At 39.7% G+C, this 71,563-nt stretch overlaps 6 protein-coding genes across 10 annotated transcripts; 3 read left to right on the top strand and 3 right to left on the bottom strand.

Moving 5' to 3' along the window:
* Positions 1-24,256: 24,256 nt before the first annotated feature.
* LOC124295157 lies at positions 24,257-25,959 on the bottom strand. The gene is made up of 3 exons (XM_046744045.1): positions 24,744-25,959; positions 24,421-24,608; positions 24,257-24,337 (listed from the first exon to the last, which is right to left on the bottom strand). Exons 1-3 carry the CDS (start codon positions 25,957-25,959, stop codon positions 24,257-24,259), a joined length of 1,485 nt encoding a protein of 494 aa, XP_046600001.1.
* A 1,382-nt stretch (positions 25,960-27,341) lies between these two features.
* On the top strand, positions 27,342-29,311 carry LOC107228229 (protein ANTAGONIST OF LIKE HETEROCHROMATIN PROTEIN 1-like). 4 transcript variants are annotated; one of them, XM_046742986.1, is made up of 4 exons: positions 27,342-27,556; positions 27,637-27,673; positions 27,850-28,194; positions 28,295-29,311. In XM_046742986.1, exons 3-4 carry the CDS (start codon positions 27,887-27,889, stop codon positions 29,175-29,177), a joined length of 1,191 nt encoding a protein of 396 aa, XP_046598942.1. In that variant the 5' UTR covers positions 27,342-27,556; positions 27,637-27,673; positions 27,850-27,886; the 3' UTR covers positions 29,178-29,311. The 4 variants fall into 4 exon arrangements, with proteins under 4 accessions (XP_046598942.1, XP_046598941.1, XP_046598943.1 ...); XM_046742985.1 differs by having other exon boundaries at positions 27,885-28,194; XM_046742987.1 differs by lacking the exon at positions 27,637-27,673.
* A 107-nt stretch (positions 29,312-29,418) lies between these two features.
* LOC107218348 (transcription factor Adf-1-like) lies at positions 29,419-31,717 on the bottom strand. Of its 2 annotated transcripts, none has more exons than XM_046742988.1 (4): positions 31,476-31,717; positions 30,969-31,220; positions 30,464-30,626; positions 29,419-30,365 (listed from the first exon to the last, which is right to left on the bottom strand). In XM_046742988.1, exons 2-4 carry the CDS (start codon positions 31,216-31,218, stop codon positions 29,717-29,719), a joined length of 1,062 nt encoding a protein of 353 aa, XP_046598944.1. In that variant the 5' UTR covers positions 31,219-31,220; positions 31,476-31,717; the 3' UTR covers positions 29,419-29,716. The 2 variants fall into 2 exon arrangements, with proteins under 2 accessions (XP_046598944.1, XP_046598945.1); XM_046742989.1 differs by having other exon boundaries at positions 29,443-30,365; positions 30,969-31,235.
* Positions 31,718-36,845: 5,128 nt separating this feature from the next.
* Positions 36,846-37,777, top strand: LOC124295158. Its single transcript, XM_046744046.1, has 2 exons — positions 36,846-36,957; positions 37,011-37,777. The coding sequence occupies exons 1-2, from the start codon at positions 36,849-36,851 to the stop codon at positions 37,775-37,777; spliced, it is 876 nt and encodes a 291-aa protein (XP_046600002.1). The 5' UTR covers positions 36,846-36,848.
* A 6,969-nt stretch (positions 37,778-44,746) lies between these two features.
* On the top strand, positions 44,747-46,728 carry LOC124295159. Its single transcript, XM_046744048.1, has 2 exons — positions 44,747-45,048; positions 45,214-46,728. Exon 2 carries the CDS (start codon positions 45,742-45,744, stop codon positions 46,726-46,728), a length of 987 nt encoding a protein of 328 aa, XP_046600004.1. The 5' UTR covers positions 44,747-45,048; positions 45,214-45,741.
* Positions 46,729-48,260: 1,532 nt separating this feature from the next.
* On the bottom strand, positions 48,261-51,017 carry LOC124295160. The gene is made up of 5 exons (XM_046744049.1): positions 51,003-51,017; positions 50,435-50,582; positions 50,121-50,301; positions 48,395-49,879; positions 48,261-48,267 (listed from the first exon to the last, which is right to left on the bottom strand). The coding sequence occupies exons 1-5, from the start codon at positions 51,015-51,017 to the stop codon at positions 48,261-48,263; spliced, it is 1,836 nt and encodes a 611-aa protein (XP_046600005.1).
* Between the last annotated feature and the right edge of the window lie 20,546 nt (positions 51,018-71,563).

The raw sequence follows: 71,563 nt of genomic DNA on the forward strand, positions 1-71,563 counted from the left end.
GATGTTGGTCCAGCGATTTCGTGTCTGTAGTCGGTGATGACGTCGGTGTGCGTTGTGTCGTACTAGAAGTCGTGAAGAATGAAGATGTCGTCGTAGTAGCAGCAGGAGATAGTCTTTCAGCAATATCGATTTGGAGATACGGATTTGTCTGTGACGTTCGTGTGAATCAGAGATCGTTGATTGCGTTAACGTAGAATATGGCTTTCAGAGTGTCTTCAACACTATCACACAGTGGTATTACTTTTTTATTAACATCACTGAGCTTGCACACTTCAGAACCGGTCTATCAGATGGCACTTCATGCGTAGCACACACGTAAAATTGTATCACTGAATTTCCGGAAAGCGAAGGCCACCGCTGCCACCAATGTTACGTCCGTGGGTAGAGTTTACTCCTGAGCGGAAGGAGTAACCTGGTTGGCTTCGCTTTTACGTTACAGGTCAACCGGAAATCAGGATGGGATTGAATAAACTGGAGTGTGTTGATATGTCGTTTATAAGTTTATTCCGTAGAACATGAGATAGCGGTCGGAATGAGTTGTGTGTTGCGAAAAGATATATATGAAGGCGAGATGTGGAATTGTCGAGTGTCAGAATAGGAGTGTCCCTCGAGACGTGAAACGGACGGGTGCAGAAAAGGTGTCACAAAGCTAGGAGTAGGGAATGGAATTTGAAGAGTAAGCGTGATAGTGAATAGCGTGAGACTACGTAGAGATAAGAGGACAGGACAGAACTGTGGGAGAGTTAGCGAGTAGGAAAAATAGAAAGAAGTGGTATGTTGGACGTAACATTATGATGGAACGGGGTAGCTTCGCGACGCGGGGTAAAGCTAGGCGGTATCGGGAGGTGTTCTCGCGCAGTGTTTACAATATGCGTCCGGTGTTCCAGAGGACCTCTGATATCGATAACCGCAGCGCTGTTTTGGTTTGACGATAAATCATGCGTATTACCGGGAGAAGTATTATTTAACGACAGATTATTTTCCGTGCTTATTCCGATTTCATGCGTCGATTGTGGGCTTTGTCTTTCGTCCGTCGGTATTCGTAAAGACGATGTGCCGGCTTCGGCATCAAGCGTAGTTTTATCGGGAGTAGCGGGATCGGTGTTTTCTCCGTGAAAAATTCGGTAGAATCGGATTAAACGATTTCGTAAGGTCGGTAAAGTTCCTTCTGCCGATAATGCACACTGTCTTAGCTCGTAACGTAATTCCGCTGCAGTTAATAAATATATCCACGAGTCCTTTACAGACGGCAACGAAGGCATGTATTATTGTTTGCGATTCACAACACTGCTTGTAGCGAACACGGTTGAGCGAGCGACACACACACGGCTGATCCTGGGTTTCAAAAAGCGGTCACGAGCAAGAAATACGGTCTCACTCGTGAGTTGTCAACAACTATAGCGGGCGATAGAAAAAATTGTCATGGGCCGCGCGCTGCTCTCCGCGAACAATGCGTCGCGTCGGCTAGAAGTAATACTCGCGAGGGATTATTCCGTCGTCGTAATAATATCTGTAATCCGGGATGTTCAGTCCGCTGAATATATAAGTATTTTGGGTCGATTGGTCATTCAATATCAACTGTTTTTCAAGTACTACTTGAATCTTTGTGTTAGTAACTGACTGAGTGAAAGCGGGAAGAGGTTTCTTTTGTTAATAATAATTTCTCTCTTTTTCTCTCTCTCTCTCAAGTTTTCAACTGAATTATTAACTGGAATTTTTCTGTAACTGGCCTTTTGTGACCCCACGTTGGGCGCCAATTTGTAACGCTTAATTCTGTTACCCTCGGATGAGGACTTACCGTTGACACTCTGGCGCGATTCTCCACTTATTCAAAATATCAAACTATAACAAAATCAATTATGTTGGGACCCAGACGCGTTAGCGTCGATTTTCAAGCAATAATACGAATCAATAACAAAAACACAAAACCGTACAAAAAGAATAAATAGAGAACCCGTTGTATGGCTGGCTAGGCTCAGGTATGCACACGTACAACCCGGTAGAGTGGCGGTATTCAAGGCAGCTAACAATAATTACAGAATTAAAGAAGATAACGAAATAAAGAATAAACTCACGTCAAAAGGAAAATGAACAGGTCAATCGGTCATATATTGTCGAGAAGTTTACATGGTTATACACATGGTTATATAACAAATATTTCATACTGCCGAAAATTATACAAAAATCTCATTCTGTACCTTAGTCGTGATCTAACGCGTCTCAATTCCAGAACCTGAATTCACTTCCAATTCCGTTAATGAAAAATTCTCGAAAAGTTTGTGAATAAAAAAATGACCTGCCAAATCCTGTGAATATCCCCAAGGTTCCCAAGGTCGAGAGAACGACAATCTTACGAAGCTGTCGAGCCTCGTCGATCGGGCGATCCCAAGCACATCGACAACCGATGGTTCCGTTGAAGCCAGCAGTGAAATCGTACATTTGCCAAACAGTTATTTCATCCACGATCATCCGTCAGCATCGTGCTCGGCTCTCGATCCAGCACATCCGGCCAATTACCCCTTCGGGATCCTTCCCGTTTCTCAGTGGCAATGGACCCTGCCTTGAACACCAGAAACTCATCGCTTGGCAGGAACATATCGCGGCATGCAAGCGGTTGGAGTATCAAAGACATATAGCTATCGAAGAGGCAGCGAGGGCGCTACAACATCACGAGACTCTTGTTAAACAGAGCAAGAAACTAAGGCCGAAGAAGTTTCCTTGCCCCCACTGCAACGTCGCATTTAGTAACAACGGTCAACTCAAAGGACACATCCGGATCCACACCGGTGAGTTTCGAAACGCTTTTTTTCGATAGGTACCATAACGATCGGTCAACTTTTTTCCAAGACTCTTACTTTCGACAGTTACGTACTTACTTCTCGCTTACAACATACACTTGTCAGCTGTATTCTGAACATGCTGAACGAGCCTTATGCTTTTGTGAAGTGTTCGGTAGACCAGAAGAGTCAAAGTCATGAAAGACCCTTGAATCCCGATTCAAATCCTAAAAAAATAAACTTTCGGTTCACCCATCGAGAACCTTAGTTGGGCAGACCTCGAGTAATCATAGAATTGAAAACAAAATGCAGAATCTATTGGTAGTGTTCGTTGATAGATTGAACGATTCGATCGCTGAGGTTTTTATATCTCCGATCTTGACCGTTCAGCACAAGTTTTAGTTTGCGAGTCAAACTTGATCGTCACATGGTTGAGACAGGCAAATAAAATGGTGTCGACAGCGGTAGTTAATAAAATAAGTAATCGTTGTTCACAATAATTTCGGTAGAATAGCAGTAAACGGTAGCTTTAAAACGAGAGACGGCAGTTAACAGAGAAAAATGAACGTAGGTCGGGAGATGCGATATAATGCAAGAATTTACTTAAGGTAGTACCGTGATAGCAGCAGTCCTCAACTTCCAGAGAAATATCCCCCGTATAAAACATTATAACTAAAGTAAAAAGTAGTTGAGATACAGTACACCTTTGCGCCTCCTTTCACATGCGCAGAAGTATAAAAATTTTCCCATTGCGTCTTTTGTCTGACTTGGCAACGTTGCATTCTTACTCAGTATCTCTTGCCCCTCAAGCATGTGTTGTAGAGAAATGTAATGTTATGAACTCAATTGGAGGTTAGTTATAATTGGAGACTGAAAATAATACACAATGACTTCGCGATTAAAACCTGTACCGTAACCTATATCCGCAAAGTTCTGACATTTATTTCAATTCGTTGGGCCTTTGTGGCATTTCAAACTTTCCGCGTAGGACGACGTTGCCAAGTCACTATTTCTCACGGGTCAGGTTATGAGAGAAAGTTTGAAAATCATTAAAAGCAACAAACTTTAAGAATTATTTACAAAAAAATGAATACGGCTTGTTTATGTTTTTTTTGAAAAAAATTACTTGTTATATCCTCAATTAATAATTCTCAGTTTTTAAAAAAAATTCTAAGAAAAGTACGGCGGTTATTAAATAAAATGCTCACTCTAACTACGGTCGGGATAGGGAATACATGTAAATTGTACGACTACGTCTAAAGGACACTTCAAATTATGTGTATTCAAAAATTGAAAGATATTTTAACACTTTACCGACCGCTAGCGTTTCAACAGTATACGCACGTCCGACCGGCCGCTCAGCCACGGATTCGCTCTCGCGCCGGCTCTGTTCTGGTTTAGAGTGTCACGCGGGGGTGTCTGTGCGTGTTATGTGTTTATATGGAATTGTCTGCTTTCTGTTATTATAGGAAAAGTATATTTAATAAAATCTTTTATTCTAATAATGTTATACTGTAACGCTAAATTATACTTATTTTATGTATTACAGTGGTTACTACACATAGGAAATAGTTAATATTTTTTTAAAGTATGATATCGTTCATAACAGTCGCCTTTATGTAATGGAACTTCGCAAAATTTACAAACAAAACATGTTCTACTTCTTTTTTTATGAGCTGCACAAACTCTACATTGTCTTTGTGGTTTTACACTTCGACCACTTGTCACTATATTTATAAGTTTGTGTTTCCTCAAATTCGATGGTCTGCCGGGATGGTCTAATATGGGTGCTCTCCTTGTAAGTACAGGACTGGGCAGGTTGTTATCGTGTTCCGTACAATTATCTTCCGTTCCATTATCTTCCGTCCACGCAATTGCCACTTTGTGCAAGAAATTCTTATAGGTAATATTTTTTCCATTTAGCACTGTGTATGCTTTGAATGAATTGAATAGTGCACAATTGATGAAAAACATTACAACGCGTTTTGTCCATTTTTTTGTTTTTCGAAAATGGAATAATATGAGAGATATTGGTCCGCGCGATCTACGCCCTTCATATATTTATTATAATTTATGATCGAATTAGGCTTTTGTATCAGGGCTGCTGATCTTTTGCTTCTGCTTGTGGATTCCATCAATTGTGCAGAATATATGGTAGAGATCATGTTGACATTTCTTTTGCCATTATTCCACACTTCTAACAAGATTTGGCCATTTCTGCGAAATTCGTATTGTCCTCTTGAAAGCCGTAATGTTCGTAATGATTTCGGAAGACCTCTATTTTTACGAATGGTTCCACACACTCGTATTTTATTTTTTAGGAGAATTCTAGCCATTTTTACACTATTGTAATAATTGTCTTGATAAACCTCGTGCCACACGTTTTTATATGGTTTAATAACCGTTAGGACCGTGTCTTCCAATTTATTTCCGTCAGCGGCATAAACGTGAAAATTACATATATAACCTGTGACAGCTTCACACACCACTCTCACAAGTATTCCATATTTAGTAATTTTTGCGGGATTATACGTCCTAATCGAGAGTCTGCCCCGCCACGGGATTATACATTCATCCAAAGATAGTTGCTGACATGGTTTATACACGTCAGTAAATTTTCGCCGTAAATAGTCAATCACAGGTTGGATTTTAGCAAGCCTATGTGAATTGTGCGGTATGTTGTTATTGTCCGAAAAATGCCAGCTCTGCATAATTTGCACAAATCTGTTTCGGCTCATTGTTTGTGAGAAGAATGGAGTTTCAATAGTTCGATCAGTTGACCAGTAATCGTATACAACGTCTTTTTTTATTTGTCCCATTAGAACTATTAGTCCTAAAAACTTCTTCAGTTCCGGTACCGTGATATCAGTTAATTTTTTTGTTTTTGATGAAGTTTTATATCTTTCCATGACCTGGTAATGATATCGGTTGGATTCTATCACCAAGTGTTCGAAAAAGTCGTTTCCAATAAATAAATTGACACTGTCCATTATATTCTCTGGAGAACTTGGCATAATTTTTATCCCAGGGCTGCCTTCGAACGGTTCCAGAATTACTGCCTCGTCGTTCGTCGACCATACCTCATCGTCATTTTCATTGTTATTCACATCGTTTTCGATAATATTTATTTCATCTTCCTCTGAATCAGTGTATGTAAGTGGCAATACACACCTTCGTCTCCGAATTATGACATCGCTACTATCACTGTCGTCACCACTATCACTTTCTGAATAACTGTCAGGACAGTCTGACAAATCATCTAAATAAAACTCTCCGGTGTCACTTTTTTCAGTCATTGCGAACGGTAAATTTTTCCAAACGATATAACTCTGTAGCAAGTTACAAAGCAAAGCAACGCAACTAATGCCACTGAGCAACATAACATAACTTAACGATTAACTTAAGGATTAACACAAAATAATCGGTCGATAAGCGTCGGCGAGAAAGAGCCTATTAATAGGCTACCGGTCGTTAATGTGTTAAGAAAAGTGATTTATCATGGTACTACCTTAAAACTACACGTCACTGCGCGACGTGATCTTACCCAAGATGCAAATGACGCTACGAAAATTATTATTCTGTCAATTAGAAACGAGAGAACTTTACTGCAATCGGTAGAAAACAACGTAACGATAGTTCGGTAGATAATACGACGAATTTACCATAGATTATAACCAGTACGAGAAATTGACAGTCATTAACAATTTACGAAGTCGGCAAACGGTCGACTAGATAGCTTTCGGTAGAATTATTCATAAACAATAGAATCAATAATTTATAATTATTACGGACCTGAGGAATTAAACAATGAATTCCTGAACATAACTTTTGAGAGAATACAAAATACAAAATTATGAGAGAGTGAGAATTTCGGAGAGTTTACAAAATAGAGAAATATACTAAATACACCGCAGAACAAAAAAATAATTTGCAGAACTTAATTTGACAAGGTACAGAGAAATGAATAACATGCAAAAATAATATAAAATTGCCAATAGCAATAAAAAAGGTGCGGTATTATCTAGGGGCTGATTCTACGCTCGGTTGTACTCCAAGGAACTCGATACATGATACAATAAGCACAAAAATAAATAAAAATATAATAAGCAGTAACAGAAACAAAATATGAAGCACACTACTATTACAAAAGAGTACGAAATGAAATGTAAAGCCAATAGGGCTCAAAATACAATAGAAAGTACAGAAGCAGGCTAATAGTAATTCACGAATAATCAGAAAAATCATAAATACAAACAAATAATTATTCGGCAGGTCGCTCAGACACAAAAATAGGTAATTACTGAAATCATGCAATCGCACGGCGGCTTACTGCAACTCTAAGCCGTGGACCATGATTCACACAAAGTCGATGAATACCATAAGGGGACCCGGTGGTCTAGAAATTTCAAAAAATCGATTTTTTTTTCGATATTTCGAAAGTATAGTATCTTAAGAATATACTGCGAAATTTTCATGCGGAAATTACCAATATTATAGCTTCTACAGCCCATTCCAGGTAGAGAGCGGTCCGCGCGCTCCTAACGGGTTCAGCACTCGGAGCGCGGCAGCTGTCCCGACCCTTCTCCGCATTTTACCTTTTCATTTGTAACCGAATACAATATAATCCCTTCGGAATACAAACGTTCCGAAGGGATCCTCTATGGTGCCGGAATCGCCGATCAACTGTAAGTATTCAAAATTTGCTCAATTTTTGAAAATATCTGTACCTCAAACTTTAAACTCATTTATCTCGAAACGACTTTTTTCGGCACGGCGGGGGTGAAAATAAAAAAAAGTATCCAACCGAATGACTTGAAATTTGGATATGTTGTTCACAACATGTATGGCTATCGTCGGAACTAGAATCATAATTTTATTTAAATAATTTCCTATTGTTTACACTAAAAAACTAGTGAAAAAAAACCCGATTTTACGAACTTTTTTTTTCAACGCCCGCCATATTGTCAATTTTTCATTTTTTTGATTTGTTCTAGTTCCGACCATAACTGCACTCTTTCTGATTAGGAATGTCTTTGAATTTTTTGTTTCAGACGAGTAGAAGTCTCGAAATCACCTCCGCGGTCCGGATCCGATTTCTCGAGAGGGTCATCGTTAGCGGCATTTTTATGATAATAAATATTGTTCTTAAGAGGAAAAAAAAATTTTTTTGTATGATTAATAAACGTAGTAATAAGCTCGAAAAGTTAGAACATCGTTTTCTTCATTTTTAATAGCAAAAAAAAAATCGTGAAAATGGGTGTCATTTTCGTGCGCTAGACCACCGGGTCCCCATAAGAAAGAATAGAAATTATGAGCAACTTCGTAACGTTACAATACAGAGGCAGAAGCCTGACCTCAGTCGGTGACTTCAGGCACACAAACTGACTCCATTTTTAATTATACTTAATAGTAGCAAATCTGAGCAGGGAGAGAAAAAGGATGAAACGATTCTATAGGATAAATTTTTCGATAGAACAAACGATAGAACGGTTGCGGGACGATCAACGATAGAGAAACGATAGCGGTAGAAGGAAAGGTATCGATAGCTTGGATCGGGAGGATGAAGGAATACGAGGCTGTCACCCAGCAGGTCAAGCGTAGAATAGAAGGGGGTCGTGGTTCGGCTCGCTGATCTCGCGGTTGTCGTGAGGTGATTCTTCTTCCCTTTGATTGGGTGGTTGACCCCCACCGCAAATAAGCCATCCCCCTGTGGCGAATATTGGTTATGGCGTGGTCATGCGATTTCGAGGATTACCGCTACATGAGGCGTAATGTGCTGCTCGTGATCTCGTCATTGACACTAACTCGTACGATTGAGTAGCTGCTTCGGTTTACGGTCCAGGTTGCCTATCATCGGGGACTTCTTTGACAGAGGCATACACAGGGTGCCTCTCGGCCAAAGTTTCCGGGTGGAGAGTGACGCCTCATTGTTCACCTCGACCGGCTTTTGTACAGGCAGTACCTAGCTGCCTGTACTCGAGGTCGTGCAGTCACACGGCTAGCTAAACCGTGGACCACGACCCACACAATTAGTCCTTGCCGACAGGAAGGCTGCGTCGATCCTCGGAACGATGGCTTCATCAACAAATTGTTTATAAAATAAACAATGAAAATTCAAATAGAAAAAAAATTATTTCTTAATAAATAATTTAAATGGTGGATAAATGAAAGAAACAGTTACAAACAATTAAATCATTTTTTTAACAAAAAATTTTTTCATTTTAAAATCATTATTTCACTAAGACAATAAAATGGCCAAAAAAAATTTTTTTCATAACATTAGCCGGATTTTTCCATTTTTGATAACTTTGAAAAATCATTATAAACAAATGAAAAAACTTTTATAAACTTTTACCACTGAATCTTGTTTATTATTTACATAAGAAGAGCTCACAAAAGAAAAAAAATTCATAGACCCATTTTTTAAACTTTTACAAGTGATTTTATGAAAAGTCAAGTCTACGAAAAATGAGTTAATTAACAATGAAATAACTTGAACGAAAATCGAGTTAAAAATTTTTTTTGGTAAGACTACATTCCTTTAAGTGTCTAGATAACACTATAATTTATTCAAATTTTTAAATCAATATTGAATGTTATAAAAAAATTGTTCCGTGTTGCATGCTTCGCTAGGCGGTGACGCCTAGGCACCGAAACGGCCGCGCGGAGCCCTATTTTCAACGTTAAATTAAAATTATAAATAATTAAGCTAGAATTCCGGGAGTACGGACTTTTTCATCGGAAATTTCCTCTTCTTTTAGGATCTTTTTTCAAAATTCATTTATCTTTTATATTTTTGAAATTATAGCTTTAAAACGGAGACTCCCTTTTTTTTCGTTTTTTGTTTATAACAATCGAAATTTTGAATGGCGGATCGATTAAAAAATACCGGTTTCATCACTTTAAATTCTGAATCCAATGCACCAATCGCCATATTCTTAAGACCATTCTAACGATTTTTCGCAGTGAACTCACTTCTCGACCAGACTGCTGACTGAGGTGAGGGCAAAGACTCCTGAATCAAAAACAAAAACTAACCACAATGCTCGGATATACAAGCCTAAATTACCTGATTCGCCTTTTGTGTGGTCTATTACCATACTTTTCTTATTTTATTAACTAACGCACACTATCATACGACACATAAAAATTGTAAATAATTAAATGACAATAAACTTTGCAATGTACTATCGCAGTGATAAAAAAATTTGCGAATGACGCGTAATATTCCGTTACCGCAGCGCACGAACGCTGTCCAAGCCGCTCGCGCATCGAGCGGTTTTTTATAAAATCATTCATAATTATAATATTTATAACCCGATTACACTGAAACTTTCGCAGTTCCCTTCTCTAGTTCTCTGGTTCGCTTTACTCACAGCAACAATACGCGTTGCAACTTCCCTTTCTGACGTTTCACTTTTCGTGAGTTAGATCCCCATTACAAACGTGCGTAAGAGCTTTGATTTGGAAAGCTTCGCTTCAAAAAGATCTTGCGGATAGAGAAACGCGATCTTAGTTTATTCAGGATTTGAATTGGAACGTTAATTTTTCTGTTTTTTTTTGTTTTTTCGAGCCACCCTCTATTCAGCTTCAGCAGCTCGAGAATATTTATAAACCGCACTAAATTAGGGATTCGAATGCACAGTTTCAACAAAATATCAAATGATCCATCAATCGATAAATTATTACCGATTCAATCGAGTCTTATTCCATAATTTTTTTTGACTCGATTAACCGATACATCAATTATTTTCAGCTTAGTGGCCATCGCGATGCGGTATATAGGCTGGGAATTCGGGACCAAGATTTTGAATCCATTTCATCATTCGTGAGCGATATATTTTTCTGTATTTCCAAGTACTGTATGTATACCTAAACACCTGGCAACTGCCACACTAGCAAAGCGGATGTAGGAAAGGTCGCTCGCGTTGATTTTGATAAATCGTTGATTTTGGATAGGACTAATTTTGCGAACTTTATTTTTTAGTAAACAACAATCAGCAAGGGATTTTGAATCAAGCGGGGATCGGGTGGATCCCAACCAGCCATCACATCCTGGCGTTGAGGCGCAACCTCAATGTCCCGGAGGTGTCAATGTACAGCTGAGGCCCCCGGTCCAGCTACAGCAGCCGGGGGTGGCGTGGAGGGTCAACCCTCCTACGCGCAGCCCCAGTGGTATGGATGGCGGCAGGAGCCTCAACAGCCCCTAACGCCGGTAAGTAATCTTGGGTTTTCGTACACAATTACGCGTGTGCTTATGCATTTTCTTTGCCTAGATTCCGGAACTGTACGGCGAGCGACAGGGGCTGTCGATGGCGGCCGCTGTTCAGCCGCCACCGCCGCCACTCCAGTCGCCGACGATGCTGGTTCCGTCGCCCTCTCCTGCTGCCTCCTCGGCGGCGAGGCCTGCTCGCGCGGTAGCCCGACGCTAGAAGTACGTCCCCAACTACACATTTTATTGTTTCTAATTTTTTTTTTGCATATATTGAAAGAGTCTGTCTAAGAATTAAAAAGTGGTTTAATGGTGTCATTTTCAAAAACTATGCAGTAGCCAGTATAATGTAACGATGACTATCAGTAAATATCTTCGCGAAGCATACCATATTTTTCTGACACATTTTTATTGCCCAAGGAGTTGGGATGTTATACCCTCGCCGTGTGTGAACCGCTGTATACTCTCATTGCCGTGGCTGAACAGTTTTACTTTTCACTGTTTTCGTATTTTATAATTTCATATGGAATAGCTGCTCATCGGTCAAAAATGCTCGTGACATTGAATCACAATTATTTGGTTGTTGATAGGAACGGATCACGGAGGCCGTCCGGGTGGCGGTGGCAGCCGCTATGGCCACCGGCGGACCCGTTCCTCGAGGGGAAGGCGGCCGCCGAAACCGGCACCGCCGCCGTCGTGGAGGTGGCAGGAGAAACCGCAGGGGCGGGAGTGGGGGGTGGAACCAGCCCACGTTTAATTTTTATTAAATTTAAATTTTCCGAATAAAATATAATTTTGTAAAATACTCTCCTCGATCTGGTCAGTACTATTCATTTCACAACTTCCCATAATCCTCCTATTTACGAATCACGTCGAAGAAAACCCTACCGTGCAGCCCGAGGGGGAAATAACTCGGTGAATTGCCATGTCGATAGGTTTGTAAATTCATTATAATGCACCTGAATTAATCAGAATTAATTGAATTAATACGAAATAAGTGAATTAATAAGCATTAACTGAACCACTAAAAGTTCTCACTGAAATAATGAGAATCAACTGGAAAATAAATGAATTCTGGAAAATTAAGTCAAGCTGATTTGTATGAGTTTGGATTAATGCCTGAATTATCTGTTTACTGCGAAATAAAATTAAGGTATTACTAAGGTAAGCTCTATGGTCTGTAATCCAGCTCGATTTTTTTAAACTTTTAATTTGGATAACGATTAATCTCTTTACAAATTTTCAACACAATTGTTTCATGCATTTACTAGAAAATCAGGGTTGAAGTCAGCACTCGTAACACGTATTCCCTATACCGATAAAACAAAACGCGAATGTTTTTTTTTGTATTGTACTTTACCCATCCATGTCAATCTGATGGAAAATAAATATCTGGCAGAGAAGAAATGCAGGTAATAATGTTCAAAATATTGGGAATTTTTCATTCATAGCACTTATTGATACACACGTAAAAAGTCCTATATTCATGACAGAATCTCTCGTGCAATGGTTGAGGGAATCAATTATACTTATTGATAAATGTTTTATTTGTGTATTGTTTGGCAATTTCGCCAGACATCATAGATGTTACATAAGTTATTTCGTCATTAGAAAAATTGCTTCATGAAAGTTCCTCATTTGACAGAAATTCACGAAAAACTGTTATTGTTTCACATTCAATAAACTCAAGGGAGGATTATAATATATACGAGTGGTATTGAATTTCAAAAAAGGGGGGTTAGTACTTGGAATCCGAAGAAGTTGATTCCTTCGAGAGTTCCTAATTTCCGTGAAATCTTATAGGATTGGAGTGAATCCGTAGAAAATTGTAACGTCTTTGAATGATTTTTTATGGTTTTTCGTAGCAATTTTCAGTTGGGCGCATGATTGACCATGCCGGACTTTGATGTACAGCAGTAACACATACCCTGACCTTTCGTAGGTCGTATACGATGCGGAAACCAACCCAAAACTCACTAGCGTATCCGTAGCGTATACCATCTACGAGAAGTCACGGTATGCAGTTTTATAACGATTTCTACCAAATGAGTAACTTTCAGGTAATTCGTCTAATGTAAAAAAAAAAATTTGGTAGCATCATTCAGAACTAAGCGTAATTGACAAATGAAACTAAGCACATTTTAGTATGTAATCCTTATTTGTTGAGAAATAAAAACAGAAAAAATTGGCAAGCAAATCTTCATCAGAGTTTTAGCAAGGATCGGCCCTGTAAATATTTGCCACGAATCTTGAACCATAGTATGTAGTAATTGTATGTATGTACAGTGACATAGATTTTTGCGGGATGTATTTCTGGTATTGTTAAACACATTCACTTTTCGCGTATATATTAATCTTTAAAACAGGCTCGGACGATAGTCAACCGGCCTACCCCCCCCCCCCCCCCCCTCCCCCAAATTTGCTATAAATAAATAAATAATGGTCTGTTCAAGAGCACAATTTTTTATCTCAACCCGAAACCCTCACGCTTATACTTGCGTGTTTCCTGCAATTTCGGTATTTATTTTACTGCCGCATCTAATCTTTCGGTCAATAATCTGTAAGTATGACAATTTTGCGGACATCGATGCTACTATTAGATGAGGATATCCGGAGCGTATATGGGGCATTCTATGTCAATTATTCGCCATTTATATCTGCCTTTTTGACGAACAGGAATTAATGGATAGGTATTTTCGTTTTTGTTAATGATTTTCTATGAAATCAATGAAAAAAGGCAGATTTAAGTGGTGCGTACTCGATGTAGAATGCCCCAAAACCCTTCAATAAAATAAAAAAGAATAATTTTCTTTGTGGAACTACGACTCAAAACGAGAAAAGAAACAGTATGTTATTTTAATATCGGGTTTTGGAAAAGCCATGAGCTTTAAAAAAAAAAATTGTGCGATATTTTGATAAATTTATGGTGTTTGGATGGATTGAGACAACCATATAAAATATTTCAGAAAGACTGCTTTCGGCAGGTACAAGAAAGTGTAAAATTTTCAATAGAATCAAAATTGGTCGGGGTCACGGGTAGGTCGGTTTCGCATGGAATGCCTCGTTCACGTACAGTCGGGCTACGTGCGATTAGGAATAGTTACCGCGATTGTGAACTGATGTTACCATTTCCAAACGATGCCTTATAATATGCACGAATTTTAAAATCTAACGGTTATTCTGAGTGAGTTGTACATTTTTTCGTATCCACCTAAAAGCCCATGTTCTCGTCGGCACTGCAGATTGTTGCTTTAGCAGAAACATAGGACGTGTGCGTATTACCATGTGGTGTTACCATCTGGTACCGCTTCGGTCGACTACAGCGCTTCTGGAGGTTCAACGTTGAACTAAATTACAGACTTCTCGTGCATCAGAACGGGCTCCTGTCACCTGAAAATCGCCCGCACAAATCGTGCCACATTTACGGAAAACTGACTGGTGCTTTAGGTTTTCCCGGATTAAGTGTGTGTTTTTGTACGTCGGTATCTCCCTGGCAAAAGTGGAAGAAATTCTGATATCGCACAAGCAGTGAATATTCAACAAGTCGCTAGCCCGATCGGCCATGTTTGACGAGACGTAATTTTATTGAATTCATCATTATTTTTATTAAACGTTATCAGTGATCTGTGATAGTGGTGACTGAGATACAGACGTAGTATTTTATTCAAGCGATGTTTTGAAAATTTTCCCAGTCAGATTCGTAACCCCGTTTTATCAAGATTTGTGCGGGCGATTTCCCTACTTCTGACGTCACGAAATATATATAGGACATGCCAGGTCAGCGGCACCTTAAAAAACAAAATTTTTGAGCTATAATAGAAGATGGGCTTTTCAATAACTTCTAGAAAAAATAATTCGAAAACAAATTTTTTTACGGTAATATTGATTTATATAGAAGTTAGATTTTTGCCTAAAATTGACTATGAAGCGATGGAAAAAAAATTGTTGGATCGTTTTAGTAGTGCAAAACCAGTACCTAACACACAACAAATTCATTCTGCTGTACCAAATACCGATAACACAATTAGTTTCAAAAGATTTTCTTGATCATCAGAATCAACAACGCACAAAGTAATAAAATGATAGGAAATAAAATAACAAGACGGTCAATGTATTAAATTAAATAAAATGTAAGAATAATGTATCTTTAGACTATAAAAATAAGCTATGTGATTTGAGAAGGAAAATAAATCAAAATCACCGACAAAAAATTTGTTTTTAAATTATTTTCACCAGAAGTTATTGAAAGCCCATCTTTTATTATAGCTCAAAAATGTTGTTCTTTAACGATGAATTTGGTATATTTTTTTGGATAAAATTAAAAGTGTCCCATTGAACGAAAATCCAATTTTTCTATCAAAAATGGCCAAAAAAGCATCGATAATTTTTTTTTCAATTTTCGTATTTTTTTTCAGAACGAGCATTAGAAAATACTTCAAAATTTTTGTATTTAATGAGGTTATTTCAATTCATGTCAGAAACATGAATTTTCTTCGTTAATTACTTCAGAAGTTGACAACTCCGGAATGGGAAGAGATAAAGAGCTGAAAATTGCTGAGGACTTCTTTCTGTATGTATAAAAACATATTAAAAAATCACAACAATCTGAGAGGGTCACCGTCGCAAGGTCGTTGAATTGATATGGAATGACCCAAATACATCTAACCACGAATTAGACATGGCCGTGTGGTACGTTGCTTGCGACTCAACAACATGAAAAGCCGAAGAGAAAACCAAGTCGGTAAGGCACCGGTGCTTCGTAATTATTTGACAGTAAGATTCAATTCAGGTCCCCAGCAATAATGAGATTTTTATAAGCATACGCAAACTGATTAAATATAGTAGAAAATTCTTGTAAACGGAGGCCCTTAGGTCGTCTATACATAGAAGCGAATAAAAGCAAATCTGACCGGTCTTGATTAATATCGACGACTAAGAACTCAGGAAAGTTCGTGACCTCACTGGGTGACGAAGCGGGAATAGAGAGAGAGAAAGAAGGGGCATAACCCTTTTCATAACGTCAGGAAAATTGACAAATAGAAACGATGTAAATACGGGGGTTTCCGACCGCACACGTTTTTATGTCAATATATTATATGTAGGGCGTCCCATAGGTTTTGACGATTTTTTTCAAGCATCCCCACCAAATCAATTTCAAGTAATTAAAAAATAATTGCCTAATATTTTCGGATTTATATCTCAACTGCAACCCGTCCGGCGTGCCGAGAACAGCGTGGATTTCCACGTTTAAAATACACGTAATTTGGACACGCTAGCAATATATACGAGTATTATATTATAACAGTAATTGTGTTCAAAAAAAATTGTAACTGCGAGGTTTTAGTGGTTACTTCGAGGATTACTGTTACTATCTGAGAAAAAATTCACATCATCATACCATACAATATCGACGAATTTACAGTACCTCTAAATGCAAAAACAGTCAGTTTCGAGGGTGCGCAAATCGTCGCGATTGCATCGTATGATGATATGAACTTTTTCTCAGATAGTTGCGCTAATGACCACTATAACCTTACAGTTACAAAATTTTTTGTACAGCAGTACTTTTATAATAAGAAATATACTGAGAACAGGTTCGAAATATGTGTATTTTAGAGGGGAAATCCACCGTGTTGACAGCACGAGTTAGAGTTGAGACAAGAATCTGAAAAAATTAGGCAATTGTTTTTTAATGATTTGAAATTGATATAGGGGCGGGGGGGGGGTACCTAAGAAAAGTCGTCCACACCTTAAATATAAACACAGTATAGCAAGAGACCGTTCCAGATAAACATCAGCCTCGAGCTGTAACCCAAGAAGAGAAAGAGAGACACAAAGCTATACATACTGACGTTTCCTGGCCGAGCTGTGTTTGATTGTACCGGAACTATTGAGAGAATGGTCGAAGCGACTCGGAACTTACTCCGAAACACCGCACGTCTTGGGGTCAGAAATCCGCTGCCGCCATCTTGTCGCCGCGCGCAGTACCCCTGGCACTGTCCAAGTACCGCACGCGCCCGCTACGGGCGCGCGTCTCTCGCAACTCCAGCGACGCCGGCCAGGTTTATATCGCACTGCACCGAACGGGAATTCGCCAGAATTGCGGAAGATCATTCTTCAAATGGAACCGCGGTTAATTTCGGAATTACGATTATCGTCAAGAAATTACTATCAACTCTGTGTGATACAACGTTCATCATATGCCGTCGAAGAGATTCTAACGTGTAATTAATGCAATATGTGAACACAACCATTCGGTCTGAATTATAGGTGCGTTAAGGTTGCCGCTATGTCGGAATGTTAAAACTCCATGAGCTCACCTGGGTTTTTCTTATTTCACGTACGGTAACTGTACAGAATTTGAAATAGTATCTCTTGGATAGTTTGCCGCTAACTAGCCGCTACTTACCCATGCAATTTTGAAATTTTTCGGAACCTGAATTTGAAAAATATCGATGGCAGTGCTGACTTCTCTCGATAACATCACAACTACGTGTGATTGTACTTTGAAGGATTTCAGTCTTGAGTACCCTTGAAACAGAACAGATTTCCTCTACTAGTGTAACGCCTTGTAGAATAGAGCGTACTTTGATTGAAGAGAAAGGAGAATCCGACAAGTTGATTCTGAGATGAAATATTAAAATGTCGGTGACTCGAATGTACCTGTTCATACGATTTGCATGATGTGTGAAATTACTCTCCGACACTTGTTTGTTTTCGCTGCTCTTGGAGGGTTCTCCGTTTAATGTAATCCATAATTGGATGCCATAATATATATATATATATAGTTGGTACATGTTTACTTACTACGTAAATTCCCACTTACTCTGACTACAGTCGAAGCTTACCTTTTACTGCATAACTCAAGCCGCGAACAACGCAATTCTACATACAATACTGACCACGAGTATATGAAAAAAATAAAAATTAGTAGCTCGTCACGCAAGTTTCACATAATCAATCCACTACAATATTGAAGTAAACACGAAACTTTTTAACAAGCTTTGTTGAAAATTGAACACCGCGTGGGGATGGAAGTGGTTTTCAGGAATGATTTTTAAAGATATCGTTAGACAATTTGGATCATTTCTTCTCTTCAACGTCAAATGGGATGCAAACTTGAGAATTTGTGAACGCTGAATGACATATGTATTTATTTCATATTTTTTCATCAAAACACTTACTCTAATTCGTACAAACATGAAATAATACAACAAACAACGAAAATAGAATAAATACAGAGAACGTATGATTTCAGAAAAAAGAACAAGTCGTCGGCTGGAAGAAGGAAGGTGTTGTTTTGGCTTCGCCGAGAAAAAGGTGTTTTGGTTTCGATTTGAACAAATTGCAATGATGTTTCATTAGCGATTTTTTTCATAATTTTCAGTTGGTTACCCGCGCGGAAAATAAGAATTATCACTCTAATTACACGAAAAACACTTCGGCTCGAAGTATTTGTCCCTTGTGGCGTAAAACTGTTTCGGTAAGAACATTTTTAATAACAATAGACGGTTTTCCGCGTCTTTTCACTGGATTCATCTTCAAAAAAAGTATCGGACACTAGTAAGAATAGAAATATTAAATGATTTTTCAAATGGTTCCTAACTAAGCGGCGTAGATCAAGGTTAGGTGGAAAGAGAATTCGGGTGGCGGTACTTTTTACTTTTATGCGACCGGTAAAACAGCGCGGTTCTTTATTAACACCATGCTTTTTAGAGACGTATACGTAAATACATATCGATACTGCAGACTATAGAAACTCTAAAGGGACGTACAATACAGTTAACGAGATGCACACATTCACGGCGGTGCGCTCGGGGCAGAGACTAACCCGGCCCAAACCCCAGTCGTGCGGCTAGGCCGCGCTTTTCGCGTCTCATTAGTGAGTGGGGGTTGCGCGGTCCGGTAATCACGCCGTATTTCTCAGATTCTTGACACTCGGCCACGCTATTTATGTGTTCGTCCTCGAACGCGCGGTTTGACAATTTGTGCTCATAATACTACCCGTAAAAAACCGTTACACAAACTACTAAGAAACTCCTCTTTTTTTTTTGCAAGGGAAAACTACGTTTCATCGTTCGTTTCTTCCTTTCTACATTTTCACACAACCACACGCACATTCTACACTTATAAAAGCTTATATTGTCCTCTACTCGATGACGTAATCACTTGAGTACATCGGCTTACGTCTGGTGCGTTTCGGCGAGGGCAAACTTTCATTACCTTGATCACTGACTTCCCTTTCGCGACGCACTTTATTCGTTCTCGGTTCACACACTTGCTCGTTGCGTGTCTCCTCATCACTCTCGTTACTCGACACATCTTCCGATTCGCTGACATCATCGACGTGTGGTTCCCACACTCGGAGTTGACTCGCGTGAGCTGTTGTTACGTACCGTTTTCCTGCTGCATCCGGATTTACGTCGGCGACGCGCAAGGTGTCCCCTGGGAGTTTTTCCGTGACTAGTAAGGGGCCGCGGTATTTTGGATGTAATTTCGTCGATTCTCCCGTGGAAGGGGGGACGGTTTTCATGAACACAACGCTTCCCTTGTCTATATATATATTCCGTGTTCTGCCGGCGTCATATCGCTCCTTCATTCGCTGTTGTGCGATCTCGATGTTGCCACGCGCGTACTCATGTCGTTGCTCCGTTGATTCATATTGCTCCGTTATTGCGGCTGTGATTCTGCGAAGCGTGCCCTCGTTCCGCCTAGGAGCGTACCCGTAGACTATTTCAAATGGACTCTTACCAGTACTTGCATTCCGCATTTCGTTCAGATCCAATTGAATCGAACGTATCCCTCGATCCCATGTTCGTCCGTCGTCTTCAGCGAGATTGCTCCGGATTGCTGCAACCAAGGTGGCATTGACTCGTTCCACCTGGCCGTTTGCCTGTGAGTGCTGTGGGGAGTTGAGCGTATGTTTTATACCATGGTCGTTACAGAAGCGGCTGAATTGTGTTGACGTGAAACACGTCCCTCGGTCTGACACCACGCGCTCGGGCGCTCCGTAATTCTCGACAAATTCGTTCAACACGCGGACTGTACTCGCCGCTCGCGTGTCGCGCACCGCTCGAATGACGACAAATATCGATAGGTTATCCACAATCACTAGAATATACTCGTATGTGTTGCCCTTATTACTTGCGACGAAGGGACCCAAGTGGTCCAAGTGAACGACGGCGAAAGGGCGCCCGGGTGACTCTTTAAGTCGTGGAATTGTGTCACTATACTTTTTCGCATTTTTGTCGGCACTACGAATAGTTGTCTTCCGTCCCGATTTTTGTACAAAATGCCTCCGCGCAATTCGTAGTCCTTCACGCAACTCTGTTCATATTTTGTCCGCGCACTCACAGGTTTGCTCAAAATATCCCGTTTAATTTGCAGTTGTTCGTCTCCGTGCTGATACACCGCCACTATTTCCTCGTCCGTGTTAACAGCGAGCACTCCTAGTGCCTCGGTCTCTTCCGGTTCACCAGCTGGCGCCCTACTGAGCGCGTCCACGTGCGCCAATTTTACCCCCGGCCGATGCACAATTTTATAGTTATATTCGCTGAGTAAGTCGTGCCACCGTATTACCTGTGGATTTAAAGTTTTCTGTGAGTCCAAGAAACATAATGCCTGGCAATCCCTAACGATAGTGCACTCCACGTTAGCTAGCATTGCTCGCAATCGTGATACCGCCCAAACAATTGCCAGTAATACCAGTTTTCCGCTGTCATAGCGGCTTTCGAGCTCGCTCGTACGTCGGCTAATCGCGTAAACCATCCGCATCAGCGCATCCCCATCGCGCTGGAATAGCATACCGGCTAGACCCGCTGCGCTCGCATCCGTGTGTAGTTCCGTCTCCGCCGATGGATTGAATGTCTGTAACACCGGAGCGACGGTTAGTTTTTCTTTCAGAGTGGCAAACGCGTTGATCTGCTCCGGTCCCCATACGAATATCTCGTTCGTCTTCAGTAGCGCTGACAATGGGCTCGCGATACTCGCAAAATGTGGCACGGATTTCCGGAAGTAGCTCGTAAGTCCTAAGGAACGTCGTATCTCGTGAACGTTTCTCGGCGGTGGGAACTCTTTTATCGCTTTCGTTTTCTCCGTGCCCGGCTCAATCCCGTTGGCCGAGATCTCGTGTCCTAAATAAGCGACCTTGGAGAAGAGGAAGCGGCACTTCGCTAGTTTCATTGTGAGTCCGGCCATTCGCAGTCTTTCCAGTACTGCCCGTAGTTTCGGTTTTAGGTCGCTCCAGTCACGTCCGGGAATGAGAATATCATCCAAATAGAACAGCGCCACGCGATCGCGTAACGGTCCCAACGCTCGCTGCATCGCCTTGGAGAAATAGGCGGGGCCATTCATCAAACCGAACACCATGCGTGTAAATTCGACGGTCTCCTCCGTTGTGATGATCGCGGTTTTTGCAAGTGCGTCCGGTGATGGTGGAATCTGCAAATAGCCATGCGCCAAGTCCAGTACAATGAACAACGCACTGTCTCGTATTTGCGCTAAGTGATCGTCGATATTGGGCAGCGGGAAATGTACCCGCTCCGTGACGGCATTCGACTTCCGGAAGTCAACGCATAATCGTGATTCGCCCGTTTTCTTCTTGACTAGCAACACCGGACTCGCGTATGGTGACTCCGTATCGGTGACGATGCCCGCCTCTCGCCACTCGCTCACGATTTCGCGCATCGTCTCACGTTCGGGGGGTGTCACGCGATGATAGGGTTTGCAACACACAGGGCCGGCCCCCTCCTTTAATTTGATATCAATGACGATATCCTTCGCGCATCCTAAATCGTGTAGGCTCACCGAAATACAATCTGGGAACTCGTTTAATAACGCCAGGACTTCCGCTCGCACTGTCGCTGGTTGTTCGCCCCCGATAATCACGTCTCCGGGATTTATCGTCGCGTTTCGTGGCTCGCTACGCGTAATCGTCGCGATTGTTGATAACTCGCCGCGTATGGTCAATGCTCCTTTCGGCGTGACTTGCTCCATTTCTGTCCAATTCACGAACGGAAACTCGCGGGGCCCGTCGTGCGTATTCACCGTAACAAACGCGATCGAATTCGGAGGAATCGCCGCCCGTTCGTTCGTGCGCATTTCTCCAACCGGTTCGACGCAATCTGTCGGCAATAACCGGGGTCGGTGAAATGAAAACTTCGCGCCGGTTTTTTCGTAATCCACACTGTCGTGATCCGTGAACGTTTTGCCGATTAAAACGTCCGTGCCCTGGTAATCGTCCGGCACTACTTGAAACTCGACATCTTTCACGCACACGTCGTTGATGCTCACTTCCGCAAGTATCTTACCCAGACTGTGTACGACGATTTCGGACGGCCCCCACGGCTTAAGGGGTGTCGTTTCCGCGTTCATGTGCAAACCTAACGTTAACACAGTCGAAGCACAGATGGTGCACTCCGCACTGCCCATATCCACGTGCGCCGTCACTGATTTTCCGTCCAGTGTCGCACTTTTTATATATTTGAGCACGGTCGGATCCCGCGCGCTACCGACCAGTTGCACCGCCCGTGGCTCCTTCGACGCGCCCGCAGTACAATTTTTACTCACATGACCTGGCTGATTGCATTTGAAGCACGTCTGCTCGCGCCGTAGTTCAGTGCAATTTCGCGACAAATGCCCCGTCTTGTTGCAGTTGCTACAAGTGCGATGCTCGACCCACCTCCGCCCGTGTGGTGGCGTACGCTCACGGTTGGGATCGCCTCGCGTGGCCTCGTTCCCACGCGTTGTCTCGTTCGCGCCCGATTGCGTACGTTGTTGCTGATGTCGTGGATTGTCGCGTCCTCTTTTCTGCGATGAGGAAGCCGAGGTTTGTTCTTTCACACACCTGTCAAAATAAATCAAGGCGTGTAACAAGCTATCGTGGTCATAATGTGTCCCCGACATGACCAAATTGAATAATTCACGAGAGTTCAGTCCCGAGACTATCTGTGATTTTTCTTCCCAAAAGTTTAGATTTAGTCCCTTGAGTAACCGTGTCTTGGCATGGAAATAAGCCGATACTGACTCGTCCCGACCTTGCCGTCGGGCCAACATTTGGGCCCACCGCGTCGGCTTGTCGTGCGGAATCATAAACGTGTCCGCGAATCGCGCGCGAAAAATCTCCACGTCGTCAAATTTCGCCCATGCATCCTGGCCCAGTCACGTGCCCCGCCTCGCAAATGAATGCGCGCAGCCGCGAAAGCACGTACTCGTCCGTCCAATTATGCAGTTCTTGTAGCGAGTCGAGATTTTCAATCCATTCGCACGCATGTACTCCGTCATCCTCGCCTGTAAAATTTTCGATCGCGCTAGATAAATCTGGAACAATTTGATATGAAGGTGTCTCGGTCGATATGGTAGGGACCGCCGCTGGTTGAGAGTTGGTCAGTAGTAGAGATGTGCAATTACCGGTATTTTCAATTTATGTGACGTGACCGTCACAAATACCGTTTTGTGACGGTTAGTGACGTCACAAATTTTTTTTCAGTAGGTCTGTTGTGTAAATGACGGTCACAAGGTCGGTCACAATTGTTACCGTCAAATACAACTAGATAGACGTTCCGTGACGGTTTTTTTTTTTTTTTTTTTTAAATTAATTACTTACCTAATTGACAACAATTTCATTGTCGATGCTGTGTAGAGTTCAGAAATAGGAATGTTTGCTGATTTAATTAGAAAAAACAAATTAGTGTACAAATTAAATGAAATGTTTCATTAAAAAATATAATTTTTTGCATAAATAAATAGAATTTCAAGACTGGAGTTAGCTCAATTTACTTACGATCGCATAAAAAAATTTAAATTATGTCAACTATTATTTTATTATTTAAAGATTCATTTTACATTACGACTTACATCTCATTAAAACATATGATTATTTTTTTTTTATTTGGATATTTCTAATATCATTTGAATATTTTAATAATCTGTTTTCAATAAAAAAATAATTTTTATTATATTATTTACTTATAATATATCAATCTTTTTTTTTAAATATATCAATTTTTACCATAAAATACTTGAATCCTGTGAGATCAGTAATATTAGTGACTAATTCATGACTAGTCAAGTTTTTTTATTATTAAATATTATTTAAGACACTTCTACCTCATTAATTGTTTCTATCTTGTCTCATTATCATCTGACGTTTCATCATAAGATTCATCATCATCATCATCTGCATCGCCTTGAATTTTTTTTGTTTTTTTATTATCCAAAAGTCTGACATTGTGTGCAATGTAAGTGACTTTGCCAGCTCGTTCAACTGTCAAGCGATTCCTTTTTGAAGAATGTATCCACCCATGTGTACTAGAAGAACGTTCTGTAGCAGATGAAGTTGGTGGTAATCCTAGAATAGCAACACTTATCTTGCTGAGTTGAGTTTTACCACACCAAACGGCAAACTTGCCACCATTTTAAAGGAGAAATCACTGTAATGGCTTGTTTAATATGATCTTTACTCCAAATGCCATCATTGTGTACGTAGTCTGAATATTCAGCCATAACACGATTGTAATCGAGATCTAATTTTTTAGATACTTTTGAGATTAAATCATAACCTTCAGCTTCTTGGTCAATAGTTAAGTTAGCCCCTTTATAGTTGGGATCCAATAAGTTAGCTGCGTAATGAATCGGTTTTAAAGCCATTACTCGTCTATTACGAAAATTCGTAAGAAAATTATTAATATCAGTTGAATTCAAAACTCTGAGATTTGAATTTTCCAATTCGTTAATAAAGTGTTGACTTAGCTCACCAAACGCTTCAGTTACTTGACTTATTTTAGGATCATCTCCTTCTAAATAAAAAATGCATTGCCCGATAGGTTTAATTAACTCATTGATTCTTGTCACTCGAATCCAGTACTCATTATTAAGAATATTGTTCCTCGTCGCTATGCTCAAATATTTTTGAGCATCTGGCATAACAGCCAATAATTCTAAATTATTTTTATTTTTCAAAAGACTCTCCAAGCAGTGAAGCAAATAGCCGAACCTAGTTTTAATTGGTAGTTTTAAAGTACATTTCTCGTTAAGCGAGTTTTGATTTTGAGCTTGGACGAAGAGAGCGCTGAGAACATGACTTTTTTTAATTTCTTTAATAATAGAAGTTGAATTCTGCACGCATTCGCTTACCGAAAGTATATTAGCTATGTCTTTGACTAATAAGTTAAGAATGTGAGCAGTACAACCGTAAAATGAAATACTCTGTTCCTCATATTGCTCATCTAAAATTTCCCAAGTGCATCTCATGACTGGCTCATTGTCCGTGCAAATACCCATAATTTTTTGTGGACCAATTGCTTCAATTACTTCCATCATCTTCCTCGAACAATTAATTGCTGACTTAGATGCGCTGGATGTAGTCAAAGTTTTAAAGAATACGGGTGTTGGTGTTGTAACAATAAAATTCATAATGCACTCATTTCGTATGTTTGACCATGAATCACATTGCATACCGACAGTTCGAGCAGATATTATTTTTTCATCAACTTGACCTTTAACTTTTTCATAAGTAGAATCAAGTAAAATATTGGAAATTTTACGTCTTGGTGGCAATTTAAAAGATGGACGAATAGCATTAAAAAATTTTTGCCAATAAGTGTTTTCAGTTATACTGAATGGCGTACCTGATGAGTAAATAGCTAGTGCCAATAAATTATTGAGATTCTTTTCTTCTTTTTCAGTCATAGAATCATAAAATTTACTCATAGAATTGGAGGAAAACTTGGGTGATTTAGGCGTACTTGAGATCTGATCAGAACGATTTGGATTCTCCGTCGAATCATCAGGAGTTGAAGGAATACTGCTACTATTCACATCAACTTCTTCGACCACGAAAGAGTTGTCTGTTGATCCATGGTCAGATGATTGATTTAGTTCCTCTCTTGTGTTAGTAGCATACATGGAGTTTAATTGGTCAATCACCTTTTTTGGACAGGTCCTACATTCTTTGCGTAGATGTTTAGCCATTCTTGTGACGTTGATTGCGTACTTTTTATTACAATGATTACACTTGTATTGTTTCATCTTTTGGTTTGGATGAAAATTAATTCCAGCAAAGTTTCCAATAATGATTTTTTTTAAATGAGCCCTCGTCATAATTCTGAAATTTTAAATAAATAAATTTATATAAATTATTTAAAGTAACCTAACTTTTAGGAAAAAAAAACGTCATCATTTGATTTATTGACAGAAACAGATTAGTAACTATGCTTGAAATTTAGAATAAATAGTATATTTTAAATCATAAACATACTTACACATTCAAGTGAATACAAAAAAAAATGATTAAATAATTAATAATCGAAACAGATTGACGATATGACCACGTGCATATTACTGAAATAGAAAAGGACAAATACACTCCAGGTCCGATGATTTCCCGCTAAAATACGTTATTGCTTGTAATTGAAATATATTCCGCTAGATGGCAGTCATTTTTGACTGTCTCGTCACAACTCTATCGGTCACAAAACCGTTTTGTGACGGTCGAAAGTGCGTAAAATTACTCGTCACGTGACCGGTGTACATCTCTAGTCAGTAGTCCGGCGAGAAGTTGTATGAGAGAATCCGTATTACCTTGTGATGATATAGCCCGTAACGCATTTACCAGTGGAGGGGCGGTTGCCTCGTTTACCGACGACTGACCGTTCGGTACCGCTGCTGTTGGTAAGCCATCCGTGATACCGCTAAGCTCCGGTGGTAACTGACCGCCATTCGTCGCCTCCCCTCGTGTGTACTCGCCTGGGGTTTCCGCTCTCGCTCCCTCGACGCGCGTCTCCGATTGAAGTCCATTCACGGGAGGTCCGTCTCCGCTCCTCGGCCCAATCTGACGGTCGCCATTTTGGCCGTTGTTCCACTGCCCGGGTCCAAGGGCTCCGACGCTACGTGAAGCGTTGAACGACGACATGTCTCCACCACGCTCGCGTACAAACGACCGTTGTACCGCCATTGGATTCAAAAGGTACTCCGCGAATTTCTCGAATTCACTTTCGTCCACCATTCACTTCTTATTTCCCGATATTCGCGTTCGTTACCCGGCACGTGGTTTATGTATACCACTTCTGAAGTATTAAATGATTTTTCAAATGGTTCCTAACTAAGCGGCGTAGATCAAGGTTAGGTGGTAAAGAGAATTCGGGTGGCGGTACTTTTTACTTTTATGCGACCGGTAAAACAGCGCGGTTCTTTATTAACACCATGCTTTTTAGAGACGTATACATAAATACATATCGATACTGCAGACTATAGAAACTCTAAAGGGACGTACAATACAGTTAACGAGATGCACACATTCACGGCGGTGCGCTCGGGGCAGACTAAAGGTCGAAGCACATAAAATTACAGAGGCCATGGGCAGAATGCAGAAGCCGTAGCGCATGCGCAATTGCGAAAGTCCAGTAGAGCCATATGGCTTCTGCATTCTGCCCATGGCTTATGGATTTTTAATCTACATAAAAATCCATAAGCCATATTCCATGGCATAACAAACACAGAAGCGTGCGTGATTGTACCACTGTTGATTACCTGCAACTCAAAAGAATAGGATATACATTTTAACAGACAGGTAGGCTCTTTTATTGTTCAATAATTAATGTAGGTAAAATTACATACTGGACATGGGTGTCAATATTTCGTCTTTTGTAGATACAACTTTGAATCCTGGGCAGTGTAACATTTTAAGGTTAGGCGGATTTACGCACATGATTTCTCCAATTCATTTTTTGGTCAATTATTAAGAACAATATCTTCGTTAATGTTTTGTTCGATATATTAATCTCAGTATTTTATCTTGGACATTCTACAGTTTAAGTGATTTTTACAATTCAAATTTTTAATATAATTATATTTTTTGTTTAGATTGAATTTCGAATCATAATGAATTTTTATTATAGGAATGGATGACTCTGATTTATTGTTAATTTCCTCGGTTTATCTGGGAGCAATTTTGGTAAATCGCCGAAGAGAGAGAATACGTCGGCGGCGCAGACGTTTGTGGGTCCGACCAATTAACATGCGCAGACGGCAGCAGGGTGCTTTCCACAATCTCTTTCAAGAGTTGAAAACTGATCCGCAGATGTTCTGGAAATATGCTCGTATGACACTTCCATCATTCCAGAACTTATTGGATATTGCAAATCCAAGTTTGTTAAAAAGAAGTCCACGTGCTATTAATCCTGAACAACGACTCGCTTTGACGCTACGGTATTAATTTGTATAAGTCAAGATGTAATTCTACGTAGATAAATAAGTATAATACAATACGTATCCATTCAATATCGTCATATGTATTTTTACCTTTCAGATTTTTAAGTGGAGACAAAGTTCCTGCCATAGCGTTTGCTTATCGTGTTGGTCTGTCAACAGTGCATAAGATAATCAAAGAGACCAGCGACGCATTGGGGAGAGTTCTTGGCCACAGATATCTTCAAGCGCCTTCGAAAGAAGAATATTTACAAATTGCTGAAGGCTTTTGGCAACTATGGAATTTTCCACATTGCTTGGGGGCGATCGATGGTAAACATGTCGATGCACAATGTCCGCCCAACTCTGGCACTCTGTACTTCAATTATCACAAGAGATACAGCGTAGTACTGATGGCTGTATGTGATCATAATTACAAATTCACACTAGTTGATATCGGCTCCGCTGGTAAGAACAGTGATGGTGGAATTTTCGCAATTAGCGACTTGAATCCTGAAAACCGGCAGCTAAATATCCCTGAAGGAGCCAGCAAATTGAGCGGAAGCGACATTCAAATGCCTTATTTTTTCATCGGAGACGAAGCATTTCCTATCGGTAAACATTTGATGAGGCCTTTCACAGGAAATTATCTTGGCGAACGTAAAAATATCTTCAATTATCGACTGTCTCGAGCACGGCGTATAATAGAAAATTCGTTTGGGATTTTAGCTAAAAAATGGGCAATTTACAATCGACCCATTGTTGCGATTCCAGAAAATATAAATAAATATATTTTAACAACTGTGTGTTTACACAATTACATCCGCCACCAAGAAGGTGACAATATTCAGTTTCAAAACAACGATGAAGTTATCGAGAATATCGAAAATGGGATTGCATATGCAGTAAACGTAAGAGAAACTTTGAGCAATTATTTCTTAACACCACCGGGAATGGTAAATTGGCAGTACGATTATGTGACTAGGGGGCAAAATCTAGACTAAAAAAATTAATCGACGTACGACTCACTTGTATATTATATTGTAATATTTATTGCTGGTCCCGTTTCACTAATAATATATACCATCAACAATAACATATTATGCGATACTTAATCTTATTAAAAGGATTATTCTTACATCAGTTTGTAAGTTATTTCCACTATTCATAAAATCACTGTTTTTTTTTAAGTTTGAACACTGCAGGTAAGTTTGGTGGTTAACTGACTTAAATAAAAATATAAAATTAAGAATAGAATCTCTTATACATATGTAGAAATTATCGTAATGAGAAATTTTCAACAGGTCTCGCCTTTATATGATAATGAATTAATGAAGAAAAATATTATATTTATATGATATGACTTAACATGATATTATGCCTTTGACTAGACATGATAATTTTCAGTTTTTAATGTTTTTATAATCTAATAGTCACTCACACAGCCAATTAAACAACGTTTAATTCCACCTGACCACTTTGTAGACAAACTCATCCAAAAGTTCTTTCTCCATAGCAAAAAAATATATTGGAGAAAAACTATCTAATCTTTTTTGGGGCTACTATTCTGCCATAAAATTTTCAGGATTTCTCGTTTTTTATTGATTTTTTCATCCTCCTTCATTCTATTCAATTCTGTCACAATTAAATTGCCGAAAGAATGGTCGTGATCGTTACATGTTTGTTCAGGTTTTTTCTTATTTACCAAATGCGCTGTAACTACCTTATTAAAATTAATGAAAGATGCTTCAAATTCATCATTCTCTGCTTCTTTTTTTTTAAAGTCTTTTTTTATCGTTATATATGGATTAAATCTGCCCTTCGTATATGATGGTGGTTTCTTGAAAGTGTTGGGAGTTTCATGTATTGTGGGTGACGCTAGTGGAGACTGATATGATGATTCATTCGACGTGGACGCTGATCGATTTTCAAACTCGTTCACAGTGAAATCTGTTGAAAAAGACGATGATGATGACGCTTCCTCAAAATTCATCACTTCGGGTGTCGTGCATGGAGTCGGTCGATTTGTTGATTCCGATACATTGATGATATCTTGTTGCGATGAACTGCTGTGGATTTCCGAAGTGAAATCGCCTTGCTGCTGCACCCATTTTGAGATTGCCTGATTTCGACTCTCGCTTTGCTGATGAGTTGAACTGAATGGTTGTGTCATCTTGACATTGCTGACCGATCTGAGGAGATATTTAATTCAATTTGTAGATCCACAAGAGTACAATTTTTTACTAATATGATGTAAGAGTCTGCAAAATATAAAGTTGAGAAATCTCACGATCGAGTTTTTACGAATTTATCTATAAATCGCATGGCTTCGAAGTGTACGAATCCTCGCCGTTGAGCCGCTCCACTTCCGCTCTTATTCTCAGTATTTTTTTTTTTTTTTTCTTTCGAGTAAGATTCCCTTAATCGAGTCCAACGAGTGGAGCAAATTTGAGCTGTAATTGAATTTATGAGAAATTTGTTTAAAAACATTTATTGCACAATAGCATAGCAGTTTTTCAGTATTTGATCTATTTTTTACACATCGAGTTATTTTTGATAAAGGATCAACTTAAAAATGATGAATTGTGTGCTTTTGTGGAAGTTCATGAAGTGATGTGAGTGTAGTACACATTGATAAGAATTATATATTACAAAGAAAGTGATAGAGATGCAAATCACATTGCAAATGTCTGCAAGAGAAATCTGTCATTCGAATTCAATCATCGACCTTAATTTAGAGTGAGCAAGGTTGCTCATATAAGAATACTTCATTGGCAAACAAAAATAATACTGACGAGTCGCATTCAAAACTCCGGCTATCTCCACCCAGGAGTTCTCTTTTTTAATGGCATCGCGGTAGTCTTTGCAGCTTGTATCGTACAGATGCGGATAGCTTTTAACCGCATCTATCAATATTTCATCAAAACCTCGCTCTTCTTGATTTTGCAGTACCACTTGAGGATCCAAATTTTCTTGCATTCCACAGTCTTCGAAATTCCTTGAATTATTGCTTCGTCGACAGTAATCCGTATGATCGTTGTCCATGTCTATAACGGCAAGATCTGAATATTCATATGGAATATAAAGAAAATCATCATACAACCGATGTATTGTAATAATTAGATAATAAATTATTCATGTGGTAAATTTGAGTTGGAGAAATCATGCACGTAAATCCGCCTAACCTCAAAATGTTACACTGCCCAGGATTCAAAGTTGTATTTACAAAAGACGAAATATTGACACCCATGTCCAGTATGTAATTTTACCTACATTAATTATTGAACAATAAAAGTGCCTACCTGTCTGTTAAAATGTATATCCTATTCTTTTGAGTTGCAGGTAATCAACAGTGGTACAATCACGCACGCTTCTGTGTTTGTTATGCCATGGAATATGGCTTATGGATTTTTATGTAGATTGAAAATCCATAAGCCATGGGCAGAATGCAGAAGCCATATGGCTCTACTGGACTTTCGCAATTGCGCATGCGCTACGGCTTCTGCATTCTGCCCATGGCCTCTGTAATTTTATGTGCTTCGACCTTAACCCGGCCCCAACCCCAGTCGTGCGGCTAGGCCGCGCTTTTCGCGTCTCATTAGTGGGTGGGGGTTGTGCGGTCCGGTAATCACGCCGTATTTCTCAGATTCTTAACAGAAATATTAACTGTTTTCGGAAAGACTAACAGGCGACTGAATGAAATAGCGTGTAGAATTAACAAATGCAAAGCGTACAAACCGACCGTGCGACGTGGGTGGCGCATTTATGTAATAACCAAAGTGCGCGCGAATTTTGAAGGCAGATGTTTAAACCGGAGTTGAATGCAATAAGTACATTGGCAATGGCATAGATTAAAGGCTATTGCCGGATAAGAATAGTAATTTGGCACACGAAATCTTTTGGGCTAATTATGGTTTTATTACGTTGGTACAGTCAAAAAAAAGTGCTCGACACGAATGTTGTCCCCAAACCCCCCACTCCCCCCTTCTGTTGGCCTTACCACCTCAGAAAACCCAGTTTTTCGGCTGTTTCTTAACTTACCGCCAAGTCAACGAATCCTTATGAAAAAATACGGTGCACACAGAGAGTAAAATTCTTTCAACTTGATTTTTACAGATTTTTTTTCACTCCCTTCCCCTCAAAAAAAATTCCCAAATTGTTTAAACATTTTTTTCTCGACAACTAAGGTAGAAGCAGATTTTGAATTTCTACTCCGAGTGTATTTTGACTCGAAAAACACTCATGTTTTTGAAATTTCACAAAGTGGTGGAACACACTGAAAATTACGAAATACTGTTATTTTCGTCAGTTTTGGCCGTTTCTATACTTTGTTTTGCTTTGAATGAGGAAAAACAAGTTTTTCAACAAGAAAATACATGGAACCAAATATTTTCTACCCAATATAATACTCATACGATTGATCGCTCATATATGTATGTTTTGAAATACATGACAAGAAATTATTGCATACTGACTTTTTCATGTCAATTGACCATGTTTTTCCCGATTTGACACACGCACACACACACACACGCCAAATTACTATTCTTATCCGGCAATAACCTTTAATTTGCAAAGATAATGTCAATTTCTTCTCCCTTACTTAAGTGACGTAGTCAGGGCTGCACATCATAGGGATAACTGATGCGACACATGATATACGCGTGCGGAAACCAGCCTCCATGACCTATGTGAAGTTGACCCTACCACTGCGAATTTTCCAACTTGTCCTTTTTTTGGAATCATTGAGTGATCGTTTGGTGCTGTTTGGTAGTCAAATATTGAGATTTGGTGATGGGTAGCTGTTTCCAAATTCGAGAAACATGATCTTCAGCGTAAAGTTAGCCCCTGCACTTTGACTTTTTACATCTTTTTTCAGACGAAAGAACATCATTGTTGATAAAAAAAACCTTCTGTGAAGTGTCACCAAAAACTGCACTGTTGAGAAGTTGTGAATTTAAAAGAAAAAAAAAAAAATTGAATTCAAAAAATTTGTAACTCCCTAACAGTGCACTTTTGGGGGCTGCTTCACTGACGTTTTTTTATTGGCAATAATACCCTCTCTGCGAAAAAAATTTGTAAAGACTTGAAGTGGGGCGGCTAACTTTACGCTGAAAATTGAGTTTCTCGAATTTAGAAGAACTATTCGCCACCAAACTTGAAAAACATACTATCAAACACCACAAAACTTGAAAAATATACTACCAAACACCACCAAAGGCCCACGAACGACCACGAACGATTTTTAATAAATAACCGTTTCGGGGGACACAGGACAGAATAATGAAACCTAATTTTTTTCGCCCAAACTGAATTTCACAATTTTATATCATTTATATTACATTTCTCTTTCTCTTTCCAATTGATATCTTTTGTGGTCATATACTATGACCTATAATTTTTAAAAGAAATTCATTGTTTATTGAGAATAAAGAAGTTGCGAGTGAGTTGAGACGTGTGAAATTGGAATTTTGGTTTTGTTATACTGGTTGATTAATACATACGATGGCAAAAAATATGGACGTGGAAGTAGAATTTTTTCGAGATATAATGAGACCGCGATGTTCATATTATTTCACCTATTAGTCCTTTTACAGGGCGTGGTCTTTTGGTGTAGGGCACAAATGTACAGTATTATTTTTCACACGGAAAAACTCACAGCTGACAGTTTGGTGGCTGAAACAGCGGCGAGAGGCGAGGGGTCGGTTCGACAGAGTTTCAGTCGTCTCCTACAGATGGCAGGTGAATCGCGCCACGCAAGGAAGGTCGAGAGAAGTCAACACTGTCATGGATATTTTAAAAAAATTCAGGTCCCGACAAATTTAAAAATTCCATGGGTCGGTAGCGGCTAATTAGCGGCAAATTTCGGTGCCTTGGAAACTTTTTTACGATCAACCCTCCATGCAGAATTAGCACACGGTTGTGCTGTTTCCGAGAGAAGTCAGCACTGCCATCGATTTTTTAAAAAAATCCAGGTCCCGACAAATTTCAAAATTCCATGGGTCAGTAGCGGTTAATTATCGGCAAATTTCTGTGATTTTCACAATACCCTACAATCAACCCTGAGTAGTTATTCTTCGTGTGGTTATGCTATCTTAGTGTGAAGTTGGCATAACCCTTAAGTTTTTTCGAAAATTTGGGCTCCAACTGAATTATGACTACCACTGATAATCAGCGGCTAATTAGCCGCGAATTACAGTTCCATTCAAAATCACCAATCATTAACCCGTCGTAGTTTTTTTTTTTTGGCTATAATGAAGAGTAAGTAACGAAAAAAAAAAATCCTATGACAAATACTAGGTAATATTATATAGAATGACCACAAAAAATTTCAAACCAATCGGTACATTGGTTTTTGAGAAATTTTGGGTACGGCTTTGAAAAACGTAGTTTTGAGAAAAACACGTTTGAAATTTTAGGAATTAAAAAATCATGAAATTTTAAACTTACATGGAATCATCAATACCAGGCCCATAGTGTAGGTCTTCTACAGTCGACGGAATTCCCATTGCATCTAAAGCTTGTTGCCGACGACGAATTCGACCTTCTTAGGGGGGGAGCACTGTACAATTCTATCACAAAAGAAATCTAACGTTTCCAGTTCTCGGTTATAACTGCCTTATTTTTCGAAGAATTAATTTGCGATTTTCACCAAATATTCTAAGGACCTTAAACTTTCAGAAAATGTAAAAAAAAAAAATCGATTTTTTCAATTTTCTAGGTGTATATCTCCCCTTAAGGATAACACTTCTCAGCTTTTATTTAATAAATCATAACAATTATTGATAATTATTAAAATGAGAGAATAAATCTTATAGAGCAATCTTGTGATTTATTATTAATTATAACAATAAATACAAAATATATTGAACAATATGATATATAATCAACATTTAAAAACGAAACTTTTATGACAATAAATTTTTATTTATTGCAATATTTTATGATAAAAACTTTTTCTTATTATTTCTTATGAATATATATATTTTTCTTATGATTATATATATATTTTCCTTATTAATATATTATTTTTCTTATTATTATATATATTTATCAGAATATATATCACACTTTTTCCGTAAAAAAATTACAGAGCTTATCTATAACTCGTTTATCTTTAGTAATTTTTGGTTTATTATCACTTCCTGGTTCTTTACAAAATTTAATTAACTCTTCAATTCCACCATTTTCATATTGATTAATTAAATCTTGGTATTTAATGGCTTGAGACACCATTTTTCTGATTATATGTCCAGATAATACTCCTTTTAATGGAGATAAACAGTCCATTCCAGATGCAGTTTTCTTGAGCTTATTTATATGAATGCAACACTCTCTATAAGATTTAGAGCTTTCAAATAAATACTTGTTATCCGTCAACGAAACCAGTTCTTCTAAAATTTCGACATCGTATAAGGCTTCATGAAATTTCTCGTCCGAGTTAACATTCAAATGCTTTTTAGCTAATTCTGACAGTTTAAATTCACCGGGAGTTTGATTAGATGTAAAATTTTTCTTAAATAAAGGCAAGCTTTCAGAGAATCCTGCGATTTGACTGAAATCTGATACCAAAGAACATTTTAAAATTGAACGTAGTAAATGTGACTTGTCGAAAGTTACATTATGTGCAACAAGTAGACATGGCTTGGGTGACATTTTTAAAAATAATAAAAAACTCCGGAGAGCCTTTTTTAGAGGCAACGATTCAACTTTTTTACCGTGAAAGTATAAATGGCCGTTAATATTCTTCAGTCCTGTATGAGCAGTAGCTTTATCATCAATGATATTAGTAGGATTAATGTAGACACTAAATTTACGTCCTTCACAAGATGCAGCAATTTGAAGAATTTCGTCACTCTTACGGAAGCCTGACGTTTCTAAATCAAAGAAAACTAAGTTACATGTCTCTGCCGATATTTGAATATTTGGACCGTTAATCAGTGATTCATCAAATGCTTCTAAATCTTCACAGTCTTGTGACAAGCCGCAGTTAGATTTATATTGAACACCTTCTGAATTTTCATTATTCTTTCTCAATTCCTCACGCTCTTGAGTTTTAATTATTCGACGTTTCTTCGCAGCCGGTAGTTTAGCATCTAATGCACGTTTCTGTCGCTTAGCATCCAATTGCTTTGTATAAAACAAAGTGTGTCGCCCTGGTGACAACTGCAGTTTTTGCCTAATTTCTACGATACAGGAGTCGCCATCATTTTTTGTGCACATAGAACTTGCAAGACGATAGCTAGATGATTCACTTCTACTGTAGCAAATATTTTTTGGCGACTTATGAGCCATTATATTATTAAGGTAGTAGCCCGGTGTGACGGGTTCAAAAAATCGATTTTTTTTTTTTTACATTTTTCGGAAGAAAAACATCTTAAAAATATGCTGTAAAAATTTCAGACATAAATTTCAATTATTCTTAAAGTTATAGCTAAAATAAGAGAGCGCGCCGTAGTGTGTATGAAAGAGTGTGACACGCCAGCAGCAGCTGCTCTGACCGTCACCTCTTTTATTGTCCGGTATACAATACGTATACCCAGGTATACCCAGGTATAACCCAGGTATACCCAGGTATACGTATAATGCCAAAAATTTACGTATAATGCCAAAAAATTACGTATAATGCCAGTATTTAGCAACGAAAGATCCTATCGAAGCCGAGAGTTTATACGATGATCACAAAGATGAATGCACAGCAAACCACGAGGGCAGTAGTGGTAAAATGGAGGTCAACGGGATTTCGGAAATGTTCAAGCGTTCTCTGCAGCGTTATGATGTTAAGTATGTGAGGTACATTGGAGATGGAGACAGTAAAACCCATAAAAATTTGATAGACGATAAACCTTACGGTGGCGACCCAGAAGTTGAGAAGCAAGAATGCGTATTGCATGTGAAGAAAAGAATGTACCGAGCACTTCAAGGTGTAAAAAAAACTCTTACCGAGTACGCAAAAGTGAAAAAACAATTGGATGCAGCTAAGAACACGAAGATGGCCGTAAAAGTGAAGAGTACCGAGGAAAGTGCTCCGAAAAAGCGTAGGATAAAGAGAGACTCGTCGACCAGCGCTAAGCCACCAAAACCTAAACCGTTGCAATTAACTAACAAGATTATGTTAAAAATGTCTACGTACTACGGTTTGGCAATCACCAGAAACTGTCATTCTCTCGAAGAAATGAAGAAAGCCGTGTGGGCTACATTCTACCACATGCCATCAACAGACGAAAACCCTCAGCACTCTTACTGCTCAGATTCTTGGTGCAAGTATCAACAGCTCAAAGCGGAAAATCAAGAGAGCACTTATGAACACCCAGTAACGTTTGACGAACAAGTTACAAATCTCATAAAACCTGTGTACGAGACTTTGGCGTCCGACGATTTATTGAAAAGATGCTTGGGCGGGAACACGCAAAATAACAACGAAAGTTTTAATCACTGTGTATGGAATTTTGCTCCGAAGCATACTTTTACTGGAAGTGGTGCAGCGTCTGCTGGTCGAAGTCCAGCTGGTAGGTCCCAATCTAAATTAGCTTGTGGGTCCGAGTCCGCTTGCATTTTAAGGACTGAGATTATTGGTGCGGGTAATGTCTCGTACAGGATGTGATTATTATGCGTTATCACGCCGTAACTTCCTGAAAGTCCTTGAATCCGATGATCAGTTAGTAGGGCTTGAATGGAGAGATGAAACTCTCTGCCCGAGGCGTCACGTATATCACCGATTCCCTGAAGGTACATCTGTACGTCTGTGGGTAATGGGTAATCAAAGTTGAGTGCTTGATTGAGCTGTAATTGCTCGAGGGTTAGTTCACCTCTGGCACTGACTATGTCGTGTAGCCTTTTCCACAAGGCTATAACGCAGTAATATTGATAGGCTGAGAATGGTATGTACTTTCTCATTGCTCTATCAAAAGACATCTGTGTGTCGTAAGATGTTCTTACAAGCTGCGTAAAGCCGCTAAAGTCCAGCTGAAAAGTGCGTTCTCTCGCAACTTCAACGAATCCATTGACTCCTTCTATGGTGAGGAGATCGTTAATTAATGGATCGTTATTCTCTGTTGAGGGTGCTGTTGACTTTGCTTTTGGAGCTAGGTTTGGCATGACGTCCCGAGACTTGAAGTCTCGCTTTGGATTCACGCGCGGACCTTTCGGAATAGGGAGTTCATTGGTAGTCTGAGATGCAGATGGGTTAGTGTCGGACTGGGATGTGAATCCCCCGCGACCCCGGGTCTGACCTCTACCTCTGAATGTACCCCTACCTCTAGGTCGGTTACCTTGTCCTGTTGGTGTGGAGTTTGGTTGCTGTTGTTCTGACATGTTTTATGGTTTCGTCTACTAGACTTTCACACAAAATTGTTAAAATTTCATCAGCATTTGTTTATTCAAACATAAAATAAAAATTAGAATAAACAATGCTAGTATGTATTAGCAATAAAACAATAAGTCATGTGAAGTTTGACGGAGTATTTAAAATCAATCAATCTTATTTAGAATGTATAAGAACAAAAATTATTTTTTAAAATATGTACAATTAGCATTTTCCATCTACTCAAGACTGAATATAGATCATTATGCAAGTGTAGACAATATTGACGTCCAAAAAACTATATACAATTGAAAAAAGTTATAGACTACGAAAATTTTAGTTTCGTTAATTACAATAAATCTAAGGATATATATAAATCAATCGAAAAAATCTTCATATGAGCAATAAAAAATTATTAAAAAAAAAAGCTAGTTACTCCGTAGCTTTGTAGATTACAACCAAACTTACAATAATTCACACAGCTTATCAATATTTTCATTAACAAGCAGTCGCTCTTCCTTAGCAGCTCGTTTACAACTCTCCTTAGCAGCTTCTTCGATTGCAGGACCAACTTCCCTTTCATATCGTTTAAATAATTGTGGCGATATTGTCGGAATATTGGCACATGCCAATATTTTGTTCAATCCAGAGCAGCCATAGCCAGCATGTACAGCACCTGTAATAAATATATTTTTACTAGGGTTGGAACTTCTGCATATATACATTTGATTATTTTTGTTTTTAAGTAAATTCAAGTGATCTATTTTTTTTTTTATCAAATATTTATGTAGATTGAATAATTATTGAACTTACCAAGAATTACGCCTCTATTGACGTCAGAATGTTTGGATTGACTACCAGCCACGCTATGACTTTTACTCGTTGGAACTACTGATATTGTCTCACATTTTGTGCACTTAACTGTTATGATTGATTTCAACCCTAAATGCTGTTCATGTACAATATTTTCCAGGCAAAGTACTTCATAACATTGTACACATTTTAATTTTTTGCCTAAAAATTTTAAATCCACGAAACGAATGCCTTCGCATAGGTTAGATTCACTGGTATCATCGTTGCCTTTTCTTTTTTCTTGTAGAGCATTTTTAATTTTTAATTTTTTATCGCGAACTTTTTTTTTAATAAATCTTCCTTTATGACGAATACGATCACCCATAATTATTTATTTATTCGAATAAAAATAGCGAGTTGTTTACGTTTGACTGTGCGTATAAACTATAAGTAAGCTCAGTGGTTAAGAGAAATAACAATAACAATAACGCGACGTTGCGACATTTCCATACAGAATTGAATTTTATAGTATGTGTGTATACGTATAGGGGATATAGTAGTGGAAGAAGTACAGTCACGTTAAAAAACATATCCTACAGTCATAGTACTGCTAATATGCTGAACGTTAGTACTAAATCAAAAACTTTTCGACTGGACTGTCGCGGAGGAACTACCTTGGTCGCATACGTTTACTGCAAATTTGAAGAGGGTTTGACGGATGCGTAGTAACAGATGTGGAATTTGTCAACAACATACCTTATTGCCTGTGTATGTACTTATTTGAGAACAATCTGGTGATTCCAATTGCCGCTTACAGCACAGTAGTATGCGACATTTACTGACAGCTGCGTGGAATGCTAGGTGATCAAATTCGGTCGCAGTCGAGCGGAGCGAACGATCCGTAATTTTCAGGGAAAAAACCACGCATATCCTTTCGTTTTAAAATCAACGTTCAAGTTTCCGTTTTCCCGCGTTTGTAGGTCAAATTCCACTCCACCCCCGCGTTTAGGACTCATAATTACCACGAGAATGGCCAGATTTTCAAGCTCATCTCGATTGGAAACTCTTTCTTTATTTTTAACGTATATAAATTCCGAAACAATCCCACGATTCTCATTGGGCTCTTGCGGTCAAAAAACTTCACTCGAGCCACCCACACGTAACGTACATTTCCGACGTAATAAATCTATGTCGAAATTCGTGCCGGTTCGCGGGCACCCACCGTCCCATCAGGGGTTTGGCATCAGCAACCCCCGACGGGGGTGGAAAAGGGGGAGGCCCAGAGCGAATTCCATTGGCGGGGTAGTGGAGAGCCCGACCCCTCCCCGACCGAAGCGCAACTGGCGCTACAATTGCTTGGAATACGGAAAAAACGAATAACCGAATACACTGTAACCGAGGTTTTCTTTTTATTTAATTTATATTTTGTATATATTTTATTTGTATTTAATTTTTATTTTATTCATTTAAATAATTATGAGGGCTGAAGTCCGGTAACTCCACGGCGCAGGTGTACTGATCTGAATAAGGGGTCGTTCATAAATTATGTAAGAGGTTTTGAGGGCTAATTTGGCCCCCTCTCCCCCTACTGTAAGATATCATGAGATTACGACTAGTCCCCCCTCTGCCCCTTGATAAGAAATTTTCGCAAGAAAAGGATATATTGATAAAACATAACTCCATATTATTCTGAAAATATACTTTATTGCAATCTTACTACTATTGAAGTTTGACTCTTGTTGACCAACTTTTGGTGTTTTATCTGGGAAAGCTCCTACCCATGCATCTAAATAACAGTAGATGTAAATATCCAGACATTTTAGATGAAACAATCATTATGCTATTAAATAACTTATATCATGATTTCAAGTGACAGGGAAATCCCCACTCAACGAGACCAACAATCGAATAATAGTAAGTCTAGAAGTACTGAGAACATATGATTTTTGTAAGATTCAATATCGAGTTGAGGAGATGAAGTACAGATGGCGCTATTCAATAATGCCATTTTTTAGCGCAAAAGTGGTAGAATTTTTAATTTCAAATACTAGGGGCTTCGCGCCTCACTATTTCCTTACGCATTGTCTAGTAGACAGGCGAATTCCTTCATGTTGATTTAATGACAGGTCCTGCACTTGCTGTCCACTTCAATTCCTTCTGTGCTTACTTTTCTTTTTTTCATCAATCTAAGCTTCCATTCGTTGGTTGAAAATTGGTGTTCCTTCTCTATTGATATCGATCTATCTCCTTGACTTGCTGAATTATTTTTGCTACCGCTCTGCCCGTTATTCTCCAAAATCACCTTCTTTATATTATTTTTTTCTCTATATTTATGTTGCTGTTCACTCCGTAAAACACCTCTTTCTCTTGTGGTCAACATCGATCATGGTCGTCCTCTTGCCTGGTTATAGGAATATTTGTTTATTATTATTCTCTGGCTTATTTGGTTCTTCGCACTTAAAATTTTATTTTCCTTTTTCCTTTGTGATACTTCCGACCATCCACCATCTTCATCGCCTTGTCTGCTGGTTGAAACTCCTCCTTTCTGTTCGTTGGTTGAAAAGCCAGTATGATATTTTTTGTTCGCTTCCCTATATTTTCGCTGCTGTTCCCGTCGTCTAATTTTTCGCTCTTCTATGTACATCACATTGGTTGGTCGTCCTCTCGATTTATTTTCCGAATCAATCATCGCAATCGATTCTTCTAATTCTTCGACACCCTTCGTTGAATTATTTTTACTGCCGCTCTGCCGGTTATTCTCCAAAATCACCTTCTTTATATTATTTTTTTCTCTATATTTGCGTTGATGTTCATTCCGCCAAACACCTCTTTCTCTTGTGGTCAACATCGATCCTGGTCGTCCTCTTTCCTGGTTATACGAATATTTGATGGATATTATTCTATGGCTTATTTGGTTCTTCGCACTTACAATTTTATTTTCCTCTTTCTTTTGTGATACTTCCGACCATCCACCATCTTCATCGCCTTGTCTGCTGCTTGAAACTCCTCCTTTCTCCATTGTCATCGTAAATCCTGGCTGTCCTTTTGACTGTTTGGTGATATATTTAGATTTACTATTATTTGATTGTTACTTTTCATACTTATTACTCACTATCTGAATTTTATTTTGGTTCTGCAAGACATCAAAGTGTCCACTGTCTCCGTCGCCGGTGAAGAGTAGCGAGAATTGTGTTCCATTTTGTGATCCGATCCGGTGTGGATGAATTTGTTCTTCGCGATACACGATTAAACATATCTTAATAATATTTGCAGCTGCATATATTGCATTTTTATTCATATGTGATTTGTAATCACCAGGTCACCTAATCACAGCACCGTTTGACTCATTACCTGTAATAAAACCCGCAAATGTAGACCAATTATCCACTATATTTGAAACGATACTCATTCTCACCTCTGCGTGTCGATCTTGAGTGCCGTATACACAATACGCCAACGCGCGAAAAAGACAATTCCCGTCGGGAATCATCTTGATAATTTTCGTTTGCATGTTCATTTTTGGCGCGTCAGAAACAGATACCTATAAAGATATTTGTCAAAGACTGTCATAAACAGCCGATGACAGCTGTCAAAGGGTTTGCTAGATGCTTTTTGTTTTGTTTTCGGGATCTCACCCCACCGCCAACTTCATGCGTATACTATTGTTATTATAATCTTTTTTTACTATTGTTATTATAATCTTTTTCTACGTTCATTTGTTTGAAACTTTTTTATTAGATAGAGAGATAGCGTAATTTTAGATTCTCTGCCCCCCTCACCTATAGTAAGAAGTTATGATATTCAGTCAACACCCCCCCTCCCCTAAACGCCTTACATAATTTATGAACGGCCCCTAAGGAGATAAATAATGATAAAAATGCTATTGTTGGGCGCCAGACGCAGTAGCGTCAGATATAAGTTGATTATAGACTAGACCAGGGAAGAGCCGATCAGGTTCTACGACGGTTTTGCACAACCGGCTCAGTAAAGACAAGATAATGGTAGAGGGGAGGGTTCGTATCCGACAGATAAACACGATATAATGGAAACCGGTAATAGTATCGAATATATTAAAGAAAGGCGAGCGATATTAATCACAAGCGAGAGATGCAAGACATTCAGGTACAATTAAATCATGAAGACATTCAAATACATTCAGAAAAAAGGTATGAGTGAGACTTGACGGATTAACAAGACAAGAGATGTGATGAGCGATAGAAATGCGTGTGTTCGCGATACTATTGAGATACACTCAGCAAGATTTACAAAATAGGTCAATCAAGGTAGGCTAGCATGCAATCCACAATCTAACGTTTTTCAATTAAGGTAACAAGGCAAGCGACCACAAACTGCGATGGCGAGGGAATAGTAATATTACAATAAAGAGAAATTGTCATGGTAGTCTACGGTTAAAGCACAGAATCTTACAAATAATGAAGAAATTGAGAAATATCATGAGAAACGAAAGGAACAAGAGGTAGAAGTCAACCAGATGATATCTAACAAGGAAAATCATTCCGCTGACATCTTTCGATTTTGATGAAATTCATATGTTATTCTACATCAAAATCTAAGAGACGCGTATTTTTTTTTATCGGCGGAAAAACGTTTCTAGGGGGTGAAATGATGCTCTGAAGTTGAGACCTCCGAGGGGTACTTTTCAGGTTTCACCTATTTTCACTTGAGATAATCGAATGCACCCAGATGGATAATTACCTTAATGATAAAAGCTGGATCTAAATAATTAAACAATGAATTCCCAAACACAATTTTCGAGAGAATACAAAATACAAAATTATGAGAGAGTGAGAATTTCGGAGAGTTCACAAAATGAAGAGATACACTAAATATACCGCAGTACAAAAGAATCAAGAATAATACCCAGAACTTGACTTAACATGATACAGAGAAAAAAATAACAGGCAAAAATAATCTAGAATTGCCAATAGCACTAGAAAAAGGTGCAGTAATATTTACTGGCTGATTCTACGCTCGGTTATACTTCAAGGAACTCGATGTACGATACAATAAGCAGAAAATAAATAAAAATATATTAAGCAATAACAGAAATAAAATATAAGGAACACTGCTATTACAAATAATTACGAAACGAAAGGTAAAGCCACTAGGGCTAAAAATACGATAGAAACTACAGAAGCAGACTAATAGAAATTCACGAACAATCAGAAAATTCATAAATACAGGAGAACTGTTCACAAACAACCTTGTGAAACCAACTTGTCGGTCGCGCGCCGTACAATTCACGTACCGCAACAAGCGTTTCACGCTTTCCAGTCGCGCGCCACAGAAGAAAGCATGACGTCACACGCGCCGCTCACGCCACCCACGCAGCCGAGCGCGTCCCGCAATCAGCCAACGTGGTCTCCCGCTGTTGAAGTGGTACCGAGGCTGCGATAAGAGACCACCGATCTCACCGATCGGCAGGACAACTTCGGTCTCGCCGGAATTGACCAGCTATAGGGACCGTGCATTAGACCGTCACGCCAACTGGTGATAGAAATGTTAAAACTTCGGGCAAAAAAGTTAGGCAAAAGCACGCGATATTTTGTTTCTCTATTTTTAATAATATAAATATTAAAATTATTCATAATGTCTTCATCCGTAAAGTCTTGCTGTATCAAAGGATGTACAGAAAAATCACGTCGGATGCACCAAGTCAATTCGCTAGTAAAATTTTATTGTTTTCCTTCGAGTGAACATGGAGTCTCATGGAAGTGTGATAAACGTATCAAGTGGATAAATGCCGTGAAAAATTATGTGTGAGTAATGAATTATAATTATTAGCAACAGTAGTAATGTTATTATTCAAAAATTTTTAGATGAAATAGTGATATTTTATTAAAAAAAAAAATTACATACAATAATTAAATTTAAATTTATGGAGTAGTATAAATCTAACCCTCAAATTTTGTTGTTTATTTTAGGAAAAATCCGAAAAACTGGGAGCCAAATCAACATACAAGAATTTGTAGTGCTCACTTCATAAATAATAGTAAATCAGATAACTCCAATCACCCATCATACATTCCTTCTATTTTTCCTGGAAAAGAAAATGTTAAGAAATCAATTCAACGGCTGCAACGATTTGAACGGTCAAGAATACGTCAATTAAATAAACAAATCAACGTCTCGAAATCTGTAGTGATTAATAATACAAACAGCAGTATGAACAGTGATAATTCAATAGCATATAAGGATACTAGTTGTTTGAGTGACATTGTCATGGAGCAAGACACAGAAGTTCAGGAAGACTTTTTTATGAATGATACGAATGCTTCTGATATGAATACTTCTCCTCGGGTTTTTCGAAGTATAACTTGTCACACTGAGCAATTTATATCAGATAGTTCGACTGATACTTGTACTTATTTTTTTGTAATTTGAATCATCATGATGGCATTAGTACCGCTGCAGTCCAGGTCAATATATCTGTGACAAAAACCACGGATAAAATGTGTCAAGCTTCGATGCCACTTATGAAGAAAAAGGTCCAAGATTCCAGTTGCGATCCAATCGATTTTGAATCCGAAAAATCGCAATGTCGAGGTTTTCATGGGTTATCATCTATCACAACTAATGAAGCTATGAGTAGCTTAACGGGTGTTACATTGTCTATATTCTCATTCCTTTTAAATCTACTCCCAGACTGCAAAAATTCTAAAGTTGATAAAAAAACAAAATTATTGATAACATTGGTGAAACTAAAAACCGGTTTGACATTTACCGCGATGTCAGTCTTGTTCGATATTCATCGCACTACTGTTTATCGAATATTTATAAATAATCTGCAGCAGATGAACATAATAATAAAAAACTTCATTTTCTGGCCATCAAAAGTCGCTGTACAAACAACCTTACCAGAAGCATTCAAAATACATTACCCCAACACACGTGTTATTATTGATTGCACCGAAGTCAAGACAGAAGTTCCACCAGAAGTTAAACATCGGGTTCTAATGTATTCAGATTATAAACATCATCACACAATAAAATTTTTAGTTGGATGTGCTCCAAATGGATTTATAAGTTTTCTGTCAAAGTGTTATGGTGGTCGTGCTGGTGATTGTTACATTACAAATGATTGTGGTTTAGTGGATTTAATTGAGCCTGGAGATGTTGTGCTAGCAGATAAAGGATTCCCACAAATACAAACTAAAGTCGACGAAAAAAACGCAATCTTTGTGATGCCTCCATTTTGTACAAAAGATCAATTTTCACCTGATGAAGTAGATGAAACTTACAATATTGCTTCAGTGAGAATACACATTGAACGAGTGAATCAAAGAATAAAAGACTTTTATATTCTCTCCAAAGTGCCAGCATCACTATTTTCTCATATTGATGAAATTGTTTTTGTCATTTGTGCTATTATAAATATTCAAAAGCCTCTGTTTAAAGAACGAGATCAATCAACGACAGAATGTAAAACGAAGGAATAAATTGTAAATTTAAAGAATTAAATAACATGTGTAATTAGTATGAAATGTAACTTTATTAGAATCTGATGAATAAACTATTAAAATAATCAAAGTATATATTTTTTTTTGGAACTGTGCTTAAATTATGAATTTTTATATCATAAAAATACTTACAAAAATATTTGGTAATGTTATTTTGGCTGTATTATTATAAATTATAAATTATTTTCTATATTTATTTATTAAAAAAAGGAAAACTAACAGAACATTCTTAAAAAAATTCTATAAGTTGACAGTTATTTTTAAATAACTTTTAAAAGATATCTGTAATTGTTTACTTTTTATAATCAATAAATAATCTTGGAAGATAATTAACAAAATAAAATTGCTCTAGATTAATGTTATTCTTGGATATGAAGGTCACAACTCAAAACACTTTTTTATCGTGTTAACGTTTCGGCCCTGGTGGGGGCCCTCCTCAGAACATTTTATTTAAACATCTGTCACGAACAAAAATAAAATAATGTACAACTAGGTTTTAACAAAATTAGACATAGTGGTATAAATAATATGCAAGTATGTTTGAGCAAGTATAAAAGAGGAATTACCTAGTATGAGATGACACTTCCAATTACATAGAATGCGTGTTGGTAATTGATGAATAAATAGAAACAATAAAAAACAATAAAAAACAATAAAAACAAAAACCGAAACACACTGCGTTCGCGACACGTAATTCCCACGAATTCATATTTGTTGTTAGTTTGGTAAAATGAAATAAAACACACTGCCGTTATAGGTTGAGTCCAGAGCACAAGTGGAACGTCCAGTGTGTAGTGGGGAAAGGTCGATATCGATAGTTATCAGAGCAAACGCAGAGTCAACGAGTTAAAAGGAAACCAAAATTTTTGTTAAGGAGGTAAAATCGAGAGCAAGCTCAGTCGGTAATGGACAATTACAATGGTCGTATCACAGAGGTGTGAATATTACTTAGATGTTCTATGTCTTGTTTACGGTTGACAGAATTGGGATGTGCAACAATATTGCACATTTCTAACAGTAGCCTATTGTAATACAACGGTTCGACGTCAATAATGCTGGCTTGAGAATAATTAAAAGAGTGGTCGAAATCGATGGCATGTCTCGTCAATGCAGTATAATCATCCTCGTGTTCATGGATATTGCGTTTATGCTCGGTTATCCTGGTGTGTAGCTGCCTACTAGTTTGGCCTATGTAAGACATGTTGCATTGGTTGCAAGGTATTTTGTAAACTACACCAGAGCGCATACCCAGGGGTAAGGGTCCTTACCCGAATCAAACATCGAGGATAGATCATGTGCACATTTACCCACAAATTGAATTTTGTACTTAGAGGATGTTCTGTTGAGTGACTCAAACAACCCCGCGACGTATGGGATGGAACTATAGCTTTTTTGATTGGTTTGTGTAGTAGTTACATGGATATTATTGTTAGGGCTGGTCGATGACAAGCTGGAATCGTATTTAAACTGTACATGTTTGTTGAGCAGGCGAGGTGGATAGTCGTTTTTACTTAGTACCTGCTGAATCAAGGACAAATTTTTTTTGTGAAATTCCATACTTGAGAGTCGGATCGCTCTGTCAACTAAGCAATTAATCGTTCCAATTTTGTATGATCTGGGATGGTGAGAATGGTAATTTAAATACCTTTGTGACCAAGTAGCCTTATGAAACCAATCAGTTTTAATAAACTGGTTATCATTGATGATCAGGACATCTGAAAAGCTAATTCGGTGATTAGACTCTAATTCAGAGGTAAATTGTAGTCTCGGATGGAAACTGTTGAAGACGGAAAGCATTTCTGCAACTTTATCCGAAGGGACAGCTGTAATTATGTCGTCTACATATCTGAAAAAGAATGAAGGCTTGAAGTCTAGTTTGTTGAGACAATATTGTTCAAGATCATCCAAAACCAAATCAGACAAAATTGGAGAGAGCGGTGAGCCCATCGGTAAACCATAAGTTTGAGCATATATGTTATGATTAAATTTAAATATGGCAGCCTTAAAACATATGTGCAATGCTTTTAAGAGTTCGTTAAGTGGGACCGGAATTTCGTCCACCAACTGATGCCAGCGCTGTCTAACAGCGTTGATTGCAAGATCTTGTGGAACATTTGTGAACAATGACACAACATCCAGCGAAACTAAAATATGATCAGGTGGGAGACGAAAGTCCCTAATAGCATTTATCAGAGCAAAACTATCTCTTACCCGTGACAAGGGAGGTACGATGTTGTTACCTATACATTGACTGAGGAAACGAGCCAGATTGATGGTCGGACTATCAGTGAAAGAAACCATAATTCTTACCGGTGTATCCGGTTTGTGAATTTTCGGTAGCCCGTAGGCTCTAAGTGGTAGGCAATCAGTTTTTGCAATTTGACGTCTAAGTTGATCAGAGATGAGTTTGCTTTTAGACCAATCCGTTGTTAGTTTTTTGACTTCTTGTTGCAAGGTACAGGTGAGATCGTATCTAACAACTTTGTAAGAGTTGTTGTTAGAGAGTTGTTGCAACATTTTATCCTCGTACATTTGTTTGTTCATCACAACAGTCGTGTTTCCCTTGTCAGCCTTCAAGAAAAGTAAGTCCTGGTTGTTATTTTGAAAGATCTTAGTTTCTTTAATTTTGTGAAGGATATTCTTGTCAGCGTGAAGGGGAGAAGGGGTGTTGATGAACTTTTTTATAGTGTTGGTAAAATCTTGGCGGGCCGTATTACGAGAATCAGAAGAAATGAAGGAAATCTTTGATTCGAAATCAGAGATAAATTTGTTGGTTGGGATGCAGTTAGGCTTAAAAGGAATGCTATATTTGGGTCCCATTTTTAGCACGTCGGTAACATTGACAGGAATATCCGTATTGCTAAGGTTCACGATCCAATTTTCAAAGGTCGAGTCAATTGAATTAGAAGTGGGACGTTTTTTGTTGTTAATCAGATTAGCTAACTTGTTGATGTTAGCCGCCTTGTAAGCGTTGAAGGCCGGTTCCAATTTCAGGTATTGTGTGTCGAAGAATTTTTTTGACACTTCAACAGGTAATTCAATTAAAATATCATTCTCAAGCGACAACAAAATATTTTGATATTTGACGATGGTCGCGTGAGCATCACTGATCTCGAGATTAAGTAACGACCTTTGAAATTTGTGTACATTATGTTGGTAAACAGTACGCGACTTAGACATTTTAAAACTAATAACGTTCGAGATAAGCTTGGGGAATTTTGAATGGGTAGGTAAAATCGATCGTTTCGTAAAATTGCTCTAGTTTAGGAACTAATTCACTCAAGAACAAATTATTGCGAGCGATTGTTATGAGAACACAGCCCAGAGGTGAGTAAACAAATAAATCGCAGAAAGCGATATTTGTTACATACATTTGCAGCTGGACTTGCGTATAAATGGAATGAGTTTCACTCAAATGAATTCCATTTTCGTCTAACTTCAAATATTGCACGTTACACTTTCTTGCTGTCGCGTCGTGAATTGGTATCTTTTTGCACGTGTAAGGACATTTTATTTCTATCAATCGCTTTTGCCAAATATCAGGACCATATTCTAAAATAGCGTCAGGAAAACAGCTTAACCAAGGTTGATGAATATTAATCACAAGGCCGACTTGAACAATTTTGCAATCTGGACTTAGGAGTTTTTTATATTCATTCAAAGCTGTCTTTTCCATTTTTTTTACCATAAGCCATGGTTGCTGTCTCCACTTTACTAGGTGTAATTAACTCTCTAATAGCTTTATCAATTTCAAAACGGTCCCCTTTTAATTTGTGGCCATTACTTGCTGTTATTCGTAGTATACGTTGCTTGTACCACTCATCCGTCTTTGACTGTAAAATCGTTTGCATGCAAATGTTTATCATTTTTGTTTTATCACAACACACTTCACTTATATAAAAATCATGAATATCACTTGTTATAATATTCTCTTGTGAATAAAGTTCGTTTACAGACTGCAGCTGAAGTATTTCCGACAGCGTTTTTTTCAATTTCTATTTCGCACTTACGTTGTTCATTTATTTTAACTAAAGCTACCAATGATTCAGCTGCTATAATTTCATTTTCATTTCTTCGGTCAATATTTATCATTGTTGCAAGAGGTGTCCCAGCCAAATCATTCGGAAAGACTAGAGTTTCCAACTTACATGGCACTATGTTTGGATTTTTGACACAGTAAGGCGGTGGAGGGAACAATTTGCTCACTCTTATTCCTTTATCGTGATCCAAAAGCTGTCGACGAGAGGGCTTACCCTATTCTTGACCATGACTAGTCTTAGAATCCGCTGTATCAGCTGAATTGACATAATAAATCACAGCACACATGTGCTTACATTCACCAGACAATCCAGCTTTGCAGGTACACACAGCACGACTAATATTGCGCTCGTTATCTAACTACAATAAAATAATTTACTGATTAACATTTATTAATTTCATTTCAAAGTTAAAGAAAAAATTAAGAGATATAAATACATACCGTTATTTTGACATTATAATTTTTAGTTTCATACACCGCAGAAAGAACCTCACCGGTTACTGTCACAACGTTATTTAGAAGCCTTTTTTCCACGACATTAGATACATGACCTGATTCATAGAGTTTTCTACCATTGAAGTCGTTTTGACCTCGAATATTAGTATTATTAATTGGTTGAAAACCGTATTTAATAATTTTTTCCATTTTTAATTAACATTAATCCATATGAATACATTAACTATATTGACATTTTTGCCCGTTTTTTGCTTTTGTTAAACACCAGGGCGCGCTACTTTCGGCTAAAGTGCTGCCTCTACATTTAGTGCACGGTCCCTATACGACCTACACTGTTACGCTACGAGTACGCTACAGTCACTGACCAGCACGCAGGCTTTTTGGACAACTGCATGACGGACTTTTACACGCCGCCACCGAGAACCGCACCGATTCAGCACCGCACATCATCGCTGCAGCCCCCACCGCGGTGCAACAAGACCACGACTACCCCTTCCCTCGCGTGGCAACCAATTAACTGACTGCTTTTGTATATATGTATATCAAACTGTAAATAAATAAGGTGTACATACAACATAATCAAAGTCTCATCTTTGACACCACAGCGATCAACTCCTTCCATGCGGCTCGGTCGAAAAGTTAACACTACTAACTAACACTAAAGTCAATCTTTATAATAACGAAAAATATGGTATCCTGCTTTTTAAAACAACCAATAAATATAAAAAATAATAAACAAAGAAACATTACTACTGCTAATTAATTATCACAACCGATATTTTAGGTCGGCATAATACTTTTGAAGTAACTATAGTAATTAACTTTAATTGTACAACACCTTACAAACAAATCAGTCTTAACATTGTACTTTGGGGAAAAATATTTAAATTAAATTATTCTTCTGAAAGACCGGTACAGATACAGGAAAATAATAAAGTAATGTTCTCCCTTTTAGACTTAGATCTGGATCTGGTAACTTCTGCAATATTTGGTCAAAACTGACATCAAAAATATCATTTTCGTCCATTCTAAACTTGTGGCCCTTCTTATCACAAATTTTCATAAAAGTTACTCATGACTTTTTTTTTACACGATACTTAAAACAATGCTCTCTCCAAACCTTTATTACAGCCTTATGCTCACGACGACTCATATCTTTAACTAAATTTTCTTTTACCTTTTGCTTCTTTCTGTTGATACTTCTTCCTTTCTTTTTCTTCCAATTCTTCTTTTTTTTGACGGTCATTTTCAAGTCGTTGATATCTCAAACGCTCAGCTATACGTTTTTGTTCAAGTATTTCTTCTCTTGTTGTGGGTGACTTCTTTTTCGGTGGCATTTTGAGGTACTACCTAAAAAAGAGACGTTACTTTTAGTGGTCAAAACCAAAGAAAACAGTAGTATGAATAGTCCCCTGTGGTATGAACAGTCCCCTGTGCTATGAAAGGACAGGGGAATGTCGGTCAGGGGACTGTAATTTTTACATAAATACTTAATAAAACAATATCATTACAAACATTCAGATAAACGCAACAGATGTGGCTACATACTAAATGATCAATTATTTTAAACAAATTATCGTTATTAAAAGTCTTAAAATAGTAAAAAAAACGGCTTACCAGGGAAATGTTTTTACTAACGGCCGAGACGCGTGGTTCACCAAAAAACGCAGTAGTAGCACCAAACAAAATGGTGGCTGCCCGCTAGCGACGCAACCGAACAAACTTCACACCGATTGCGTTCCGTTTCGCAATCTAAATACTTCGCGCTAAAACTAAATATAACTCCAGCGCGGTTTTAAAGTTTTAACAACGGGCTGTTTTAATAATTTGAGGACAGCATTCACACATGGATATTTTAATAAAAATTCTATTGTAAAAATATAATTGTGATGTATAAAGATGCTAACTATTTTTGTTAATGTATATGGATATTTTTTATTCAATTATCAACGGCACAAAAATAAATATCTGTAACAAGATTTGTAATTCTGGAAAAGGGACGTACCAGGGGACTGTGTTTTGAGACGTATGAGGTTCATTTATTCGAATATTCCATTGGTAAATTACTAAATAAGCTATGGCGTGCCAAGAATACCTAATTCTATGTTGGTATTGATACAAAAAACTGAGAAATTTTAAAACTTATTTCATAAATTAGGCTTGGGACAGCGATTTTCCATTTAGTGGAGAAATGCCCATATAATTTTACTCTTCAGAATATTGGTTCTACGCAAAGAACCCGATGGTGGTTCATTCAAAAAGAACAGTGAGGAAAACGTAGACGCAGTAAACGCTGCATGGGGATTCACGGCACGTGGTCAAAAGGCTCCTTTTAAGAATATGATTGCAAATAAATTTTTTTACTCGTATTAAAATTTATTAAAAGTATTGAACGGTGCTAAGATATAATAACAATGATAAACATCTGTAGAACATCGTCTTTGAGAAAAAATTTTGAAAAGCGTAATAAAAAATGCAGAAACAATAATAATAATAATCTCTATTATCACAATAGCTTCGTCTGTGGAAAAAAAAACTTATTTATAGAAAATATTCTGACAAGATCAATCTTGATTCTACAACGCAATAAATCTGTTTAAAAACTATTAACGATAATAATAATATGTAATAATAATACATTGTTTAGCTTATGTCTTAATTCTTCGGTGCCTAATTCTTTATTTTTTTAAATGTTGCACACATTCCTGCAGCACTCTTGTCAAGTTATTTATAACTTGGTCCCGCTCTTTTTGAGATTAGACGAGTGTGCGGAGAATCTCGTTCCTTTCTCTTTCATTTTCGTTCCTCTGCCTGTCATTCTCGGCCGTCTTCTCCATCGATTTTGCAAACATCTGTGTAAAAAAAATTTGTCCAGTTATTTTCGACATAGAATTTATCGTAAAATGTCGTTTAATATGTACGATGAAGACAACTTTAAAGACATTTCAATAATAAGTACCTCCATGCATGAAACTTGTGTCTCAGCCAGAGTTGCGAAGTCGTTTCGTGAATTTTCCAGCTGTGTGCTGAATCTTCGATTATCCGAAAGATTATTGAAACCATTATTAAATACATCTTTCCATATTTTGTAACAAACAAGTTACGATCTTGTGATACTTACTAGGTCTTGTGACTCTCGAGGCTGTTCCTTGTTGATTAAGGCCACTCGGGCCAGGTTCTGCCAATGCATCTGCTGGAGATGATGTTATTGCTGGAGGAGGTGGCGGTGATGGTGGTAATGCAGCGTCTGTATTTTATTCAGGTATTGAAGAGCCTTCCTCCAAAGTTGCCTCCCCGCCATTAAAGTTTTCGAGAAATTCTATATCTGAAAAAACACAAAAGTCAAATGAGCGATATGACCAACAACTTTTGATTCATTAACAAATAAATAATGACATATTCAGAAACGATTACTTACTAGTGTAATCGAGAGCACTGGCCTCGACGTAGTCTCGCCAAGTTAAGATGCTGCCATCCTCATCGAGTATGCTCTCGTCTCCTTCTGCCAGTAGCTCTATGACGTTTAACTGAAATGGTTTTTATGGAAACAAATGGCTTTCCAAAATAATTTTTATGACATTCGATATTTTGCTTCATCAGTGCAAAACCAATATTACCCGTTTTTCGGGAAAGGCATCAGGGCATTCCACTCCTTCCACGTCATCGAAGCCCACAATGCCCATAATTTTTTCCTCTCGTTCGGTCAGTTTCACTCGAGGGTCACCCAAATTCCCTGTCCTCGAACGATTTGCTCGAATTTTCGCTACTTTTTGCGACACAGTGGTCTTGTTGTCTCGCCACGTCTAGAATAAAAATTTGAAACATTTATTATGAAAAATTACAGATTATATAAAATACGCAAATTTATAAATGCGATATGAAACGATGTGTAAAAGGGTGCAAATTTAAATTTGCAAATTCATTTCTCAAGATTCTGTACGATAAATAAAGGACGTGTTCAGAACAACTCAACGTTGAGTAACGTTGAGCATCGTGACTCAATGCAAATGTTCGCCAACCAAATTTCAATAAGCACCTTTCAAAGTAACATAATATACTCGTATTAACTTACTGATTTCCATGATTTTACGTCTTTCCCTTTCTCATCTTTTCCCATCTTGTTCAGTTTCGCCAAGAGTTGCTCCCACGACGCGGCCAAATCCGATTTTCCATGGAGAGATTGAAATTTCCCTGTTGCAATGTGCGGATGCTGGATAAAATAATCGGCCATATAACCGATTTAGGCTGGCGTGGCCTTCGCCTGTCTCTTCTGTTTGTTTCTAGAAAAAATTTATCAAAATTAGTCACGGAAACTGTTGATATATGCGAAGATCATGAGAAATATATAAATGTACAATGCGTGTGAAAGTATAGATGTCACTTATACATAGGTAATAAACGACTGTAAGCGAACGATAGAAGTAGACTGTCGAGTGAGTCAAAACTGACCGGGTCGTCTTGGATTAGACGGGACTCAGTAACTGAGTGTATTGTATTGAGCACGTGTATATTTATTCCACGCACCTATTGTATTACAACGTTTTTATTTTGCACCTTTATCTCTACTTGATTACTCTGTAATAAACGTTAATTGTAACAACGAACAGTTTATCCATACCTACTCTCACCAAACACCAGTATTAAATATCAGAAACAGGAACGAATTAAATTTTCACATGTTCATTACCTATAAACCACACAAAACATAACATATAATTCACAAGATCACACATAACATGTATTATAAACATCGTTGATTATACTAACTTCCCAACCGAAACCATAGTAATGATGCAAACAAAGCAAAAATTCACTTCACTGGAATTGATGTTGATATTTATATTTACAATGTTCACTATACGATGAATTTACACTGACTGATTGTGCGCGCGTCGATTTAAGCCTTCATGCGCGCCACCGCGGCACGAATTTCAACTATTTTAAGGCGAGTTTCGATAAAATTCTAGTTATTTACTAAAGATTTGTCACAATACGTCACTTCCTGTCGGTATCCACAACGACGATTCGTTATCCCATACTTAAATGTCGAAGTGTCGCTATTCGTAGTTACGGAATCGCACCGTCGTTATGAGATGGTCGTTACACGCGGCGAAATTCGTTATCGTTACGATAGCGTTCGGAATCGTTATTCTTATAACGAGTTACAGAATCACCCCACAGCCGCGCAGGACGTAGGCGGGCGGTGGAGCCTCGTCTCCCATTATCTAGTATGTTAAATTACGAGGACTAAGTTTTATAGATCTTCAGCACCTTTCCCACTACGTTGTTCCCATCTACCTGTTGCAGTTCAACCACCGCCGGGGAGAGAAAACGGAAGATTCGGTAGGGTCCACTAAATTTTGGTGCCAATTTGGCAGCATGTCGAGTAGCAGATGACAGTGTGTGTTGTCGTTTTAACACTACCTGGGTAACAATTTCAGACGGCAACTATATGGCGGCTACATGGCCAAACCAACCTAGCTATGTGGTAGCAATAAAGCCAGTTCGTGGTTTTATCCCGGCATATACATGGCAAAGACAACCAACACATGTGGCAAACATGAGGTTATGATATGGCATATTTTCATGGCATCTTGATGGTTTCGAGGTGGTGGCTATATGGCCAAAATAGTCAGCTTCAATCTGGTTTTAACCAAGCTCTCACAAGGCCAAGCTCCCATGCGGCTATATCAAAATCAAGTAGGTGCTGGCTAGTTTAGCCACCTGGATGCCATGTCGGAACCAAGAAAAAACTGAGAAAATTCGCCAGCTCGCTGCCATACGGTTGCCGCATAAGTTGGCTGTCGTTGCAGAGTAATAGCCGGGAAAAAGCCACGAATCCCTCACATGGCGGCTGCTAAGCTATAACCGGGTCTAGCTATGTAGTTTGCGTACTTCCGCTACCTAGCCGCCACCTCGAAATGAAGAAGTAACCATGAAGGTTTGCGAAGTCGCTGCCATACGGCTGCTTTATGAGGTCGTTACACATGCGACATATAAATACAAGAATGACATTTTTTTTCATCGTGGAAGTGCAACTGCATGAATTTATCGCACAATTTATGATATAAATCGTTATGATATGAACTTAAACATTCTGTGAAATATCGGTTGCGGGAGGGATATATAGTGAATAGTGTTGAATATGAATCTAGAATTTATTACGGTCCCTACAGGCTTGGAAATTCGTGATGCTTTCTTATTTACAGTGTGACGTGATTTTTCCCGCTCCTCGGTCACTCGGAGAAAATGACCGAGAACTTACTGCGTGCACAATGAATCGGCGTCCACGATGTATCCTGGACCTGAAACAATATCGCGAAATTTGTTGGGCGCCTGGCGTGGTCAACACGCCTCGAAATCGGTAATACGATATACCGCGTCCATATACTCGATAGCTCAGTACCGCGGCGAGGGAAGGGGTAATTTTTGGGTAGAGAGAGATACGACACGCGTACGCCAACACGTTATTTCACAAAGCAATAATGAAAATAAACAATATATTTCCAGCTAGCGATAATACAAAATAAAATAAAAGAAAGAACAAAAAAGTAGTTTAACAAATCTAGAAGACCTCTACGGCCTACGTGCGCTAGTCGCTGTCTTAATAATAACCGCTAATTTACAAAAACCAAAAACAAAATAGGACCCGACACGCTGCCCGCGATCGTCCTCTACGGAATAGCGCTAATCGCCAACTTAATAATAAACTCCTCGACGGAAACGGAACCGAATTCCCGGCCGACGCTGTCCGCGATCGGTAATAAATCGAATCAAAAAACAAAACAATAAAATTGCTTATGCCTACGGGCGCTAATCGCCACCTTATCACTGACCACTAATGCAAAAGTCCAAACGAAAAAGGGGTTCGTCCTCTACAAAAAAAAATTCCAATTAACACGCACCCGAGCACAACTTTCTCCGTGACGTCGGGACGCGGTTCGCGAATTCGAACGCTCCCCTTTCGACGGATCGCGCCCTATACGAGAAATGATACGTTATCGTACTGATTTGACGTGACCCCGTGTAACGGAATTTGGAAAACTCGACCGTCTCGGTCGCTTAATCGTGGCTCTACGTTAACACGCGCAACTCAGGCTACGCTCGCCAAACGAGAGGAGCGGCAAAGGAATTTCGAGTATTTTTCGACACGCAAATTACCAAAACGGCTATCTCTTTTCGGATAGGCCCTCGCTCAATTACGCTCGAAATTCGATCGCAAGAAGATTAGCAGCGCTTACCGCTCCACATACAGAATATGAAGTCTCCCACTCCGTCGTGACACTTAACGGCCATCGTCCTCGCAACCCAACGAAACTTTCTCGCGGAACAATCAAAACCCCTGAACTAGCAAAACTCAATGACACCTTGATCAGTCACCGGAATTAGAGTGATCTCAGATGGCCGATCGGCCGCAACGCCGATCTCGTCATGCTGATCCTTAGTGACATCATCACCCTAAGAATGCGCAACAATCGATCTGTCATCGATTTTGGCGATTGCGCAACTCGGCGCGCACCAGTCGTCGCTACGCGGCGCAGAATTTGAGGCTAGATCGCGATGTCGTCTTCCGCGCAGCTCTACGGGGTCCTGGGGTTGGGCGGGGTGGCGCTCCCTCGTCGCTAGTTGGTCTCTCGCGGTTGCCTCGGTTGGGCGTAGGCGGGGTGAGCGGGGAGGCTGCAGCGCGCCGGCCGCCAGCGGAAATCGCGTCCGCCTTGGATTCCTGCGCTGCAGGGATCTGCGGTGTCTCCCCCCTCCGCAGCCTCGGTATCCTTCCCGCGAGATCGCCGCGGGTTCTCCTTGCCTCGAAATATGTTCGGCGTCGGAGTTGGTCGCTGGCTGGTAGCCGGTGTACTCGAAAAAAAAAAATGAAACGTGGGGTGTCAGAGCGCCAGCGCTGCATCCCGCGAGCCGAACTTCGCGAGGTGACCCAAGCCTAATACAACCAGACGCCATTGATCTGGATTCACCGAGAAACTTAAAACAAACGAACAAAAAAAAAAGGAATAAAACTGTTAACTATCCAAGAAGGGCCGTCTACCCGCCGTTGTTTCTATGTCTGGGCCTTCGGGGTTCTCAGCGAGCACTGCTGGTTCCCCTTCCTCCGCCAAGTTTGTCTGGGGGAGCCCTCCTCTTCGCCACCGGAGCTGAAATTTCGATCGCAACCCGCCACCAGGACCCAGGGGAAAGAAGCGGAACGCCATTCAAATTCTGTTTATCATTATATATATTTTTTTTTTTTATCGGTATCTCCCCTCACACTTGCCCGCGTCTTCCCGGCCGGTTGCGGACGCCACAATTCGCAGGCGCAGCATCTCCACGACGAACTCTCCCTCGTTCCTTGCAACCTGGGGGGGGGGGGGGGGGGGGGGGGGTGTGATGGGGCGACTTCCCTCGCAACTTGGAGGGGTGACGGGGTGACTTCCCTCGCGACTGGGGTTGGCGGGGTGACCATCTTCGAACATCCCGGGGTTGGAATCTCCCTCGCCATGAGGGGGGGATTTGCCCTCTCGCCATGGTCCCCTCGCGAAGGGGCCCACGACTCGGTCCGCTGGCCTGGTCGTGACTGGCGGGGCACCTCGTCTTCGGGTACCCGGGCCCAGGCCCTGGTCACTCTATGATTTATAAATGAAGCAGGATAGTCGCGATCAGCACCATCTGTTGTAGTCTCCGATCCCTACGATAAGATAATAGATGACTGTAGATGATATGCAGATAATTTGCAGTTAACGTAATGAAAAACCTGCATTGAATTAAGAAACCAATAGAAATTCATAATTGATGATTTCTATGGGTTTCATCAACAGAATATGTTTGTCGAAAAAATGGGCGATACTAGAAGTATGTTTGTATTGTTTTTTATTGTAAAATTTTATACATTTGATTGCATATTTTTTATTAAAAAATATTTGTCTGTATCTGTACGACATAATAAAAGCTTCAATAATTTTATCAGATAACGTATATTATTAATGAACATATATTGTTAGATGCATGCACACTTTCAAACTTTGAAAAAAATAATGTTCTTAAAGTAGAAAACGTAAACTTCAATAAATCAGCCTAAAAAACAGGCATAGTTGTGGCATCTGGTTTCGCGACTTTTGATTCTGTTTTCGCAGCATTCGCTTGTCATTGTTTCGTAGTTGCTTTTTTTGGTTCGTGAGTAGGTTCATTTATTTCTCGCGGTCTCTTGTCTTTACGAACTGTTTTCAAGTAGCATTGATAAGCTACTTTGACAGGTAACGAAAGTCGATTGGTATTTTTGGGTATGATTCGTCCTCGGAGAACTCTGTTAATATACGTCAAAACAGCTTGCGAATACTTCACTACACAAATTTTTTTGAAAAATTTGAACACCTCCCTCTTGTGTTCGCCGCATATAAAGAAGGATAAATTTAGCTTACGCTGAAGCACGCGTTGAGACTTCAACCCGAGTTTAACGTGTGAAATGTCCGTCATGAAAATTTTACCGAGAATACGTTTAGCATGTAAATGCATATCCCTAAAGCAAGTACTTTCGCGTCTTATAGAGGACTGTTTTCCAAAACTGTGTAAACAGACGGAGCATGATTTTATCGATGGTAAATTTATTTGCAAGGATTTTATTATGTCGCCAGAGTGGCTGAAAATGTGACTTTTTTATGGGATTTGATTTTTTATTTCATTTTGATGAAAATCTTGCGCTTCGTCATTTCCAATCAGATTATCCTCCTCATCTTCCTCGAAGAAATCCTCGTCGTCTACCTCGTGTGGTAAATACTCTGTACCATCGACCAAACTTTTACATTCTGAAAGAATGAACGCTCCACCGTCCTTTTCACAATTGTAACCCGGCGAGTGTTTGGATGTTAAATTTGTAATAAGTAACGATTTGAATATTGCTTCGAATTGATAGCATGTCGGGTTGTTGGACCTGTAGTCGTGGCTTTTTACGTTTCCGAAAAAATTTTCCAATGGATCCTGATTGACATTTCGCGTGTCAAAACTGTTGAAGCCAAGCGATTTTAATTTTCTCCACAACAATTGGAAACCCTGAAGCGTGTCAATTTAGTTTTGAAGACATGGAATATCAGTTTTTACGGGCTTATGACTTTGACTATCAACAAACCGCAGGCTTTTCAATTGCCTCTTATAGCGTTAGAAAAAAATTCTTGGTGGTACGAATTATCACACCACGGAATGCGCTTGGGGTGATCATCGCCGTGACTAACGCCATTTGTTCCGCCTCCGATGCTATTCATTAAGTGGAGGATGAAGGCTGTATGAATTCCCTCGGTTGGCATCGTTCTGTTACCAATGCTGGTCTTAAACTGTCCTGAAAAAATTGAATATTAAAGAACCACGTCGAAATAACACGGGTTTATGTTGACATTTACAAATTCAACTCACAGATTCAACAATAACAAATGCAACATACACACAAATTCAACGAGTCTAATTATTAGATTAATAATCTAATAATGTAGAATAATACCACAATGATTATGATATTGAATAAATTAAGGTACCACATTCAACGCAATCTTCGAATCGTCGAAAATAACCACTATTAGAAAGTAAACACTATCTGTAACCGATTGACACTGTTGGTATTATGGATGTTGGTGTGATTAATTTTATTTAATAATTGAAGATTTATTATGGAAAGATTGTTACTTTATTCAAAATAGAGTATCGGAGGTATGTCTTGGCAAACTGAAGGATCAGAGTGAACTGACTCCTTGGAGCTATATTACTGTAGCTGTAGTGGTAAAAATATATTTAAGGGTTTATACTATGCTTAAAATTATACCTAGTTTTTATGACTTTGTTCGAGTACTCTTATCCTTACTTCTAGAAAACTATAAAAGCAATCGCTACAGGGTTGACAATGTGTTTACCGAATGTTGCAAGAAAATGAAAACTTTCACTTTTAAAATAAATAAAATGAAACTTAGATATGAGAAATACAATATCTCAAAAGAGAGAAACTTTTGTAGACGAACTCAACATTTCAACAGACACACACACAAATTCAATACAATATCACATTCATATCAATTGTACATTTTTTTAATCCCTATTGTAACGATGTAATAATGTTCTTGAAATTAAATTTGAAATGAATTAAATTTTTTCTACGTTGAATCAATAACGTTGGAAATTTTGAAAAAAATACAATAATGTAGATTAATACCATAATCCACGTTATGGTATTAATTTACATCATTAGATTAATAATTTGACTAATATAATTAGTTATACTTATTAGATTAGTCTAATTATGAAACTAATCTAATCATTGAATTAGACTAGTTGAGTTTGTGTGTGTCGAATTTGCATGTGTTGAATTTATTTTGTGTTATTTAGACATGTAGCCTAAATTACTACATATCCGAAACTTTATTACTGATAGGAAGAGAGACATCAGTATGATAATTTTTTTTAACTATGCCAGCCGACTGGCCTGATCTCAAATACACAATGACGACTGTCAGTTGAACAAGTAGTGTATCTTACCACCGGATCCTGCAAGGACGTCGATAAAAAGAAACATCTTCTTGCTGAAAACCTGCATCATGAGCTTCACTCTCATTTTATTCATTTTTTTTATATTGTGACGTGGATTTTTCCGCTCCTCGGTCACTCGGAGAAGATGACCGAGACCTTACCACGTGCACAATAATTCGGCGTCCACGATGTCCCCTGAACCTGCAATAATACCGCGAAAGTTGTTGGGCGCCTGGCGTGGTCAACACGCCTCGAAATCGGTAATACGATATACCGCGACCATATGCTCGGTAGCTCAGTACCGCGGAGAGGGAAGGGGTAATTTTTTAGTAGAGAAAGATACGCCACACGTACGCCGACAAGTTATTTCACAAAGCAGCAGGAAAATGAAACAATATATTTCAAAATGGCGATAATACAAAAAAAAATAAAATAATAACAATACTGCGGAAGCTTTTCCTCGCGATCCCAAACGCAAACGCTTAGCTTACAAAAAAAAGAACGAGCAAACAAAATAATCAATCAAAAAAAAATGAAGGGATCCCGAAGACCTCTACGGCCTACGTGCGCTAGTCGCTATACTACTCGTGACCGCTAATTTACAAACAAAAAGAAACCAAAAGCAAAATCGGACGCGACGCGCTGCTCGCGATCGTCCTCTACCGAACGGCGCTAATCGCCAACTTAATACTAACGGATTATGCAAAAAAAAAAACTAAACTGAAACGAGGCTCGTCGCGTCACCCGCGACTGGCCGACGCGGTTCGTGATCGGCAATAAATTAATCAAACGAAAAGGAGATGAAATTTCTTATGCCTACGTGCGCTAGTCGCCAACTTATTACTACCGAATTATCCCACAAACCAAACGGAAAGAAGGCTCGTCGCGGCACCCGCGACCCTCCTTTAGGAACGAATATTTTTATTAGCGCGCACCCGAGCTCCACTTTGTCTGCGACGGCAGGACGCGGTCGCGAATTCGAATGCTCCCCGTGAGACTGCTCACGACCTACACGAGAACTGAGGCTGTATCGGATGAAGTAAAATGACCCCGTGTAACGGATTTCAGTTACACTCAAACTCGAGGCAATAATGTCTCGCTCAACCCGTGACTCGACTCGATCTCCTCGATCCCCCGAAATTACCGCTACTTCCTTATGCGCAACTCAGGCTACGGTCACCAAGCAAATGTATCGGCTAAAGAATCTCGAGTACAGTCGCTAACGCCAATCCTCACTGGCTATCCGTCCTCGGCAAGCCTTTACTAATGATCTCTCGAGATTCTCTCGCAAGAAGGTTAACAGCGCTTACCGCTCCACATCCACGAGACAAACGGGCCCACTCCCTCGTGATCTCTTGCTGCCATTTTCCGCAAATTTGTCACAATAGAAAAAACAACGCACAATCAATTTGTTCACCCGTCCTCTATGAACGCCAGAACTAGAGTGATCTCGAATGGTCGCAACGCCGATCTCGTCACGCTAATCCTTCGTGACGTCATCACCCTAAGAATGCGCAACAATCGATCGGTCATCGATTTTGGGGATTGCGCAACTTGCCGCGCACCTGTCGTCGCTACGCGGCGCAGAATTTAAGGCTAGATCGCGATGTCGTCTCCCGCGCAGCTCTACGGAGTCCTGGGGTTGGGCGGCGTGGTGCTCCCTCGTGGCTAGCTGGTCTCTCGCGGTTGCCTTGGTTGCGCGTAGGCGGGGCGAGTGGGGATGTCATGCAAATTATTGCGCAACGATTATATATGTATTTATATGTTTATTCAAACAGAGAAATTGAATGGTAATTGATAACAACAAATGGTAAAAGGAAGCGTTAACGTTATATTATATTAAATTAGACGTGCGTTACGCCTGGAAGCAGTATTGAGACTGCTCACACAGCCTCTCGCCGGGCTCGGCGACAGTGCATATGAAGTGCATAATCGCGTAATTTGAGCACTGCTGCCGATAAGAAAGCCAAGCGCATAAGGCGGGCCACGCTGCATGATAAATTTTGCACTCATTTAAATGATCCCCGGCATGTTCCTACGAGAGGATATAAACTGTTACATTTCATTAGAAATGTTACAGCTCCATCACATCCCCCGACGAAGACAAAGGCGCGTCTCTGCGGCTTCTGATTTCTCGTAGGATTCTTTCGTTACGTTTAGCTTGTGTCTCAATCCTGCGTTTTAATTTCCGTCGTTCTACTACTTCCAAAGCAGCGGGATTCCTTTGGCAACAATATCCGGCGAACGCCGAAATATAGGTGGGTATATTAAATTTCCACAGCAAGAGTAGAATAGACAAGACGGATATCGTTCCAGAAACGGCAGCTATTGATGGGATCCCTATACCTTTGAAGTTAGCCCATGTATTATTTACCCGAAGGGTCGCTTCGTTATTCGCGAGGACACTCTCAAGGTCTAAAATGGCTTGTCCTTGATCCTTGAGGGTATCCAAGTTAATCACGTGATGCAATACAATTTCCCGGCCTGTTACAAATTTGTTTAGCGGGGAAATGGTATCTGCATGTATTTCTGTTAATTGAGAAGTCATATGTTCTACGATTAATTTGACTCGCGTTTTCAAAGTTTGGAGTTCGCAGCTCTGATTCGTGGTTATCAGGGATGGCTTGGTGATTTGAATAATAAAAGTCTGCATTGAAGCGCATGTTATGGGTACCTCAATTGGCTTCGAAGGTAAGATTATTTGCGATCCCTGCGTTCTTATGTAAGCAATATCTGTGACGAGAAAACGACTCAGAGTGCATCCTCGTGGTATGGGATCAGTTATTTTCTCACAAAGTTCAATAGTATCGTTGCGATGTCCCACATCGCGGTAATCACCAATGAAATAATCGGTTATCTGTTTCAGTTGAGAAAACGTGACTTCTCTTATAAAATTCTTACGTACTAATTTCAAAGCATATGTTGGGTTCAGCGTTACATGAGTGTGATTTATTCTTACGGGTACCGGGGTATTCTGAATTATTACCCAAGGTTCCTTTTCTAAGTAAGGCACTGTGAGTATATAGATAAGTTTGCCTTTATGTGTGGTTATAGTTAAATCACTTATTTTAATAAACTTCTCGTAATTTTCCTCCTTAATAGGTATTAGTGTCTTTTTGTCATTGGCGTCGAAAGCTTGAAGAGCTGTCATAAGCTCCTTTGGAGTAAAAAGGGTGTTATCGATGATACCATGCCTTCCTAATTGCACGGCAGTCATTACCAGGTCGATTAGTCGTTGCAGTTCCTTAATTTCAAATAAACTTAGAGTTATAGCTTCCATGTATTCCTGATAAGCAAGCGTTTCGTTACCTTTTATTTTTAATGATTCTAATTGTCCCCATACAGTTTCCAAAGAGTGTTTAAGTTTGAGCTGATTTGTATTCAAGATATTAATTTGGACTTGATTTATGTGCAAGGACTTGGTTACAACAAGATTTAGAGTGTCCGTTACATTTTTTAGTGAGGCTAGATTCCCATTAATTATTTCCAAATCATCCGCGTCAGCAATTCCGTAGATTGATTTTTGGATTGTTCCTAAAAAGTTAAACATTCCTCTTTTCGGTCTGATGTTTGGCGTGAGATAAGATTTCCTTAGGGGATACATTTCATTTGCCAGGCCCGTCAGAAGGACATGTTTTCCAAATACCGCCTCAGCTTCGCGCGAGGCTTCGTAAGTAACATCGCTCGACGCGAGCGCTTTCGGAGTACTTGTTTTGGTTCCGTGGGATTGAGATTCCCTTAATTTAGAGGGGCGGCGCGTCATTTGAAGAATAGGCGCACCCAAGTCTAAAATGACTTCCAAAATATTCTTGTGTGACGAGGCACGGGCAAATTCTAAATCTAAAGCGTCCAGGGCGGACTGGGCGAGGGATCGCTGACTAGGGTTCCAATGGTCCAGATAGGTATCCCGTATCGTCCGGAGGCCTCCGAGTTTGTCGTGAATGTCGAGTAATGGTTCGGTGAACCCATTTGCGTCAATGGATTGGAATATCTTCCATCTTTCCTGGTACATGTATACTTTGCCCACTTCCTCCTGGAGTAGAGTCCCATTGATAACTGAGACATCGAAGTAGGCTAGGGACAGACTGCTACACCTATAACAAAAGAAACTAAGACTCTATTCCGTGGAGATCCAATCGTTACCCTGAACCCGTTTTAGTTTAATTCTAGGGATTGGATCGTTTTCCCTTGGTCCGGTGTCGTACTCGTAGTACGGTTTGGTATTATTCAGATGGGTCTTCCAATAAGACGCTGTGGAATCATCCGCGGTTTTCTTGTAGGTGATATTTCCTTTTTGTTCGTTGATCTCGACGACGACGAATGGTCCATTCCAAATCCTTTCCAAGGCGTTCTGTCGCGTATGGTTCTTGATCATTGCTTTATCTCCCACTTGATATAAAGGAGTTTGTCGTCGTGTTCCTTGGTCCACTTGTTTTTGGTTTTTCTCTCTGGATTTGGTAAGCCAGACCAGAGCTTTCTCGAACCGTTCCTTCCATTTTCGTATCCACAACATTTTCTTACTAATCACGGTTTCCAATCGGTTTTCGCGGAAACCGTCAGGATTGTTGGCTTCGTGACAGAACATGAGGTTGTGAGGCGTTTCACCTGTTGATTGATGAACGGAAGTGTTATAGGCACGTGCCATTTCTATTAAAACCTTGTCCCAAGTGTGTATTCTCTCTTTGCAGGCAGTTCGAATATAGTCTTTCAAGACACTATGCATTCGTTCTATAGAGCCGTTCGACTGCGGGTGATATGCAGTTGTGGTGATATGTTTGATATTATAGTGTTCGAGAAAGGAATCGGTCAGCTCGTTACAAAACTCCTTTCCCATGTCCGTCAGGATCACTTTGGGGCACCCGAAGTTACCTATCCAGTACTCTGATAGAGCCTTGATAACTTCTGTCGCGGTTTTGTTCGTAAGTGGGGCACATTTAATGAATTTAGTTATTGAATCCTGCATCGTAAGGATATATCGGTGTTTATTCCAAGACTCGACCAGAGGTCCGACGATATCTATTGAAATTTGATCATTAGGTTTTTCAGCAAAGGTTTCGAAAAGAATGGCGGGTGATTTCATTTGTATCCTTTCCTTTTTATACATCTGACACGTGGGGCATGCCTGGATAAAGGAATTGATATCATTCTCCATACGTAACCATACGGCCGTTTCTTTTACTCGGTCAATTGTTTTTGCTAGGCCAAAGTGTCCATTGATGTCGTTGTGAGCGCTGGCCATGATTTCTTTCTGTTGCTGTTTGTTAGGCACATCCTTTCCTGTCAAGCAAAATGATATGTCTGCACCTGAGTCCTGACGTATCCTCTTGAGATCTTCAATGATCGAATTGGTTTCTTCTTTGGTGGTTTTCTTAGGGTCAATCCAGAAGTATATCTTTTCGTACCTTTTCGGATGAATGTAGTTTCTGAGTTTCTCACGTCTATCAGTCTGATTCTTAGGTATAATCAGGGTGTTGTCAGAGGCATCCTTTTCTTCTAGGGTAATCTTCACCCATTTGCCGTCCTCCCCTTTTCGATTTCGGTTGGGAACGAGTTTGATGTGAGATTTTGTTCTGCCTGTTGTGAGTGACAATCTCTCGATGTCAATGTGGCGTGCGGCAATATGGTGGACCCACTTGGGATTCCTATCAATGGGTGTGATTTCGTATAGTCCCTTTTCCAATTCGGTGAGTTTTCCGAAGATCTCTTCCTTTGTGCGAAAGACTCTAGATAACTCATCCGCTACTACGTTACTTTTTCCCGAAACATGTTCTATCAGGAATGAGTATTCCTCCAATCTTAGTCTCCACCGCAGCAGGCGTTGACTGGGGTCTACGCAATTTTTCAGCCATACTAGTGCACGATGATCGGTGCGGATGATGAAGGGTTTATCTGGTGTATTGAGCAAATATACTCTTAGTCTCTTGACGGCCCATACAACAGCAAGCATCTCCTTCTCCGTCGTGCTGTAATTCCTTTCCGCATCATTCAGGGTTCGAGATAAGAAATATATGGGGTGGCCGTCTTGAGATAGTACCGCTCCAATTCCATCGTTTGACGCGTCGGTGGTTACGACGTATTGTTTAGCTGGGTCTGATCTCACAAGTATCGGTGGTGTGACCAACTTTTCTTTCAGGGTTTCGAAGGCTTCTTGGCAGGCTGCTGACCAATCCCATGGGGTGTCCTTTCTTGTTAACCTTGTTAATGGTTTCGCTAACATTGAATAGTTTTGTATGAACTTTCGGTAATACCCCGTCAAACCAAGGAAGGATCGAATCGTCTTAACGTTGACTGGAACGGGTAATTGTTGAATAGCTCTGGTCTTTTCCGGGTCTGGTTTGCTTCCTTCGTCAGTGATGACATATCCGAGGTATCTCACTTCAGTTTTCATGAAGGCGCACTTCTCTGGCTGGAGTTTCAAGTTACATTATCTTAAACGCTGAAATACGGTTCTTACATTTCGATGGTGTTCTTCCTCCGTTTCACCAAAAATTATTACGTCATCAATGTAGACGCAACAGATCTTCTGATTCAATCCTCTCAGCGCATCGTTCATCATGCGTTGGAAGGTCGCAGGAGCGTTCTGTAATCCGAAAGGCATTAGTTGGTATTCGAAATGCCCGTCGGGGGTTGAGAAGGCAGTATATTTCTTGGAGTCAGTAGCCATATTGATCTGGTGGAAACCTGCGGCCATGTCGACAGTAGTAAAGAACTTGGCCCTTCCCATGTGATCGAGTAAATCCTCGATTATTGGTATCGGATAAGAATCCTGAACGGTAAGTTCATTAATCTTCCTGAAATCGATCACAATTCTATACTTGGGCTTTCCGTCGGGGCCCGGTTTTTTGGGTACAACCCAAACTGGCGAGTTGTATGGCGACTCGGATTCCGTTATTATTGTCACGTGCGGAGCGGTCTCGCACGCGACGACTTACCCTCTTGGTTATTAACGAGGTTTATTATTTATTTTTTTGTTGGATTCGGGGGTGAACGTCCTCTACAGGGCGTTCCGTGGGAAATGGTTTGGAGGATTTCAATTATTATGTATCAATTTTGAATGGAAACAAGTGGAAATATTTAATGGAATAACTAGAAGCAGCGATATTTAGACAAGGAAGCTTACAGTATAGTCTTACGCTACTCACGTTCTCGCTCTTTCTCGATCTCGCTTGTGGATTCGGCTTCGGCCTCGAAGGTGCCGAAGCTTACACCTTCACTCACTCACTTACGTACTACACGGCTTGATTAAGTTCGTGGCTTTGCTTATTGCGCTTAATTCTAACTTCACAGACTGATGTCGCGACGCGAGATGCTTGAATGACCGCGGATAGATTTACAGGGAATTCTCTCTGTGATCGTCGGAGACCCAAGACTGATAACTCTTTACTCGACAGCTCTGAAGGAGCCTGATTCCGTAGATGTTGGTTTGATGCTGTCTCTAACGGGACTGTCTTCGCTCGCTCGTCCGACACCCCTTGGAACGTCGGGCGGCGAGCGAATTTATGCTGACTTTGCAATTTAAAACAAAGGCTCGCCTCGCAACGGTCATCCTCGAAGCGCGTGATTTCGCGCTCGCCTCATCCTGGTGTTGATTACACCCGGGATCCGGCGGGCGCGAAGACGCTGACGTTGCTGGCTGTCCAACTACGCCGTTGCGCTTGGCTATACCACGAACTGGTTATGATAAAATATTTTATGTGTACTAACTAAACCTATGCTTCCTTGTCTCTTAAAAATAATAATAATGATGAATTGTTATGATCGGTAATGTTACATTTTGGGTAAATGTGCGGCGCTCGTGACATCCCTCCCCCCTTAGGTGTCGATGCCCTCGTCGACTCGGTGCGCCGGGCCGACGGTGACACGGACACTGGAGGGTTGGCTCACCGCTGACCGCACATTTCATACATTCGGTATTTACATTGATTGTGTGTTGCACATACGCTCTTCCATGACCCGCACACACACACACACAACACTTTTCTTTTTGTTTTCGTTTGGCTTGTCACTCACTTGTCACCACACTGCTGGCTCGTCGCTCGGTCGCCCTTGCGTCTCGCCAGCTGCGTTGCCCTCGTGAGGTTGGTCCTTAGGTCTCCTCAGACGGCCTTGGTGTCATCTCCTTCCGTCTGTGTTGACTCGGTCGTTGTGGGTGGAGTCTCCCACTGGATCAGGTCCTCGGCGACCTCCGGTTCGTCCACCAGGACGTCCTCGAAGTTCGCCGGAGATCCTGGCGTTGTGGGTGGCATCTCCCACTGGATCAGGTTCCCCTCCGCCGGTTCTTCTTCTTCTGCGGGTCCCAGGAGTTGCATAATCTCCCTTTCCAGGGTGATCCAGCGACCCAGGATCCGCGTACGGACGGCGGGAATCATCACCCTGGTCAACCTCCGGTAGTCAATCAGGAAGGGAGCCTCTTCTCCCTCCAAGATGACCAGGTGGTCCGTTTGATTTCCCTTGTCCTTTGTGTCCCGCCCGGTTTGAATAGATTTATCTTTAGTTGCGGGAGCGTGGTGTCGCGACGTTGTCGCCTGCACCGGCGCGTTGGTCCTTGGCGCAGGTCCTTCTTCTCGTGTTGTCTTCGGAGCCGCTTTCTTATCGGCGAGGAGGCGGCCGAAAGCCTCCACGCAATGGCCCGCGTGTAGGCCCGGCCTGTTTCCGACACTCTCCCCGCACAGTGTACAGGTCGAGCTCGGCGACCTCCGCCGCGAGAGGAAACGTTCTAGGTAGCATTCCTCCCAATGCTGGTTTCCTCCGCTCTTTCTGCATGTCGGACAGGTGCCCCTCCTCAGACTCTCCACCGCCCGGGTCATCACCGCCGTTGTCGCCTTC

Source organism: Neodiprion lecontei, chromosome 6 (genome assembly GCF_021901455.1).
Source record: "Neodiprion lecontei isolate iyNeoLeco1 chromosome 6, iyNeoLeco1.1, whole genome shotgun sequence".
In the NCBI taxonomy this organism is placed as follows: domain Eukaryota; kingdom Metazoa; phylum Arthropoda; class Insecta; order Hymenoptera; family Diprionidae; genus Neodiprion; species Neodiprion lecontei.

Bases quoted from the DNA above. Each gene is read 5' to 3' on its own strand.
- LOC124295157 (XM_046744045.1), bottom strand. From the start codon at position 25,959: ATGGCTAAACATCTACGCAAAGAATGTAGGACCTGTCCAAAAAAGGTG. The intron at 24,609-24,743 runs GTGAGCTAAGTC...TTCATTACGCAG, and splicing joins TCAAGTAACTGAAGCGTTTG to CTAACTTATTGGATCCCAAC. The intron at 24,338-24,420 runs GTGATTTCTCCT...TTGCTATTCTAG, and splicing joins ATATTAAACAAGCCATTACA to GATTACCACCAACTTCATCT.
- LOC107228229 (XM_046742986.1), top strand. From the start codon at position 27,887: ATGGATGACTCTGATTTATTGTTAATTTCCTCGGTTTATCTGGGAGCA. The intron at 28,195-28,294 runs GTATTAATTTGT...TTTACCTTTCAG, and splicing joins CGACTCGCTTTGACGCTACG to ATTTTTAAGTGGAGACAAAG.
- LOC107218348 (XM_046742988.1), bottom strand. From the start codon at position 31,218: ATGGACAACGATCATACGGATTACTGTCGACGAAGCAATAATTCAAGG. The intron at 30,627-30,968 runs GTCAGTATTATT...ATTCAATTACAG, and splicing joins CGGAGTTTTGAATGCGACTC to CTCAAATTTGCTCCACTCGT. The intron at 30,366-30,463 runs GTGAGATTTCTC...ATATCTCCTCAG, and splicing joins AAATTCGTAAAAACTCGATC to ATCGGTCAGCAATGTCAAGA.
- LOC124295158 (XM_046744046.1), top strand. From the start codon at position 36,849: ATGATCACAAAGATGAATGCACAGCAAACCACGAGGGCAGTAGTGGTA. The intron at 36,958-37,010 runs GTATGTGAGGTA...AAAATTTGATAG, and splicing joins CTGCAGCGTTATGATGTTAA to ACGATAAACCTTACGGTGGC.
- LOC124295159 (XM_046744048.1), top strand. From the start codon at position 45,742: ATGTGTCAAGCTTCGATGCCACTTATGAAGAAAAAGGTCCAAGATTCC.
- LOC124295160 (XM_046744049.1), bottom strand. The intron at 50,302-50,434 runs GTAAAAAAAATG...ACGCTATTTTAG, and splicing joins GACAGCAACCATGGCTTATG to AATATGGTCCTGATATTTGG. The intron at 49,880-50,120 runs GTATGTAACAAA...CAAATTTCAAAG, and splicing joins ACGCAAGTCCAGCTGCAAAT to GTCGTTACTTAATCTCGAGA.